General features: G+C 42.3%; 1 protein-coding gene across 2 annotated transcripts; it reads right to left on the minus strand.

The window, feature by feature from the left end:
• Positions 1-8,860: 8,860 nt before the first annotated feature.
• RAD50 (RAD50 double strand break repair protein) lies at positions 8,861-42,544 on the minus strand. Of its 2 annotated transcripts, none has more exons than XM_033140054.1 (26): positions 42,490-42,544; positions 40,307-40,487; positions 39,335-39,418; positions 38,238-38,389; positions 35,629-35,814; positions 35,255-35,459; positions 34,748-34,876; positions 34,350-34,515; positions 31,829-32,022; positions 30,886-31,092; positions 29,851-30,033; positions 28,329-28,486; positions 27,026-27,201; positions 25,991-26,228; positions 23,607-23,796; positions 21,882-22,008; positions 20,931-21,124; positions 20,627-20,737; positions 20,291-20,383; positions 19,032-19,145; positions 17,340-17,467; positions 15,841-16,065; positions 11,989-12,074; positions 11,061-11,203; positions 10,089-10,222; positions 8,861-9,142 (listed from the first exon to the last, which is right to left on the minus strand). In XM_033140054.1, the coding sequence occupies exons 2-26, from the start codon at positions 40,433-40,435 to the stop codon at positions 8,956-8,958; spliced, it is 3,939 nt and encodes a 1,312-aa protein (XP_032995945.1). In that variant the 5' UTR covers positions 40,436-40,487; positions 42,490-42,544; the 3' UTR covers positions 8,861-8,955. The 2 variants fall into 2 exon arrangements, with proteins under 2 accessions (XP_032995945.1, XP_032995946.1); XM_033140055.1 differs by lacking the exon at positions 42,490-42,544 and adding an exon at positions 42,008-42,049.
• Between the last annotated feature and the right edge of the window lie 29,545 nt (positions 42,545-72,089).

Raw genomic sequence — 72,089 nt, forward strand, 5'->3', positions numbered from 1 at the left:
TGGACAGCAGATAAAGCCTTTGCTCCAAGGAGTTTTGGGGTATATGGCTGTCTCCCCTCCCACACACACACATTTTATCCTCAAAGCAACCCAGTGAGCTTGTCTCATGGGCACCCAGTAAAATTTAAAGATTTGAACCTGGGTCCCCCCACCAGATTTAGTTCAAGACCCTATCTCATACAGCACACCATGTGCTGGCATGTTTGCACTCACAGATAAAATGGCAAAGCAAATTGCATGTCTGTCTCCCAAACTTGCAGCAAGTAAGTAGTTAGGAGGCACTTTTAGTCCTGGACATTCTCTTGGATGTCAATATAGCATTCATGATACAAGTAATGCCTGTTGGTTGGTTCATCAGCTGTATCTTCTTCTAGGAGCAATAATGTACTGGGTAGCTAATAATAGTAATAATAATAATAATATTTATACACCACCCTTCTGGCTGGGTTTTCCCACACACTCTGTGCAGCTCACAGCATATATCAGAACATATTAAAACATCAAACATTAAAAATGTTCTGATACAGGGCTGCCTTCAGATGAAAAGTCAGGTAGTTGTTTATTTCCTTGACATCTGGTGGGAGGGTGTTCCACAGGGTGGGCGCCACTGCCAAGAAGGCCCTCTGCCTGGTTCCCTGTAACTTCACTTCTTGCAGTGAGGGAACCGCCAGAAGGCCCACAGAGCTGGAGTTCAGTGTCCAGGCTGAACAATGGGGTTCGAGATACCCCTTCTGGTATACTGGGCTGAGGCCATTTAGGGCTTTAAAGGTCAGCACCAACACTTTGAATTGTGCCTGGAAACACACTGGGAGCCAATGGTCCCCACGGCCACTCTCAGTCACCAGTACAGCTTCCCCATTCTGGATTAGTTGTAGTTTCTGGGTCACCTTCAAAGGCAGCCCCACATAGAGTGCATTGCAGTAGTCCAATCAGGAGATGCACCACTCTGCCGAGAAAGTCTGTGGGCAGATAGGGTCTCAGCCTGCGTACCATGGAGCTGGTAGACAGCCGCCCTGGACACAGAATTGACTTGCGCCTCCATGGACAGCTGTGAGTCCAAAATGACTCCCAGGCTGCATATCTGGATCATCAGGGGAAGAATTACCCCATTCAGGACCAGGGAGTCCCCCACACCTGCCCACACCCTGTGCCCTCAAAACAGTACTTCTATCTTGTCAGGATTCAACCTCAATCTGTTAGCTGCCATCCATCCTCCAGCTGCCTCCAGAAACTCACACAGGACCTTCACTGGTTCTGATTTAAGAGAGGTAGAGCTGGGTATCATCCACATACTGGTGAATGCCAGCCCAACCCCCCTGATGATCTCTCCCATCAGCTTCATATAGATGTTAAAAAGCATGGGAGAGAGGACGGAACCCTGAGGCACCCAACAAATGAGATCCCAGGGGTCATCTGCCCCCGCCCCCATGAAATATACTTAGAGTCAAGTGTGAATTTCATGCTCTTTATTCAGCTCATAGTAGTGAGGAATGCAGTTTCCCCAAAACGTTTGCTTTATATACACTATTTACACAATGGGCCCCACGTGATTGGCTAATTCTGGGATACTCCTGTATGCCAATCGGAGTGCGGATTCACTTCCACCTGGAGCTGGATTGGGAGACTCCTGCGGACCAATCAGACTGCTGCAATCTCAATCCTATTGTTCTGGGACCAGTCAGACTGCTGCAATCTCAATCCTATTGTTCTAGGACCAATCAGACTGCTGCATTTTGGATCCTATTCCACTCAGTACATAACACCCCACTTTCTGGACACGGCCCAGGAGGAAGGAGCTGAACCACTCTACAACAGAAGATTTGAGACTGGGTGATAGTTGATCATATTAGCCGGGTCCAAATATGTTTTTTAAAGAAGTGGTTTAATAGCAGCTTCTTTAAGCAGCTCTGGGAAGACTCTCTCATGGAGGGAGGCATTCACCACCCTCCAGAGCCAATCACCCAGCCCTTCCCAGCTCGCTCTTATGAGCCAGGATGGGCAAAGATCAAGAAACAGGTGGTTGGTTTCACTTGTTCAAGCAGCCTGTCTACAACCTTGGAAGTAACAGATTGGAATTGATCCCATGCAATGTGACCAGACAGGACTCCAGCACTCTCCCACCCGCTCTCTCCCCCTGCTACCACAGTGGAATCTAACTCTTTCTGAATCTGAGCAACTTTATCTGCAAAAAACTTTGCCAAACCATTTCAGGAGATCTTTGGGTCTTCACCAGACCCCGATGGTGAAGGTGGTGGGCCACCTGAAAGAGTCTCCTGCTGCTGTTTTCTGCTGATGCAATAGAGGCGGCAATGAAGGTCCTCTTCGCTGTTGCTATCGACACTTTGGTAGGCTCGACATGGAGCTCTAACCCGTGTTCGGTCAGATTCAGAACGAATTTTCCTCCACCAGCGCTCTAGCCGTCTCAGTGATTGTTTCATCGCCCTCAGTTCCGAGGAAAACCATGCGGCTGTCAGGGCTCCATGCATTCGGAGAGGGTGCTTCTATACTGTCATTCACAGTATAGTAAACCTTTTGTTTGGACTACTACAACATGCTTTATGTATGTCTGATTTTGAAGGGTGTTCAGTATACTGTGACCCGGTTGTTGATTTCAGCTAATCGCCATAATGCAATCACCACACATTTCTCTTCTGCAACATGATTGTAGCATAGCATTTTTAATGCTGCCCAAGATTAACAAAATGAAAATGACCACACTGTGAGAAAAGAAAGTTGTTTCTTTCTTTGGCTGTTATTGGGGGGTGGATGGAGAAAAGGAGTATGTCATTTTAAAAGATGCAACTTAATGTGGATATTGGTAGGAAACTGGGGCAAACAAGCAAGAGGTAGATAAAAGATTTTATCACAAAGTGACGCTTAAGAAAAAATGACGATACTAAACAAAAGAAATGGTTATGATAGTTCACGTAGCATGAGTGGAAGGCAGGTTCGTAGGAGCTAACGGAACGGCATTCTTAGAAGTTGCCCCAGGGATTTTTCATGTATAATCAAACTAAGAATTAGTAATTGGACTCGCCGTATCAGCCAGAATACATGGGGTGGAAAGTTGTAGCATGAATTAGTTGTTGTCTCTTCAAGTGGTGCTAATTATTAGCAACCTGGGCTTCTGATGCTCAGTGCAATATAACTACCACTATTTAAAAAATGGTAAAACTAACGTGTCATGAGATATCACTCGCTAACGGTAGAGAAAGATTTGTAGACACACATCCATCGAAAGCTGAGCACAAGCTGTATGGCTAAGGGATATGTGTGATCCCTTAGAAAGCAAATTTTAAAGACTGGAATAAAGCTATATTCAGGTCTTTGTAGATGTGAAAAATGATTAACGTAAGAAAACTGATGGGTCAACCAAAGGCTGATCTAGTCTAACAGTCTGTTTCTCATCGCGGCCAATCAGGTGCCTATGGAAAACCCAGGAGCAGGCATGAGACAATAGTTAGTTGGCATCTGTTTATCTTGGAGGACAATGGAGGAGTGCGCCTTTAGGGGTGAAGTCAAACTATTGGAAGGTTACAATGTGTCAGTAACTGGTATACACAAACATGGTGCCTCCGATTCTGAAGGTAGAGTGCAGGGCCCAATGGTGGGGCGGGATAGCTCAGTTGGTAGACCACGAGTAGATCTCAGGGTTGGGTTCAAGCCTCATGTTGGGCAAAAAGATTCATGCATCACAAAGGGTTGGACTAAGATTTCTTTTGTGGTTTCTTCCAACTTGACAATTGTATGGTCCATGAGGCAAGGTGAGGCAACGGCCTTGTGTAGGGGCGGAAGTTCTGGCCTCCAATGAATGCATCACACGGCACAGTGTGTCAGAGACTGCTGTGACACTCCTTGGAGGCTGGATACATCACCTCAACAGCTTGCAATGCTCCCCACTAGGAGGGGGAGAGACCATCACCAGCGCCTCCTCTTCGCTGAGGCCACTATGCAATGCTGATCTCCCATCCCTAGGGAGGAACTGGCAGAGGCTGTGCTCTGGGGTCTCCTGGGCTCTGCACCCACCAGGCATGATTCAGCCTGGGGCCCTTTTTCCTTCACAAAGGCCTTTGATTCCCACTTCAGCTGTTGGGCAAGAATGATTTGATTTCCCTGCCACGTTTCTTGTGTAGATCTTCGCTCACCCTTCACTGGCATTTTCTGATTCACCTCAGGTGCCAAAATGTCTTGGGTCAGCTCTGGTAGCAAGTACCCTTAATGGTGATCATCCACAATGGAGTTTTAATGTGGATTTCAAGATGGAGAGGGGGAATTTACACAACATCCTCTCGATCCAAGTGGACACCTGCACCGCCTCCTGGCTAAACTTGATTTACCCAAGCTAAGAAGAGAAGAAGAAGAGTTTGGATTTGATATCCCGCTTTTCACTACCCGAAGGAGTCTCAAAGCGGCTAACATTCTCCTTTCCCTTCCTCCCCCACAACAAACACTCTGTGAGGTGAGTGGGGCTGAGAGACTTCAGAGAAGTGTGACTAGCCCAAGGTCACCCAGCAGCTGCATGTGGAGGAGCGGAGACACGAACCCAGTTCCCCAGATTACGAGTATACCACTCTTAACCACTACACCACACTGGCTAAGGATAACACCCACGTTGCTTGACTGTGGATGTGCTGAAGTGAATTGTGTAGGCAGAGTTTTGGTTTATTTATATAAAAAACATGTCACTGGGTGCTATTATCACACACCCAACTTCAACTTTGTTGCTATCAGCCCAAAGGAAAGGAGGCAGTTTGCGCTTTCCTTCTGTTGCTGCTGAAGGCATGTTCACAGTATTTTTAATTTTTTTAAACATCTGCTTTTGCACAGAACAGCTGCATTAACAATAAACATAAAATTTACTCTTGCAGGTACGAGAGGCAGTAGAGGAGCGGGGGAAGGAAGTGGGAGTGATGCCAAATTGTTACCTGGCCTGCAACTATACACATGTAAGTATATTATTTTTGAGATTCCCAAATGTCGGACCACCTCTCTTGATATGGAAGTTGCTGCAGTCCCCAGATATTTGGGTTGCTCTTTTTCACATCTTTCTCAGTTCTGCAATATCCTTTTTCAAGTGTGATGGTCAGAACTGTAGTCTTCTAAGTGTGTTGCATGCTTTAACTAAAACCTCCTGATCCAAAGGAGGCCCCTTTTTATTCAGCAGCCTGGTTTTGGGGTGGTCTTAAGGTATGCACCCAATCCACACTTTTTGGTTCCAGAATTTCCTGGGGCTGGCAGATAGTTCAATTGTCCCCTATGATTCCACAGGCAATGGAATTATTACTGAGGGTAGACTGAACATATATGACGAAAATTGTAGAGGGGGGAAAACTATTTCAGAAGTACATGTAGAGCCTCATCCTGGGTGGAGTTTTGGGCACATCTGCCCACTGGAGGTCAAAGTAGAGGAGTACCCAACATGGTGCCCTTCAGGTTTTGGGACAAGTCACACTTGGCCACCAACCAAACAATATTACACGCCAGTGCCGTATTAAACCCTGTGGAGGCCACTAGACAGTCTAAATCTCCGGGGGGGGCCTCTAACAGGTGTTGCGGGGCCCCTAAAAGGTGTGGGGCCAATAGGCTGGTGCCTACTCTGCCTACAGGTGGTACTCAAAAAATTAGAATATTGTGGAAAAGTTCATTTATTTCAGAAATTCAACTTAAAAGGTGAAACTAACATATGAGATAGACTCATGACATGCACAGCGAGAGATGTCAAGCCTTTATTTGTCATAATTGTGATCGTGGCGTACAGCTGATGAAAACCCCAAATTCACAATCTCAGAAAATTAGAATATTGTGAAAAGGTGCAGTAGCTACTCAATCCATAACACCTGCAAAGGGTTCCTGAGGCTTTAAATGGTCTCCCAGTCTGGATCAATAGGAATCACAATCATGGGGAAGGCTGCTGACCTGACAGCTGTGTAGAAAACCATCATTGAAACCCTCCATAAGGAGGGAAAGGCTCAAAAGGTAATTGTGGAAGAAGTTGGATGTTCCCAAAGTGCTGTATCAAAGCACATTAATGGAACGTTATGCAGAAGGGGAAAAGGTGCACAAGCAGCAGGGATGACCGCAGCCTGGCGAGGATTGTCAGGAAAGGACCATTCAAACGTGTTGGAGACTTTCACAAGGCATGCACTGAGGCTGGAGTTACTGCATCCAGAGCCACCACACACAGACGGATCGTGGAGATGGGCTTCAAATATTGTATTCCTCTTGTCAAGCCACTCCTGAACAAGAAACGTCAGAAGTGTCTTACCTGGGCTACAGAAAAAAGAACTGGTCTGTTGCTCAGTGGTCTCAAGTCCTCTTTTCTGATGAGAACAACTTTTGCATCTCATTTGGAAACCAAGGACCCAGAGTCTGGAGGAAGGATGGGGAGGCACACAATGCCAGATGCTTGAAGTCCAGTGTGAAGTTTCCACAGTCTGTGTTGATTTGGGGAGCCATGTCATCTGCTGGTGTTGGTCGGCTGTGCTTCATTATGTCCAGGGTCAACGCAGCCGTCTACCAGGAGATTTTGGAGCATTTCATGCTTCCTTTCGCAGATGAGCTTTATGGGGATGCCGACTTCATTTTCCAGCAGGACTTGGCACCTGCCCACACTGCCAAAAGTACCAAAACCTGGTTCAATGCCCATGGGATTACTGTGCTTGATTGGCCAGCAAACTCACCTGACCTGAACCCCATAGAGAATCTGTGGGGCATTGTCAAGAGAAAGATGAGAGATATGAGACTGAGCAATGCAGAAGAGCTGAAGGCTGCTATTGCAGCATTCTGGTCTTCCATAACACCTCAGCAGTGCCACAGCATGATAGCATCCATGCCACACCGCATTGAGGCAGTAATTGATGCAAAAGGGGCCCAAACCAAGTACTGAGTACATATGCATGCTTCTACTTTTCAGAGGTCCACTATTGTTCTATTTGCAATCCATTTTGATGATTTCATTTAATATTCTAATTTTCTTAATTGTGAATTTAGGGTTTTCATCAGCTGTTCGCTACAGTCATCACAATTACGACAAATAAAGGCTTGACATCTCTTGCTTTGCATGTCATGAGTCTATCTCATATGTTAGTTTCACCTTTTAAGTTGAATTACTGAAATAAATGAACTTTTCCACGATATTCTAATTTTTTTAGTATCACCTGTATTCGGTAATCTGGCACTGTTAAAAGCACCAATCAGCTAGAAAACCCTCTTACCTGTGGGCAAGCAGCAACCACACCAAGAAAGATCAACTCAGATGAAGGCAAAATATATACAATCAGACCAGGCAGGTACTAACCAGGCCTCCCTGGCCCAAGAGGTAATTGGTCCTATAGTAGGTCTGCTCCTACAGACTTACAGACCAAGGAAAGCATTCCATATGGTTGGAAACTGACAGAATTCTGGTGTAATACATGGGATAACTCGCAAGTAAGGACACATGCGAGGTCTTCATATGAAGCTAAAACATGCCCAACATTCAGTTGCCTGCCTTACTGTTTAGTTTGGTTAACAATCTTGCCTGCCTAGGAAAGTAGTTTGATGGTGGGAGTAATGTCAGAAGCAGGGGTAGTCCACTCTTAACTTTCCCCTTCCATTGTTTTATAATGATGATCTCAGAAGTATATTTTAGGAACTACACAGTTAATACACAGGTATTTTTAGAAGAGTAATTCAGAACAATGGAACATTTTTTAAATAGACTGTGTCAGTTCATAGGATGAAAATTTTGCATGAAAAATTGCACCCAAGTGCCTGTTGCTAAGTATCATTTCATGTTAGCATGCACAGTATCTTGTTATCAGTGGTTACATTTTGAAACCATGTGTTTCAATTCTTATTTTGGATATATACCACAGGAAGTTTTAAAGTATAAGCAAATGATGTGGGCATTCAATAAGCTCACTGTGACACAATGAAGCACATCAAGGAGAAATGAAAAGAAACTATGCCACAAAATATCCAAATTATTATTATTAATGCCAAATGGGTCAAAGTTTGATAGAATGAAAAAGCTATTAAGAATTAGTTGACAAGTATTGCATTGTATAATGTTATAAAATTGTGTGGTATCAGTGGCAGACCTTGGCGTCTCAAATTTCAGGGCTGCCCTGTGTGACACCCCCTACTGCTTCTCACCTTCTGTCGGATTTCATAGTTGCATTGCCTGCTGCAGTACCCCAGAAGCTCTGCACCCAGTGCAACCAAACCAGTCGTGCTCCCCTAGATCCGCCTTTGATAATAGGATAGAATATATAAAGTTGTCTACATTAGATCTTTGATCTAATTAGCTGAGTGCTGCCTACAATGACTGGCAGCGAGTCCCCAGGGTTTCAGGCAGGAGTCTTTCCCAGCCCTATCTGGAGATGCCAGAGACTGCAGAGAACACTGGCAGGTTCTCTACCAGTGAGCCATGGTAAATGGTTCCCTGTAACACAATACATTACTATGTGTAGTGCATAATCATGTCCAGCCAGCAGAGGCTACACTTTTAGCTTTGCCCCATCACCCCCAGTAATTACAGGTTGTACACAGTTGTATAAGCAGAAAGCACAAAGCTTGAGCTCCTTCCTGCTGATGAGTAGGGGGTCTCTGTGGTTTGGGTATCCCAACTGCAAAGAGTCATACACTGGGCTTTCTGCTCATGCAACTTTGCACTATAGCTGCAATTTGGAGGGCAGAGATACGAGGTACATCCCTGCTCCTTGGTCTACACATTTAGAAGACTTACACAATATTGAAAGAAGGCTTAGCTTTTAGAACACCACATTTCTGTGCTCAGAGTTTTAATCTCAATTTCCTCTCTTTGCAATAATACAACTGTTTAATATAAATCAACCACCTACACATGCAGCAAAAAGTCTCCATCAGCAAGCAGCTGATGCTATCCAAAAGCAGTTTTATTTTCACCACATTATGTTTTGGTTGAGTCCCATATCACAAAAGCATTTGCAAACTCTAATGGACATATGATTCCAAAGATGTAACACTACATTTTACAATCTCAGAACACTGGTCTATGTTCTTTTTAATTCTGTAGAATTTCTCAACATATTCAGACCGACTCAATAGTTCCACAAAGTCTTCATCATGAGTTATAACAAGAAGTTGGAAGTTGCGTTGCTGGGATCTACTTTTGATTATCCTGTGGAAAAGCAACATTTAGAGTGTTAGCTTATAGCTGTCAAAATCTGGGTGGCAACAGCACGGAAAGCTGCAAATATAAGATGTTAATTGTTCCACTCATTTTTAAAGTTTATGATAATTTCATTTATACAACAGAAAGCTGTCCTTCAACAATACCCACCCCCTCTAATAACACCGCTAGTAGAGAAAAGAAATAAGGGAAATGAAATGAAGTGAGAATAGAAAAAAGGGTGAGGAAAGCATAAGAAATACACAGAACCAATCTGAGGTGACTAACGCACTTGTTGATCAGATGGCAGAGGAAAATGTCTGAATTGACCCAGTACCCTAATTTCTGGATTAGGGTTTACATATTTAGGGGGAGAAACACATACAGGCTTCCAGGTTCTTCCACACTTTTTCCAATAGCAGCGGTTGTTTCATCAATAGAGCAGTCCATTCTGGGTGCTCTTTCCTTTGTATGTGATCCCTCCAAAATCAAACTTTTGGGCAATTAAAACTACACTGTATTAAGTTTTGTATTGAGCAGGAAGACAAACCTTTTCTCAGATGAGAGGATATAACTAGGACAATCAAAATAATTATTTTGGAAAGATGAAAGATAATGTGATGGATTTTATCAATGTATCTTTATAAAACCAATAAAAATGATATGGCAAAATAATAATTATTATTATTTTGGGAAGATATGGGGGATTTATAGAGCACTTTCAATTTGCTTTAGGACTCAATTTGGTGTGAATAAAGTGGAGTATAATAGAGGAAGACTCAGCCGACATCTCTATCGCTGCTCAAAATTCCCATGCAAATGAAGCAGCAGAGGTGCATTACAAGGGCATTCCTCAGGATTGGGCCAGACTGATCTATGGGCACTAATTGCTTTTCACTAATGCTTTCCCAACCAAATTCCCCCAGGCTTCTTGGTAAAATCTACAGATACTTACTCCACTAAGGCATGTGCAAGAGATTCAATATTCTCCCGATCAAGATTGGTGGTGGGCTCATCCAGTGCAAGAATGCCACAGTTGAGACAAAAGGATTCTGCTAGAGCAAGGCGGATAATGAGGGAAGCAAGAACCTACAATCAAAAGTAAAAGGCAAACATTCAGTAAGTTAACCAAAACACGAACGCTTCTAAACACACCATGATGGCGGCACCATATCTGGACTCTTCAAGTACATAATAATGATATAGGGTAACATGTGCATGCACACATAAGTTCATACCAATAACAAACTTAGTTGGGTCTCTAAGGTGCTACTGGAAGGAATTTTTTTATTTTGTTTCAACTATGGCAGACCAACACGGCTACCTACCTGTAAACAGATAGCTCTAAAAGAGGTTTGAGTAGCACCCTTTCATCATCAACCAAACCAGGATTCAGCCATCATGAGTCATTAGTCTGGCTGATATCTGAAGTCAAGTGTGGGTGGAAACATGAGAAAACTGCATTTGTCCTTCTGGCAGATACTACGTAACTACAGTGAGTGTGTGTGCCTTATCTCTGGAGCCAAAAACAACACACACTTCAGCAGTCACATGCATGCTGCTTGTATGTGAGTGAGAAAATGCCTGTAAGCACCCTGCATCTTCTCCCCATGTGACTGATCTTCTCCATCAATAAACTGGGGAAATGTCTCCCTGCCTAATGTGCTGCATCTCTCCCTGCCCCCCCCCCGACCAATGATATTAACCTCTAGTTCTATTCTTTCATCTTCTCCTCCACCAGATACAAGTGCCAAAGTGGAACAGTCTGTGGAAATTTATGCCGTAATGATTTTTTGAATAATCTTTATTAGCTTACAGTTCCATATTTTGCAATCAAAAATGCAAAATATATTTTGACTGTCCATGTACTAAATATGAAACCCAACATACCCTATGGACTGGCATCCAAACAAGTGTTGTTACCTACCTTTTGTCCAGCACTACATCTGCCCCTCATATCTAGAGCAGTGTCTCCCTTTATCATTACTACTCTGTAATTGTAACTCCTCCTCTTGTCAGCAGCAGAGACATTCTCATCTGCATCAGATCTAATTTCTATATATTCAATATCTGCATGGAACAGAAAGCAGTTTCACTAGTTAGTTGCCAAATCAATAGATTTGTTGTCCTTCAAGCAGCTAAACTATTTTTAGTCCAATCTTCTTTAGAGGCATGATGTACAATACCCAAACATTTTTAAGCAATTAGCTTCTTAATCCAGATAAGCAGGGCTATAGGCAAGCCTGTTAGATTGATGAATTACATCTCTAGTACTAAATGGAGGAACACTGGCAGAATGAACAGAGCCCTAGTTACATGTCACAAAAAGAAAGAAGGAATGATCAAGATGTACCACAACATAAGTGACTCTATAAAAAGGACAATATTTAGCAGGATAAACCAAGATGACTCAAGCAGGATTAACCATGCTACTTTTTATAAGAAGTTTTGTGGCCGGGGAGACCCAGCCAGATGGGCGGGGTATAAATAATAAATTATAATTATAATTATAAGATTTATTTATTGCTTCCCAGAGCCAAAGTAATCCTGAAGCCATTTACAGGAAATATATACTCTAAAATACAAGTCACAGTAATGCAACCATTAACAATATAACCCTTTCCAGCCCCAATTAGAATTCCTATTTGTAACTTGAGAGGACTCTTTTTTTTCTCTATCCAGAAAAAAAGTCTATAATGATTATAAGGAATGTTAGTTCTAAATATGTTTTGATTTTGTTATGATTTTCTACGTGTTCTTGTTTTGAATAACTGTTTACCTGTCCTGAATTTTAAGAAAATGCATAATATAGTATAAATCTACACAAAAAGGACTAAGAAGAAATACTTTGGTACCTTGCCCCCTGTAGGTGCTTCGCCAAAGGTCACGAATTATCTTGTTTATTTCTTCCATCTTCATGCCGTGAAATGTCATTATTGCTCTAAAAGAAAAAAAAAAAGCCACAGCTCATTATACTCCTTCCATCAGACATCACTTTCTTTCTACCCTAGGCATACAAGTTTGTGCTACAGTACTTGAAAAAAAAGATGTATGTGTCACATGGATGAATCTAGAAATTCTCTTATGATCACTTTTTATTTATTAAATTTATATCCTACTATTCCTCACAAGAGGGGACGTGGGTGGCACTGTGTTCTAAGCCACAGAGCCTAGTGCTTGCCGATCAGAAGGTCAGTGGTTCGAATCCCTGCGACGGGGTGAGCTCCTGTTGTTCAGTCCCAGCTCCTGTCCACCTAGCAGTTCGAAAGCACGTCAAAGTGCCAGTAGATAAATAGGTACTGCTTCGGCGGGAAGGTAAACGGCATTTCTGTGCGCTGCTGTGGTTCGCCAGAGCGGCTTAGTCATGCTGCCCACATGACCTGGAAGCTGTCTGCAGACAAACATTGGCTCCCTCGGCCTATAGAGCGAGATGAATGCGCAACCCCAGTCATCTGCGACTGGACCTAACAGTCGGGGGTACCTTTACCTATTCCTCACAAGGGAACTCATTTAAATCATGTTAGCATAAATTTTGCTTCTATTCTGATATAAAGACTTTCTTGCTCATAGGACCCAAACTTATTAATGCCACATTTTTTTATTTTGAGGTAATTGATCTAAAATTAAATATAATAAATCCCATGAGACTTTTGCCAATCATTGCTGCATACAAAGGTAGGTGTGGAATGGGTCTAAGAGTTCCTCTGTATAAGGAACTGTGGCTGAAATATTTAGGTAGGTAAATGTTTATAAGATGGATCAAGGTAGCATCACAGGAAGAAACAAATTAGAAGTTCATATTAAGTGCAATTTAGAATTACTGCTAAATATGGAAACCTGTATCTTTGAAAAATGGCAGATACAAAGGAATTAAATCAGGAAAGCTAGAATAGTGGAGTTTTTTAATAATTAAAATAAAGTAAAGCACTGGAACAGAAATTGCTATGAAATTTGTTGATAATGTATGGTGCATTTGTCTTTTATAACTACTAAGGTTTTCTACTGTGTGTGAGCTTGGCTTGCATTTTAAAACTTTGTGTTCACAGTGGCTGAACTTTAGATTTATGCCTTTCTGAGGCTATATATGGAATATAAAAGGCTATAAAAAGTATGGACAATGTACATGCAAACCCCGAGTTTAAGCAGCCCATTCCTAAGAGGAAGATGGGGGTGCAAGATAATCTCTGAATTTACATCAGTTAAGTCAACAAAAGACTGAGAATATTAATCATGTAGGTTTATTCACTGACAAATTCTCATTCCAATCTAGATACTAATCCACAGATCAAAGCGTATGTGCACAGCTACACACATAGCTCCTATACAAACAAGACTTTTTGTTGTTGACTTTGCTAGGTGAGTAATCCTGCATGCACTCAAGTCTGCATTGTGCTCTGTAACACCTGGATCAGGTGAACCATGCATTGAGTTGTTCTTTCCTTTGAATGCTTCAAAAGGTGCCAGGCCTAGAAAGTCATCTAGATGTTACATCTTTTGTAACAGGAGCACTAGAGGTCAAGAGGAAATACATATAATGGAAAGCAGTAGCTTGGCATGGAACACCTTTGGTCTTTATACCAAGAAATATTACTTTCATTATTCTTAATAGTTATATTTAGTCATAGCTTCCATTATAGTAAAGCTTCACATAGCAGCTCTCCATGTGATAACATCAAATTGTTTAATGTTGAGTCATGGTATTTTTTTGCTGGTGAACTGAGTTGCACATTGAGTGCATCAGATAAGGATGCAGGAAAAGAAGCAAATGTTACCTCTTATCATGTTTGGAAGGAGGAAACAACCATGGCAATAAAAATATGCTTTGTTTTTTCGGAAAAGGAAACAGGGGGGGGGGGAAGGCAGGAGGCCTAATATTACATTTCCCGCCTTTGCAAGTTACTTCTTTCCTTTTGGGCTGGGTGAAAACATTATCACTTGCTACATCTTTAAGCAGCTTAAGAATATGGTTTGTAGCATTGCTATAGTAGCCAGGCTTATCCTCTTTAATTTATTGTAGCATTGCAAATTGGTCAGTTCCCACTGCAAACATAGTGCAGGGTGGGTCTTCCCAATTCCTGCAGCTCAGAAATATCCCCAGGCCATTCAGAAAGGCTTTTTGGGGAGAGGGGACAGGAAAGCCTCTTTCGGTGAGCTTCCTTCCTTTTCAGGTTCTTCAGGTGAAAGCTGCATAACGGAGGTGCCAAACTATGTGGGGTGGACTCGAGGCCATCCAAAGAAAATGTCCTCTCTCAGGCCACTCCTCTCCACAAAAACTATCAAGAGTACCTATCTGCTAATCTTTAATACCTGAGATGGTATGTAGAGAAGGAGGGGGCCTTTCAGTTATTTGAGAACTAACTCATTTAAGGGCTTTAAACACCAGCACCTTGAACTGGAAATGAATTGGGGGAAAGTGCAGCTGTTTTAAAACAAGGGTTGTATTAGTTCTAAACGGAGCTCTGATCAGTCAAATGGCTGCTGCACTTTGGACCAGTTGAAATTTCCAAGTAGTTTTCACGGGCAACCTCATAAACAGCGAATTGCAATGATCAAATATGGAAATTACTGGGGCATAGCCTCATCATCTCTGTCCAAAAGGGACCATAAATGGCAAACCAGCTGAGCTGGAAAAGGAGCTCCTAGCCACAGAGGCCACCCAAGCCTCCAGTGACAATGTTGAATCCAGCAGCACCCCCAGGCCATGAACCTGCTTATTCTAGGGGAGTGCAACCTCAACCAGGGCAGACCATCTTCCTACCTCCAAGATTAAAAAACCTGGAACACAGAACACCCCTGTCTTTTCAGGATTCAGCTCCAGTTTACTGGCCCACATCCAGCCCATCAACTACCCCAGGCACCAATCTAACATCTCAACTGCATCTCCCAATTCAGATGGAACTGAGAGAGAGAATGGGACTCGGCCACATATTGGTGACACATCGCTACAAAGCGCCTGATGACAGCTCCCAGTGGCTTCATATAGATGTTAAGTGTCATGGAAGACTAAACGGAATTCTATGGGACACCACAGGACAACTTCCATAGCGCTGAACAGTAGCCTCCCATAACTACTTTCTGGAAATGGCCCTGAAGGTAGGAGCAGAACCACTGAATTACAGTGCCTCCAACTTTCCCAAGACCCTCCAGAAAGATACTGTAGTCAACAGTATCAAAGGTCACACTCCCCGCTCATGTCTTTCCTGACAAATGTCATAAAGCAGGGCAACCACAGTGGTTTCAGTGCCATGACTGGGCCTATACTGTATACACTAATAGCATAAAAGTGAACATATTTTCCTAGACACGTAAGCAGAATTCAAATTCTCGTAAACTGAAGAGATTCTTTTCCTCACTGGTTTCTGATTATATGTAAATACGCTCTCCATTATCAAAAGGAAATCTTAAGGCTGCAAATTTGCTAGTGTATTTCTGCTTGGCAAAATGACCACATAACTGCCATGTCAACAATTTACATGTATCATTTTTAAAAAGTGTGTTCACTTCGATTGGTCACCATCACCCAAATTCTGAAGGTTGGAGTAATATTTATAGATAAAGATATACAATACAATAAAGATACCTATTGTCTTGCCTCTCAGGAATAAGGGGATTAAAATTCAGCCTACTAAATTTTTTAAAGCTCTCCTTGGGGATATAATTGATTAATTGATAGTTACCAAAATCAACATGCTATTTAAACAACTCACTGATCCAGTGCTTTGTAGTAAATGTCCAGATCCTTGTTTGCCAACTCCGTTGTTCTCATGTCAATCATCATTTCTTTGTATTTTTTCTCAGCATCTTTAAACTGTGATTCTCTCAGCTCTCTCTTAAACCTAAGGATTTCTTCCTCAAATCCACGCTGTCGACCAACTGCCAAGCTTTCTTTTCTTTTCAATTCTTCTATTTTCTCCTCTAAATGCTGTCGGTCCCTGACAAGTGGAATATACAGCTTTATTATCTATTATAGTGGTAAACAGAAAGTGATTTTTTGAAACCATGAGTAAATTGCTTGATGTTGTTTATAATAACTTAACTGAGCCACTAAGAGGGAAAGAGAAAAAGGATGAAAATAAATGGTAGTGCATTTAAAATGAGTCTAAGTTGGGCCTAAAATGTTTTCAGGCCTTGGCCTATTTTCAAAGATTAGACAGATTTGCTGGTTGGTATCCAATGACGGAAAGAAATCTGTCAGCAGAAACAGGGAGGAAAGGAGAATGGGAATTTCCAGCAATCTTTCCCACCATTTGCATGCAGTGCCCTGCATCCCCTCTACATTTGCTCTATAAGATTGAGGACCATCTAGTTTTACAGGGGCATGGGGTAACGTACAGGGAGAGGGGATTGCTGAAAATGATCTTGCTCCTCATCCCACCGGATTACACCCATGGAGGATTAGTCTATTAATGGCTTTTAGCTATCAACCATAACGGGAAATTCCAACAGCAGAGGCAGCAAGGCTCTTAATATCAGCTGCTGAGAAAAATGGGGGGGGGGGGAGATGACACATGCCCTGCTTATGGGCCAACCATGGGCATCTATCTGGCTACTGCTAAAGGAAAGACACTGGATTAAAGCCCTATTCAGTTATTCGCATGACGGAGCAACACAATTTCAAAGGGACTGCGTCTTTAGACCTTCACCTGTTGTTGCATGGTTAGTCCCTTGGTCCCATTTGATCAGGGCAAACACTGGTAGTGGGAAGCCTTCTGTATCTGCTTAGGCTCCCCACAAGAGACAGAATCTTCTGTGATAAGGGTTCTAGAACCAGTAAGGCTACTATTATATTCTTAGAGTACCAAAGATAGATATTTGTGCACTTATAGCCATAAAGAAAAACCATTTGAGGCATCAATTTGACTTTAAAAGTATCACCAGAAGCTTGCCAAAAGTAGTTCACATGGTGCATGCTAACCTATACAGTATTTAAAACCACTCTTCTCAGTATAATCAAATGGCTTATGCTGTAGTTGCTACAAGGTTGACCACACATATACAAAACTAGAAACTTAGATTATCTAAGCAAAGGAGAAAAACAGTTTGGTCTACAAGAAAAGTATCTATCAAGATATGGTGAATATGCAAATACTTGTGGACTACTAGTTAGGACCAAGTATGGAAAAGTGGTAAATATGCAAATAATTAAGGCCTACTGCTTTGCAATTAAGAACTTATTTTTTCTTTTAAAAGGAAATTCAGAAGATACTTTTTCAGTTGTGGGACTTCCATTTCCCCCATCTCCTTCAAATATTGCTTTATACTATCTTCGACTTCTTTTAGATCTTCATTTCTTTTTCTTAATGTAAGGTTATCTTCTAACCACCGCTCCTGAATCTAAATTCAAATAAAATATATTAGTGAGTTAATCATCATCATTTTGTGCCATTACTATTTGAGAAAAGAGTTGGAAGGGATTTCAGAGATAGTCCAGTTAACTCCAATGCCAGTGCAGGAAATCCACCACAGCATCTCTGAATAAAGCAGAGCTGTAGTTAAAAATGGCTATGTATTTACTATACAAAATGTGGCAGTGTTTGTTCTCAATCACCACTGTACTCGTATTTTAAGTGGTACTTTTAGCTACAATCTTATACATTTAACTGAGAGTATGCACCCAATGAAAAATGAGATATTACTTCACAGAATTGGTCTTTCAGTAATTTAATTGAAATCAGAGTTGAACCCTAACATTGATAAGCGAAAAGAACAAAGTCTTATAAATGATAATTTAAAACACTCCATACCAACACATACCAATCCAGAAAGGTATGTAAAAATATTACTGTTTTGTCACCTGCCTCAGCCTTTGGGATGGGGCATGATACAGATATGAAGGTCTTTTAAATTCTCAAAAGGAAAATGTGTAGAACTTCAAAATCTAATTGAAGTACTGTGAAATAACCTTTTGTGTAGCAATAACTTTACAAGAAGCATTGAGTAGATAAAAAAATGTAGTATAACAACTTGAGATCAGTGGAAGCTAATGCAAAGGACAAATGAGTATAAAAGACTCCCTGGTTCAGGGTGAATGAAATGCTCCTTTATTGCTACATATTCAATTTAATGTGCTATTCATGCCGACCCATTCTTTAAGATATAGAAATAACCAAAGAATAATGTGGGTTGATAACATATGATGCTAGTGTACCTACAGATGAATACGTAGCATGACACATGTCATCAGACCCAGTACAGTTAATACCTCCGCGAATATCCACTTTGTCTCTAGCGTCCATCCGATGAATGTCCGCAATGGGTTACTTCTGGGTTTGCTGCTTGCACATGCGTAGACACAGAAGATCGCGATTCACGCATGCACAGACGTGGCACTTTGCCCTGCGTCCTTTTCGGTTAGTGACTGGGACCTCCGGAACGGATCCGGTCACAAAACAAGGTACCACTGTAATAGCAATTGACAGAGCAGGTGGAACTGGCACGAGGAAGGGTAAGTTCCTTAGCTCCTTGATTTGCAGTGCTGAATTGGGCAGGCTTCTTGGGGATATTACTGAGTAGCAATCACATGTTCTGGAGCAGTGTGCCAGCAAGCCAGATTTCCCTATTAGGAGATTTTTTAATATAGCATTGAAAAAATACTTTGTAATGTCAAAAGTTAAATTGTTATGCTAACTGGTCAATCAGAGGCACATGACCAATTCAACTCGACGATACGTGCATAACACTCATGCTGCCAAAACATATTGAGTGAATTCAATAAAAAATACTTTCTTTTCAAATTTCTTTGCCGGACGTTTGACTCACAGGAGTGTTCTCTCAGGCCCTTAATGTTGCTGTAAGTACGTCAGAATCATACAGAAGGCTACCTTGAAAACAAAGACTACTGTCTACTATGCATAGATAAACAATATTTGAGAAAAATATCTGAACCAGACAAATGTACCTTCTGAGTATCGATATTTTGTCTAATAGTTCCAATTTCTTTATTTGTCGTTTCTTTCTTTTTCTCACATTCTGCTAGCAGATCCTTGACTTCATCAAGTTCAGATTCCTTTTGCTAAAAAAGGAAAACACAGAGATGAAAAAAATTAACATGACTTTGGAAGGTGTGAATAAATGCTGTTTGTGTTCTGTGTTTTGAAAAATAGGTTTCTGTGACCACTGATGTTGCAGTATATGCTATTATGTATACTATTACTAAGTTGCAGTCTGTTTAGCAGAAGCTACTTGACAACTGGTTCTGAAAGATGAGAGGGAGGTGATCATTTTTAATATTTATGTCTGATATTTATAGATGGGGGCTGCATCAGGTAAATTCATTCTGATTTGTCTGAGAAGCAACAGACTGATTGGCTGGAGGTTCTTGTAAGTGAATAATGGGAAGCTAGCTGACAGTTGGGAAAGGGAGCAGAGGAAGCTGATAAGGTAAAATCCAGAGGAAGTCAACAAGAAAGTGGACAGTTAAGACATGCATATTAAGTTTTTCGTCCCCACTGTGTTACTTTGCTGGTGAAGATCAGGAGAAGAGAGGCTGCCATGTAAATGTATTTTCAGAGGAAGGCTACACAAGCAGGTTTTTAAGATCAGGTAACCGTCCAAGAAGCCAGAAGTACAACCACAGTCTGCCTTGGTCAGACCATATCTGGAGTACCGTGTCCTGTTCTGGGCACAATTTAAGGAGGATACTGACAAGCTGGAACATGTGCAGAACAAGGTACCCACAATGATCAAGGGTCTGGAAACCAAACCTTATGAGGAAAGGTTGGGGGAATTGGGTATGTTTAGCCTGGTAAAGAGGAGACTGAGAGGAGATAGGATAGCCATATTCAAATATCTAAAGGCTTGTCACATGCAGGAGCAAGCTTGTCGTGAGGCGAGGACACGAACCAACAGCTTCAAGTTACAAGAAAGGAGATTCCCACTAAACATTAAGAAATTTCTGACAGTAAGAGCTATTTGACAGTGGAACAGACTCCCACAAGAAGTGGTGGACTCTGCTTCATTGGAGGTTTTTAAGCAAAATTTGGATGGCCATCTGCCATATATGATTTAGTTGAGATTCCTGTGTTGCAGGCAGTAGGGCTAGATGACCCTATTTTTTTCCTTATAAAAAGTGAAGTTGAGGATTCTGGTTTCTCTGTCAGTGCTGACAGTGGAAGGAACAGGTTACTCTATAGAGGACATTATCATATTTGCAATTACCTGTTTATATTCTTCTTTCCCTTCTTGAATATAGTTCTCAATCTCTTTTATATAGTTATGGATGTTTTTTATTTTCTCTTTAATCTCATTTATCTGTGAAAAAACATATAAAGAAATGTGTTTGCTTCCAAGCCATGCATATCTATCTACTGTATCTATCTATCTATCTATCTACTGTATCTATCTATCTATCTATCTATCTATCTATCTATAAGACATATTGTTCAAGTACACTTAACAATACTAATTGTACTTTAACCTGGAAATGTATGTATCTGACTGCAGTTAAGAGGCTGCATTATTTTAACAAAAACAACTGAAAACAGGCTGTCTAACCTTCTCCTGTGTCACTTTGTAGCTTGTGTTCTTTTTGCTTATTAACTCTTCCTTCTCATGTTGCAGTTTTTCTAAAGTTGCTTCAAGAGGAAATAGCTGCTCCTTTGCTTCCTGAAAATGAAAAACAAACAACCAATATGTATATTTTAAATTAGAAGTTTGTCACTAGTTCTATATACATGGTACATGCACATTTTAACTTTTTAATGACTTGGCTAATTTTTTGTGAACCTCAGCAAAACTGAAACACCACTTGGGTCGAGGTGAGAAGAAACAACCCACACCAGCATACTGTCCCTCTTACCTTGATCTCTCTGTTCAAGGAATGTAACTCAGTGGTCAGCTCCACTAGCTGCTCTTCGAGCTGCTGCCGACGTTGCATCCGACTGGAAATTTCAAGTTTCTCTGTTTGCAGCTCATTCACTGCACTCTTCAGATTCTGGACTTGATTTTGTTGGTCTTGTTTAAGAGTCTGCTTCAATTCAATTTTACCAGTAACTGCAAATTGTAATTAAAGGCAGGCATGATGTCATAAAGCAGAGAATACATCTTAGATGAAAACTGATCATTACCTTTAACACTCAAGAGCACAAATTTACCCTATTCAAAAGAGAAGATACCTGAGGTTGTGTGGACAAAAATATTATCTGGGAAGACTTTGAGAGATACAAAGTTTCTAATGATCCTGCTGTAACACTGTGACAATCTTTCATAGAGGACAATAGAACTAAAGACTGCATATGTGGAAAAATGGTTACTACTTGCTATATTGAGGGTGGCAAATGTTTATTTGGTGAAAAAAGGTTCCCATAGATTTCTCAACTGAATTATAACCAGGGTCACCACAGGCAAGAGCCCCAGACTAAGCTATCATCTTCTTTTTTAAAAGAAGTTTCCAGTCCGCCTATAAAGATGAAAAACCATATGACAAGTGATTCTATACCGTTAGAATATATGGAATATGAAGTGGTTTAGGTTTGTGAATAAAGTTTGACAAGTATTTCAAACAGTTGATGGGGTCACAGCAATGCCCTTTGCTTGTAAGAGTTAAAGATATTCCATTGGTTGCCACTCCACCCCCTTCTGGTAGTGCTAGAATATGCTAAAAGGATTATATTTCTATAATATAAAAAACGTGAAAACGGTACAATCTGGTATGTCGCCAGTGGGCTTTTTACATTCATGCAGAAAACGCAGAAATAGAATTCAGTGTCTTGTTACAAAAATAATCTGAAACTTTTTCAATGCACCCCACCTGTATCCCACTGGTGCTTCCTCTCTTGCTTCTCCTGGCTTACTTGTAGCAGGGTCCGACCTAAATCCACTCCTTGTAGTTTAGCAGCCTGCTGAGCAATTTTTCGTTCAACATCCTTTAGATCAGTCTGAAAAATAAATAGGCCAATATTAATATTCTTGAAGTGCTTGATATTGCTGTTGGGATGCAGTAAAGTACCTGGTATAGCAATCCCCTTAAGACACTAACACAGCCGTCTCTTCCTTATAATGACCTGGTGCATTTAGCACACATGCTGTGGAGGAATGTGAAGCCTACACAGGCTTCTCACATCCCCACTGCAGACTGCTTTTACATTAACTGCTGAACAGAGGAAGAAGAGCTGGATGGAGGTACATGAGATTATATTTCTGGGTATACAATCAAACTTTTGCAGTATCCTTACCAAAGGAGGGATACAGAATACTGGTGTTCTGGGCATGGAGGTCAGGGCACCTGCTACTGTCATCTGCCTGCTCGGGTCCCAGGCTAGCAATCCCCTCGCCAACATTGCTCCACTTACTGCAGCCTTCCCTGCACCATTTGTCCCTAAAGGCTGCCCTCCCCACACCATCTTCTTCCAATAGGCTGGTAGAAGAGGAAGCAATTAACAAAGCAGGGACTTGTAGCCCATGGCAGCAGGGTCATTGGGGTTTGTTCACCCGCCCACTGCCCACAAGTGGTGATGTGGCAGCTCATAATCTTGAGCACAGACATATACACCTAGCTCCTAGAGAAGCTGCTTTCTGTGATCCAGGACATGCCATGCTGAGAAGAGGCCAGACTGACTAGACTGACCTCTCCATTACCTTTGAATGTTTTGGTTTACAGGAGACGAGGGCTTGAGAGGGAGAACGTATGCAAAGATGTTAAAGAACCAAGGAGAGATGTTGCCTAAATAAACTTTTTTCAGATTTTGAGAGGCAAGGAGGGAGTCAAGTTTGAGTACGACCCATAGATCTACCCTTTGAGATATTCAAGATTAAAATGGGAAAATAAAAACTGTATTTTGTGAGTACATTTATTAAGTGTCAGTACAACCCTATGCATGTTTACACTACGTTCAGCCAACGTCAGTGCGCACAGGGATGAAGCACGAGTCTTTTCAGTGTACTTGTTATTATTTTTAATATAAGTATTTAGCTATCTGGACAAACTATCCATTCACACTGTCTTGAACTCCAAATTTCTCTGGCAAGTTTGAATCCTCCTGTCCATCTTCACCAGCTGGAATTTAGAGGCTATGTTATAATCTATAAAAAATTTTAATTTTTCAGACTTTTAATAATTGTTTTCCCTTCTCTTACAATTAAGCGTTATGTTTCCATTTCTAAAATGAGCAGATGTTTTCTGGAAAGTCTTCTATATGCTTATATTTTGAAACTATAAAGCACATTACTATGACTTGACTAACTTGTGTGATTATCTGCTCTGTACATATGGCTTTTTCTTTCTAGTTGTGGCAGCTGTAGTCTAGATTGGGTTGATTTGTCATTGCTCGATATCAAGTGTAGATGGTATCAAGTGGTGGCAGTGGATTTGAAATTACATGCACTAGCTGAGTGGTGGTGGAGAAATGAGAAAGAGAGAGGTGGGGGAACACATTAGACTACACATAAACAGAAGTTCTTGCCAAAAAAGTGGATGGAGAGGGTGGCCAAATCCATGCACTGAGCCCAAAAAACCTTGCAGGAACTCCTGTCTTACCTGATATCTTTCCATAAGTGTAATATCTTGCAGACATGCTTTAGCACTTTCCTCCTCAGGCATTATAGTACCCAGGAGGGTTTCCTGTTCTTCTGTATCACATTTAAGGCGTTGAATATCTCTGTTGAGTGTCTGTAATTTGTTTCTTAAGTCAGGCAGGTCTTTTTCTTGGAGTTCAAATACCATTTGCCTTAGCAAGAAATATAAAATTCATAATATTTTCCATCAGCAGCAGAAGAATCACCACAATACAAATAGTAGCTGTCAGGTAACTGTCCCCGGTGCAGCGCAAGGTGGTGGAAGGGCTCTTGGGATGCTACAGAGAGCCCCAGCCCCACCTGACCAGCAGCACCTCCTCTGGCAGCAGAGGAAGCAGCAAGGCTTCCAGCGGGGAGGGGCATGCATTTCAGAGTATGGAGGGAAGAGGCTCTGTGGATGCTGGAGAGACCCTGCACTCCTCTAGCTCAAGAGGCGATGAAGGAGACATGCAACTTCCAGCACCCCAAAGGCATTGAGGGGTGAAACGAAAGGATGGGAGGCGGGGTTTCCGTATACTGAAACTCTTTTGTTGGGGTCAGAACCGGAAGGGGCCATTCCCAGATTCTGACGATGCTTGATACAGACATGAACTTATTAGCTCTGCACTGTACATAGTTTGCACAATAAAACTCTTAAAGAAAACTTTGAGTTTTGCCTGCTTACTCATGAGCAACTAACCGAGGACCTTACAGTAGCTATGCTTGGATTACATATGGATTGCTTATTTTACAGAAAACATACCGGTATATTAGTTTGTCTTTAATTTTGCTCATGACATTTTATCATATTTAAGAAATCATGTTTATTATGGAATTATGCTATAAATTGCTGTCATCCTATGAAGAAAAATTACCCTTATGGCATTAAGAGAAGGCCAAACAAACTTTGCCCGTATTTACTCAAAGGTGAAGTGGTCCACTTTAAATGTATTTGGACTTGTTTCTCAACTGAGGTGATTCTTGTATGAAATGGGCTGAACTGGAGTGGGCTGCTCTCAACATTTTGGAGCTACCACACATTTATTTTCTTTTTAACTTTAACTTTGTCTTTGAACCTCACACAATAACTTTCAGTGAAAGCTATCCGTTTCACAGCTTTTATCATTATCTCCCTCCTGCCATTTTATTATTCTGGGTGGTCTTATGCTGTACTTTTAAACTAATGTTTTGTTTCATTTGCTTTTTTAAACACTATTATGATTGTTTCTTTTGGATACTACTGACTTGGATCCTAACTTCCTGCGAGTGGAGTTCCTTATGGAACACTCCTACCAATGGAATGCGGAAAGCTGATCCCTCCCATTCCACTTTATCCCTGGCCCTTTGAAAATCTGCTCGATGGTTGCAGAACCCACTAGAACAACACAAGAGCAGGTGCTGGAAGCTCCACAGGGAAGGAGATCAGTTTGGATCAGCGCCACAGCAGACTGTTTGGATACAGGATGCAAGCCACTGTATTATTGTATATTGGAAGCTACTGTATTTTTCGCTACATAAGACACACTTAGTTTTTAGAGGAGGAAAGGGGGAAAGCCCTGTTTTTTTGAGGATTAGCTCAAAGTGGTGCAGCTTCTTTTTCAAAGAGGAAAAGCCCCATTTTTATGGGGTTCAACTCACAGTTCTGCAGCTTCTAGTCCTACAGCCATTTCTACAGTTTCCAGACAGATAATCTAATTAGCCAGTCACATGTTGCTGGGGAAACAAACAGCCTCCCTCTGCATTCAACAATGGAGGCCTGGGCAAGGGGGCGGTGCTGGAAAGGGAGCCTTATCTCTCTCGTTCAGCAGCTTCCTTTCAACATCCCCTTCTCTTTGTAAAAAAAGAACACGATCTGCTTTTGGCCCCTAGGCAATTCGGCTCCAGGGACCATGCATTTGCTCCGTAAGACGCACAGACATTTCCCCTTACTTTTTAGGAGGAAAAAAGTGCGTCTCATGGAGTGAAAAATACGGTACTTTGGATGCTATATATCTGAATGAAAAGTGCTTCAAAATATTTACATTGATAGAGCAGTATCTAACAATAGAATTGCCAACACAAGGATTTCCACTTGCTTGCTGTAACTTCTCATTTCTCCCTGCACCCTTCATCTGCTCCAGAGGGTTGAAAAACCGCTTTAGGGGGCATATGGGAAGACGAGAGGGAGAAGCTATGTTGCAGAAGCAAAAATCTTTGCACTAATGGGTCTATTTAGTTGGATATTGCACGGAGTGTAAAATTGCCTTCCCAAACAATATTAAAGAGCAATTCAAAAACAGTTGCATTCTCTGAAAACTTTGCTCACCTCTCCTATAGCATATAATTCCTGTAACAAAAAAGAAAGTTTTATTGCACTTTCTGACTCACCTGACAGGTTTAAGTGACATCATTTCATCACGTCTCTTCTCTCTTCTCTTAAGCTCAGACTCTGTTGCCTTCAGTTTGTCTGGAGCAAGACGCAACTTGGATTGAAGATCATCTAACACATCCTGCAGTTCTGCCTGTGTTTCAAAGACCCTCTGACAAACTGGACAACATGATTCTTTTTCATCTGTTAATTGTGTAATGAACTGCGAATAAACTGCTGTGGCCCCAGCAAGCATGGCTGTTTAAAAATGAATGAATGAATGAATGAATGAATGTATATAACCAAAATGATAGCCATTAAGACAGAGCATGGGCAGCATTTTGTCAAATTCACCAAGTCATGCAATGGCATGATTAAACTTGTCTTGTCCCAATTAAACAATTGCCTTAAGAGCAACATTGAATTCCACCCTTTAGCTTGGCCAACATGACCTTAATACCTTTGCCATGGTCTTAAATTTGCAGGTTTTTCTTATCTTTGAATTATAGGCATGAATCCAGTTTTGACCCAGTTGATGTCTCCTCCACCCAGAAAACCCACCCCAGAGTGTTTGACTCTCCAGAACGAAACGGAAAGTAGTGTTGGGGGGCATATGGGGGGTTGCTGCAGGAAAAATGGGAAATTACAATGACTTCCTTTTTGTCCTCTTAGATCAGGCATAGCCAAACTTGGCCCTCCAGATGTTTTGAGACCACAACTCCCATCATCCCTAGCTAACAGGACCAGTGGTCAGGGATGATGGGAATTGTAGTCCCAAAACATCTGGAGGGCCAAGTTTGGCCATGCCTGCCTTAGATGATGCTTGCACTAGATCAAAGATTCTTCTGCAGGTAGAAAGACTCCTGCTTGAAAAGGGGCATCAATGTATGTAAGCCATCATTACTACTATTATTCTTAATTACCAAAAGGAAGGAATATAAATGCTGTAAATAGTATTAAAAATACAACAACAAGTGTATCGACATCAAATTGAATGAATATACAGCTTTACAGAAAACTATAAGGCAGTAGGGGAGGGAGTTGTATAAACTTGCCTCGCTGTTTAGATGTTTTTTCTATTTCATCTTGAAGTTTGTATAGATCACTTTCAAAATCTTGGCTTCCACAAACATCAAAAAGCTTTTCTTCATAACTGGACAACTGCTCCTCTTTTCTTTTTAGTTCAGCAGTAATATGATTTTTGTTTTGCTCTGCCGAAACAAGTTCTTTGCTGAAATTTAAGTATTGTTATAACTACAAATGAGATAAAATTGCTCTTGTAGTCTCAAAATATCATTTACCTTTTAATCTGGCTAAATTTTTGGCTCTTTAGAAATGTTGTCTTTTCCCCATGGGCTATTTTCAGTTGTGTCCCTCTATCTACAGAAGGCACTTTGCTCCAGTGGAGGCTTCTGTGAAGGGGGAGGGAAGTGGGTGTTTTTTTTAATCCCTATTAATTTGCCTGACCTTTGAGATCATCTATCAAAAACCTGCTCCTTATTTTCCCCCTCTATAAAAAGTGCAGCAGACAGACACAACAGACCATCTTATCTGTGGTGGCACCAAGACAATGAATCCTCTACCTAAGGAAGTTAGCCCAGTCCTATAACTAACACTTTCACTGTTTGCCCTTTAGCAGGCAGCTATGGCATCTCTTTTTTTGCCAGAAAATTACAGGTATGGCCATTTAAAATAGGGGACTGTGAACTGTGGTCCTCTTTTCTTTTTAAAATAGGTAAAAGGTAACCCTGACCATTAGGTCCAGTCGCGAACGACTCTGGGATTGTGGCGCTCATCTCGCTTTACTGGCCAAGGGAGCTGGCGTACAGCTTCTGCGTCATGTGGCCAGCATGACTAAGCCGCTTCTGGCGAACCAGAGCAGCTAACGGAAACGCTGTTTACCTTCCCGCCAGAGCGGTACCTATTTATCTACTTGCACTTTGATGTGCTTTCAAACTGCTAGGTTGGCAGGAGCAGGGACCAAGCAACGGGAGCTCATCCCGTCGCGGGGATTCGAACCGCTGACCTTCTGATCGGCAAGCCCTAGGCTCACAGTGGTTTAACCCACAGCGCCACCCACGTCCCTTTAAAATAGGTATTTTTATATAAAAAATGTTTTGTGTATTTGTCTGCAGATTTAAAAGGGAAGAATAAAATGCTGAAAATAAACAGATGTGTGAATACAGTCATTCATACAAAATGTAAAGGAGGTTCACTAAAATGAACACAGATGCTTTATTAGCAGTATCTAATAAATAAATACTACATGTAAAAACAAAAAGAAAACAAAGAAAAAAATGATTATCACCCCACTACTGTATCAATGATCATGCAAATTTCAGTTTAAGAAAAACTTACGAGAGCTTGGCAAGTTTGTCTCTTGTCTGATTAATTTCTTTAGTTCTAGAGTGAAGCCAATCTTCAAGCTGCCTTTTATTAGGAAAATATCCAAGCAAGGAAACCAAATCTTCATTGTGCCTGGATTTTATTTTTCTGATTTGCTCCTCTTTATCAGCCTTTTAAGAAATAAAAATGATACCTATCAATAACTTTTGATTTCATTTAAAAGTCCAAAAGTTAATTTCAAAATACTCAATAAGCAAACAAATAATCTAATTCTGAAAACATTGGGCTGGTTCAGACACAATTGTCAAAACAAGGTGTTAAAAACCTCAGGCTTGCATGCTCCTCCCTCTTCCCTGCTGAACACTACAATTCCCTCTCTACCTTCAGGTTACCATTACCGTATTTTTCGCTCCATAGGACGCTCTGGACCATAGGGCGCACCTCATTTTTAGAGGAGGAAACCAGGAAAAAAAAAATATTTTTCTAGTTTTCCTCCTCTAAAACCCATGGTTGTTTTGTTTTTTTTGAGAATCAGCTCAAAGTTTTGCAGCTTTTTTTGCAAAGGGAAAAGCCCTGCTTTTTGAGGATCAGTTCAGATTTGTGCAGCTTTTGTAAAGGGGGGAAAGCATTGCTTACAAACCAGTAAGCACCAGTACAAACCAGTACAGACCAGTAAGCACCAGCAGGTAATAGAAAGCAAGAGGAAAGCAAACCAGTACAGACCAGTAAGCACCAGTACAAACCAGTACGCACCAGCAAGTAATAGGAAGCAAGAGGAAAGCGAACCAGTACAAACCAGTAAGCACCAGTACAAACCAGTACAGACCAGTAAGCACCAGCAAGTAATAGAAAGCAAAAGTAAAGCAAACCAGTAAGCACCAGTAGGTAATAGGAAGCAAGAAGAAAGCAAACCAGTAAGCACCAGCAAGTAATAGAAAGCAAGAGGAAAAGTAACAGAAAGCCCCAAATGGCTGAAAAACTCAATTTCCCAGGATCCTCAATTTCCCAGGATCCTACTGTGCAAGGGGCCTGGGCGGGGCAGGAAGGGAGCTAGCTCCCTTATCTCCCTCCCGATCTCCTGCAATCAGCTGTTGAGCGGGTTCCTTTCAACACTCTCTTTCCCTCTTGTTAGCCTTTAGCTCTTTCTAAAACAGAAAAAGCAGGATCTGCCTTTCCCCCCTGGGCAATTTGGCTCCAGGGACACTACATTCGCTCCATAAGACGCACAGACATTTCCCCTTGCTTTTTAGGAGGAAAAAAGTGCATCTTATGGAGCAAAAAATACGGTATATGCGATATTGTCACATCTGGTAAACTATGACTAACTGCAATAACAACAATGTGCATTCAGAAGTAAATCCTACAGAATTCAACAGGGCTTACTCCCAAGTAACTGGGGTTAGCATTGTAACCTAATTCTCATAGGGCCAAATTATGATATTCCGTCCAACCCAACTGTTATTTTAATTTAACACTCAACATATACTTTGTGCTATACTTTTAACACATTAGCAATGTCAGAAAAAGGCACTACTTTATCTTTCTTCAGCATGTCCATTTGAGTTATTATTGCAGTATTCAAATTCAGCTGTTCCATCTCTTTATCCAGTTTTCGAAGAACACTGTCCAAATTTGCTTTCTCTCTTTGCAGCCCTTGTACTTCCACTTCTAAGGCTTCAACACTGCAATTCTTCTCAGCTTCATCCAGTTCATGTTTCTAAACAGAGAAATGAAAGTAGGAAGTTTTTTGTACCAATTAGGGACACATATGCTAACAAATGTCAAAGACAGTCAAAACTAAAATAGTTATTCACTGAACAGAAAAGCGGTACAAGTAATGGATCCAAGATTCTCTAAAAACCTTTAGGTTTATTTTTCACTGCTATAGTACACAGAAGTTATTTTTATGTTCTACTAAGTGATACTACTTTGGGCTGCAGGTGGTGGCTCACATGGTGACAGCCATCTGTCTGGAATGCTTTGATGGCCCTTGTGGTCTCTTCCAACTCTATGATTCTATGGTTGAATGTCCGTTCCTACAAAAAGGTTTCCTACACATAGGAGAAAAAAACATGCAACTTGTGCTTTTCCATGTGAAGGGACTTTTTGTATGAGGAGAGTGATGTGGGCCTTCATACACAGTCTGAAGTGAAAGAGTCCAAATAGTAGGCCTGAGTCAAGAACATGTGCAGAAATGGATACGGCATTTGAGGTATGCATCCTACATAAGCTTTGGGCTACCACAAATGACATGCCTGGTGGCACTTCATTCACATCATGCCACTGTAACACACATCAAGAAAAGGTAATAAACACTTGTAGGTCACCACTGCTATGTGACATTTGTGGATTTCAGGCAAGCTCAACCCCAGTGCCTCAGTGTGTTTAAGTTCTACAGATAGAGCCACATTTGCATAGGGCTAAGGACTTCTGGTGATATACATTAGGTATCTGGAAGGAAAAGGGGAATGTTGTTGATTGATCAAAGCAGTGGTAATTAATACACACACAACTACTTGTTGTCAATTATGCTCACATTAATTAAATGCTATAAAAATGTAAATCTTACTGCTCTGGTAAGTTCCTGATTCAGTTCTAGGAGTCTATCTGAGGACCCTTCAAGTTGCTGCAATTCATGTTTTAGGTTCTTTGCTTCAAGCTGCTTCTTATTTTGAATGTCTGACTTCAGGTCGCTGGTTCTTTCAAGTCCAGTTTTTTTATCTCTTATTTCATCTATTTGCTTCTGCTTCATTGTTTCCTTCTCAGCAAATTCTCTCTGAAAGAATAATGACATTCATTTACAAAGGCTGTGGATACTTAAAAACATGCTTTAATTGGAGTTTGTCCTGTGAAATCAACAGGAGCTAAGTGTAAGTAAACATGCTTAATTCCCCACCTGGCACTTCACATTGTAAAGTCTTACCTAGTTGACCAACTCAATTCATAGCAGAGGTAGACTGGGCTGTAATATCAATTTCCATTCCACTATTAGAGAGAAACACATCTGTGTTTCAAGAAGGCTAACTGGTGTCTGTAACATTTCCCTCCATATATTTTTTTATAATTTGAAGTATTACTGGGGATTTCCCACTTTCTCCTAAATATACTACACAGATACAACAACATCTTTAGGCTGCTCTTTAGGGCCAAACTTTCTCAAGACAGCTTCTATTATATACAAACAGAATCATAATATTTAATAAAAACAAAACCACAGCATATCAAAGGCAGAAAAACAGATTTTAATTATAGTGATTACTACTACTCAATACCTCTTCAAAAGAAGGCAAATGGTCAATCTCACTTTTAATCATTTATAACCATTTAACACAAAAACTACACAAAGGCATACACTACTTGGGAGTTCATACTACTGTACTGTGCTAATCTAAAATTTATTTGGAAATCCAACTATTCCAATGTTACTAACTTTGAAGTATTGGTAAATGTGATTAATTTTGGAGCCTGATATTTCCAGAGGTTTAGAGGAATGCAAGAACACAAGTATTTACCATTAACTGATTAGCAGCTTCCATATCTTTGTCCTGTCTCTCTTTCACAAGCCTGTGAAAACTATTATTTTGCCTTTCATTAAATGGTGGTCTTTCAAATCCTTCCAGTTCCAACTGAGCTGCCAAAGACTGAATTAATGAGTCCCTGGTTTTAATATTCTGTTGGTGACGATCTGCCTGCAATTGAAGACGACCTTCACAAACATATAAACAATGAAGTTTAAACACAGATTTTTAAAAGCTCAAAATATAAGAATTCACAACTCTATTAATTAGATACAAGAAGCTCCAAAAAGCTCAAACGAGTCTTAAATAGAAATTTCCACTTTATTAATTATTGGGGGGGGGGGGATATACAACCACTTACTCAACTTTTAAATCTGTTTTAAATGCATAATTAAATGCTTTGGAAATCTATGTTCTCATGCTTTCAAACAGACTTCAAAATTATTCTGCGTGTGCTCAGCAATGTGAATAAATTTAGGTCCTGGGCAACAAGGGCTGATTCAGAATCTCCCCTTTGTAGCTTATGTTCAGTGGGTGAATCCAATATTGCACTCATAGCAAGGGTAGTTCTCCACCCTCTCTACCCACCACAGCCACATGCTCCTCAAATAAAGCCACTTTTAAGAAGCAGGGGTCCCTAGGGAAGCCTTGAGATATGGGGGGTCAGAGGGCTGCAGTGTGGACTAGAGGCATGGCCCAAGAAAAATCCAGTTCACTCACTCAGTACACCACTGAATAAGCTTGCTTTTAGTGCCCATTTAGGACTAAGGCAGCCATGTATGATGTCTACTGTATTATTTCATAAACAGCATGGCTGCCTGTTCAAAAGCTAGTAAGACTTTTCTGCATAACCTTTATTATTTGTGCTAGTTTAGTACTGTGGGTTTATCTTCCCTCCCATTTACCTTCTCCTACATGATCAGTTCTGGTTGGCCAGAAGTGGCTTTGTCATGCTGGCCACATGACCCAGAAGCTGTATGCCAGCTCCCTCGGCCATTAACGCGAGATGAGCGCCGCAACCCCAGAGTCGGACATGACTGGACCTAATGGTCAGGGGTCCCTTTACCTTTACATGATCAGATAAGGAATCATTTGGAAGGTTGCTCATTCACCTGATTATTCTTTATATATGGAGGGGTCCCCCTAGTTTTTTCTACATCTAGAAAAACATCTGGGGGAATTTAATCTGACAGCAAAAGAGAGCCCAAGGGGGAAAGGTTAAATGCACCCTCCCTAAGCATGACATTAAATTTGAAGTACCTGCCTCTCCAGTGCATTTTATAACTAAAAAGCAACTGGACTTTCATTCACAGGTCTCCTGCCTCGTATGCAATTTGATTTTCAGTTTCAGAGGGAAAGGAGGGAGATTTATTTCTTTGGTCTTTTCTGGGAAATAAGAGAACTGCTTCTTTGACATTATAACTAGATAGGAATACTGACTAATTCCCTGTTCCCTTTTAGTTCGTTCTTCCTTCCCCCCAAATTCTACGTATGCTTACTCAGAAATAAGTCCTATTGATTTCAATGAAGCTCACATCAAGTACACGTGCATAGATGTGCATTTTAATTCCACAAGTTCTTTCAAAACGTGTTTTAAAAAGGTAAAAGACAAAAAAAAGGATTTTTTTTAAAATCCAGTTTTGCAGGCATGCTGGTACTTTTGTGATCTGGTAAGGCTGCTTTCAAAGACCTCAGATTAAGGTATGGTTCAGTTTGTGTTCAATGATGAATCCTAACTATTATACTTTACTTTAGAAAAATGTTTAGTGAGATAGATAACTGTTTCAAAGGTATTAAAGGCCTACCTTGTTTCAAATTTAGGATCAAGGACTTTGAGGAACATTATCAGCAACCTAGTTGCTGCTTATCTTCAAGAATTCTCAAATTTGAGAATTATGTGGTTTTGAAGCCGGATAGCTGTGTTGTGTTCTGATGGCAGAAGAGGGGAAGCAATTGTCAACAAGTCCCCATTTCACTTGCAGTCTCTTCCTACCCTGAGAACCCAGAGGGTTGGTGGACCCTGCGGAACAGGGGGTGGATGGTGGTGTCTGATTGTTGGGCTGCAAGCAGAGGAGGGAACTGGCAAAAATCATTTCACCTTCTGTTTGTGTAAAAGCAAGCCCAGAGCCAACCCATCAATGCTACCCAGAAAATCCAACGATACAAGATTATGTGTTAACTTTGTATGTTAGCTCTCCTAACTTTTCTTCAACACGTGGAAGTGTGTGTAAATGTGTTTCACTACGCCTTGATTAAATGTTGGTGGAGTCCGATAAAATAGTGCTGCGTGTTAGACGCAGTTGGCCATCCTTGTTGTAACTTTTAGATACAGTTGGTGGGTGTTGTGATAGCATTCTGGAATGGGTATAATGGATCAAATAGTCACCAATGAAATCTTGTGCAAGAACAGAATTTAATATGCTAATCAAGAAAGAAGTATACCCATTTCTTACATTGCTCACTGCAAATGCTATTAAATGCTTGAAACATTGAAACAAACAGGCTACTACTGTACCTTGTTCAACCAACAATTCTGATTTTTCTCTGTTGAGTCTTTGATATTCTTTGTTTGCTCTCTCCAATTCTCTCTGACATTCTGTTAATCTCCTTTCCTTTTCTCTCACAGTTTTTTGGTGGTTTTGGTACATATCTCTAAGATGCTCATCAGTTCCTTGAAAAACCTAACATTACAGTACAGAAAAAGTAGTTTTTTAAAAAATACTTTATCATGGTGTGTGAGTACAAGGACCAACCTAGACAAGATGCAGATCTGTAATTAGGATCATACTTGAAAATGTAGTAATTTACACAGCTGTTTTTTAAGACAATGAAGATTTTAAACCCTTGCCTTAATTAAAACCCCACTTCTCTGGAATCTGACAAAGTAGAAAAGACCAGAATGATCAAGCAAACCTTCTCCATCTTTTGTTGCAAATCTTGGTTATCCTTTTCCATCTGTCTTTTCCGACTCTCCAGAGCTTTAACTTCATTGTCAAGTCTCATTACTTTCACAAGATTCTGCTCTATGTCTGCCAAACGATTCTAAGGAAGAAAGAATGCTTAAAATAAACAAATTATGTACCAAGTGTTATAACTGCTACACATTTCTAATTATATTAAAAGCAGGGTATTTAAAATAGAGAATTTAGGATGATACTGATCAGGGAAGCTGGAATCTTTGAACATAATTACTATCTCATAATGCTATGAATCTGTACAGTACTTTCTATTCAGAAATAGTGGGGTAAGGAGAGGACATTTCCCCCTGTCCTACTAGCTCAAGAATATTTGTAAGAACAAGGGGATAGATCAAACATTTATCACTCTAAGGTCAGGAAATAATGGTAATTGTACTTCTATTTCTAAAAGGAACACTATTACATAAAAATCTTAGCTATACAGCAAGAGACAATTAATTACTTTCAAAGGTTCAAGTTGATTCTCAATAGATTTGACATTTTCCTTTGACGCAGCCAACTGAGTTTCCCTATCAGAAAGCTGATTCTGAATCTCATGTGCCTTTTCTTTATTCTGTTTTAAGTACTTCAGTTCCACTTGACACTCTTTAACTCGCTGGCTTTGCTTCAGTCGTACCTGGCGGAGTGTTTCCAAAGCCTTAATGTACCTTTTAAAAAAAGAAAAAATGTATACATTTTAAACCTCAATAGCATTAATATCTTCAAATGATGCAATTTTAATTAATGAGAACTTTAATTAATGAGTTCTTTAAATGTCAGAATTGAACAGAATCCAATGTTTTAATTCTATCAGAAAGGCAATCAATGAAAGTTAACCTGGTTGCTGAGAAGATCTCATCAAATTTCTGTTTCAGAGCTCTTCCTTCACTTAGGGGCCAGTTGGATTCTTCTTGATGGCAGAAAATGACATTGTTAATCACAGACTTAGAAACGCCCAGGGCACTAATCATCTCTCGGTCAATTTCTGCACACTTGGAGCTTAGACTGACCTTCTCCCCATGCCTGTATAACAAAGAAGGAAAACATACAAGTCTAACTATGTACTACAATCCCAAGACTCTGCTAAAAATAGAAGATCAATCCACAAGCTCAATAACAACCAACTGCTTAAGCTCTTTTCCATATTAAAGAGTCGATTGATGTGGAAGTCTCTCTGGATAAGGCAACCATTACATATTTAAAATATGGATGGGGCAGGACATCCTATTAGTGCAACAATAAAATTGCTTGCATATTTACAAAACTAGGCAGGGAATGGTATGGTTTCAAATTGAGTGGGGGACCTGGTACATGTTGAGATTCCTACATTGCAGGAAGTTGGACTAGATGACCCTCGGGGTCTCTTCCAACTCTACAGTTGTACAGTTCTATATTCTGTTGTTGTTTACTTGCCCTTTACCCTAAGGTCACAGGGCAGGTTACAATCCAAAATAAAACATTTTTTCCTGTTTATTTTTCTTTCAAGTCATCATGTTTTCTTCCTTCCAAACAATTTCATAAACACAAAAACTATAAAATCAATTAGATAATCTACTTAATTACAGAAAGATAAAAATCAACAATGCATTAGTTAAAAAAAATATTTCTGATACATTTAAAATTAACTGCACTACAGACTTAGTAACAGATTACAATTCCTTCACTGCTTTGTAAAAACAGAAAGCAGAGCTACAAATTGTCAGTCTCCATTTAAATGACGTAACTGCAGAGAAATCATGAAGGATCACAACCAATGTACAGGTGAAACTTGAAAAATTAGAATATCATGGAAAAGTTCATTTATTTCAGTAATTCAACTTAAAAGGTGAAACTAATATATGATAGACTCATGACATGCAAAGCGAGATATGTGAAGCCTTTATTTGTTATAATTGTGATGATTATGGCATACAGCTGGTGAAAACCCCAAATTCACAATCTAAGAAAATTAGAATATTAAATGAAATCAACAAAACAAGGATTGCAAATAGAACAATATTGGACCTCCGAAAAGTAGAAGCATGCATATGTACTCAGTACTTGGTTTGGGCCCCTTTTGCATCAATTACTGCCTCAATGCAGCGTGGCATGGATGCTATCAGGCTGTGGCACTGCTGAGGTGTTATGGAAGACCAAAATGCTTCAATAGCGGCCTTCAGCTCTTCTGCATTGTTCGGTCTCATGTCTCTCATCTTTCTCTTGGTAATGCCCCATAGATTCTCTATGGGTTTCAGGTCAGGCGAGTTTGCTGGCCAATCAAGCACAGTAATCCCATGGGCATTGAACCAGGTTTTGGTACTTTTGGCAATGTGGGCAGGTGCCAAGTCCTGCTGGAAAATGAAGTCAGCATCCCCATAAAGCTCATCTGCAGAAGGAAGCATGAAGTGCTCCAAAATCTCCTGGTAGATGGCTGCGTCGACCCTGGACTTAATGAAGCACAGTGGACCAACACCAGCAGATGACATGGCTCCCCAAATCAACACAGACTATGGAAACTTCACACTGGACTTCAAGCATCTGGCATTGTGTGCCTCCCCAGTCTTCCTTCAGGCTCTGGGTCCTTGGTTTCCAAATGAGATGCAAAAGTTGCTCTCATCAGAAAAGAGGACTTGGGACCACTGAGCAACAGATCAGTTCTTTTTTTCTTTAGCCCAGGTAAGATGCTTCTGAGGTTGTTTCTTGTTCAGGAGCGGCAAGACAAGAGAAATACGACATTTGAAGCCCATCTCCAGGATCCATCTGTGTGTAGTGGCTCTTGATGCACTAACTCCAGCCTCAGTCCACTCCTTGTGAAAGTCCCCAACACATTTGAATGGTCTTCTCCTGACAATCCTCTCCAGGCTGCGGTCATCACTGCTGCTTGTGTACCTTTTCCTTTCACACTTTTCCCTTCCGCATAACTTTCCATTAATGTGCTTTGATACAGCACTTTGGGAGCATCCAACTTCTTCTTCAATTACGTTTTGAGGCTTTCCCTTCTTATGGAGGGTTTCAATGATGGTTTTCTGCACAACTGTCAGGTCAGCAGCCATGAATGTGATTCCTACTGAACCAGACGGAGAGACCATTTAAAGGCTCAGGAACCCTTTGCAGGTATTATGGATTGAGTAGCTACTGCACCTTTTCACAATATTCTAATTTTCTGAGATTGTGAATTTGGGGTTTTCATCAGCTGTATACCATAATCATCACAATTATAACAAATAAAGGCTTGACATATCTCGCTTTGCATGTCATGAGTCTATCTCATATATTAGTTTCACCTTTTAAGTTGAATTACTGAAATAAATAAAGTTTTCCACGATGTTCTAATTTTTCAAGTTTCACCTGTATTTAATAAATAATTGAAAGGCTCAATATTTTGCTCTGATATATTAGAAAGATGAACAGGCAAACACATACAAACAAACATATGCAACAGAAAATATTTATGTCTACCCACTAACTTTGTTCTAGTAATGACTCCTTCAAGAGTTTTAAATTCTGTTTTCTTTCCTTTTTGTGTGCATGCCATGGATCTTTGGACAGCTACAAGCTCTCCATTAACATCACGAAACTGAAGTCGAATTTGAGCTCTGACATCTGTTTCATTGGCGACCTTCAGCAACAAGAAAGTAAATTTAGTAAATAAATTCACCTAATTCCAACTCTATGAACCTCATCCCCTGTTCTTTAGTGCACACACATAAGCTGTCCCAGCTATTTCAATGAAGGGAACAGATCTGAACACAAAAGGAATAAGCATGCTTCTTTGAATTAATGAGACTAACCCTTGCCATGGAAAACCATAGCACACATATCAATACTTCGTCCCCAAACAAAACTAACCACCGAGCTGAATGCATATTATTACAATAGAGCTAAATCCCTCCTGTACATATATTCAACATTCTGGTTAAACATTTATGTAATTATTTGCTAAGTGTCTATGCTGCTCTTTCTGTAAGTTTACAGTAAAATGTTGCAGCCAGCCAGTGTAGTCAATACTGAGCAAGGTGGACTAATGGTGTGACTCACTATAGCATAGTTTCCTATGTTAACTTCCAGTAGTAGCAACATAATCCCAGCAAACCAGAGCTACCCTTGAAAGATGGTTCAAAGGAATATTATAGTCACTGGACATGAAAGGTCTAGGAGATTCAAGAGAGACATACACCCTCATCTGTTACCCACCATCACAGCCAATGCAAGGCCTGGGCAAATAGGAAGTTATTCCTTCACAAGGGGCTAATAGGATAATGTTTCTCAGGGTGAAATGTAACTGTTAATGGAAATAATTTGTAGGCCACAAGAATACAATTTCATAATAAAGGAGTTTGCAAAGAAAAAAATATGTAATACATGACAGAATGACTCTTAGAGATATATAATCTCAAATGGCTCTATAATCCAGTGATACTTCATCTCAAGGCATGCATTTGTCACTTTTCCACTAGTAAGAAAATGTTAGCTCAATTATTAACAATAACTTTTCCTTTTTTATTGTACACGTTATGCTGCTTACTGGTAGTTGTGAAATAGAACTAACAACCTCAACACTTACTTTTGGGTCATGAACAAATGAGTTTCCTTTGGTGCCAGGTGGAAAGTCCCCAGTGCAAATATACTTGAGGCATTCTATGATAGTCTAATTAAAATCGAAACAAGTGTCAATAGGATACAAATACTTGTTTCCAGGAATAAGAAACAGACATAAATCTAGAGGCAATTCATACTTTCTCTAGCTGTCTTGTGTGTTTAACAGCTCATGCAAGTGCTTTATTAATGTGAACAATGTTAGTGTCAAGGGACAGGGGGTGTCTCATGGAACTTTGCATTTCAGTTTCCATTAAAAGGGATGCAGAACACACTATATACTGCACTGTTCTGCAAATTCCTTCCTCAAGGTGCCATTGTTTTGACATGAACAGACCTTTCATGCAAGCTGCATGACTAAGCTGGGTTTTATGGTGGTGCTCATATTTTAGTCGGGGGGGGGGGTAGGACTTATTATTATGTTACTAGATGAGCATTTTATAGTTCATTGTTTTAAAGGTTTTAATTGTTTTTAACTGTTGTATTTCATCACTTTCGAGTTACGAAGTCACTTTGAGACTTTTTGTAGATGGTGACTACAAATAGGAAATCTGTTAAACACCCAAGAAAGACAAGTAAAAAAATGTATCAACTTTGTTCCTTGAAAATATACTCATACCCTCTTGTCAGAACTGCCATTTTCCACAGCAGTGCCATATATTGTTAAACACACTAAAGCTCATAGATAAGTACTTATATTGCTCAAATTCAGGAGTCATTATAGTTCAGCAGGGTATCTGGGTTATCTGACAGCGAAGGAGCACAGCCTTACTGACGACTAGGCAAATGGATCTGCATTGTCAGGCACAATTCATTAAACTGTATCCTCACTGGACAATCACATTTTTATAACTGAATGCATTGATGCTTATTACAAACCCCAATCCAGAACCGAAAATGCAGTTTATCTAAAATGAAATTAAACCTACTTGAGTCTTACCGTTTTTCCAGCACCATTTGGTCCCACCAAGATAGTTAAAGGATTAAAGAAAGTGATCACTTGCTTGTCTTTGTCCTCTACTCCAAAGCTCCTCACACCGAGGATGCTCATTTTATCAATCCTGGACATTTTTAATGAATATTCCTTTTTCTATAAGCACTATCTTGTATTGTTCATAAACCTGCAAAAAAAGAACAGTTTAACCAATAAATCAAATACAGTGGTATCTTGGGTTAGGAACTTAATTCATTCTGGAGGTCCGTTCTTAACGTGAAACTGTTCTTAACCTGAAGCACCACTTTAGCTAATGAGACCTCCTGCTGCCGCTGCGCCACCAGAGCACAATTTCTGTTCTTATCCTGAAGCAAAGTTCTTAACCTAAAGCGTTATTTCTGGGTTAGTGGAATATGTTACCTGAAGTGTATGTAACCTGAGGTTCCACTGTACATCATTTACTCTGTTACTTTCTTCCTAGACAAGAATAAGAAAGTGTAATGAATGATTAAAGCAGAGCAAATTCCTTTACTATATCTTTATAGGTATTAAAATACTGACAGATGTTTTTGTTATATCATCCTTCAGCTGATTTTCATTCCCAGATCAGAAGACAGACTAGATCAGATCAGAGAGATCAGATTTTGTGAGTAGGAAACCTCAGGCAGGCCTAGGGGGCAAATTTGGTTCTCCATGTCTCTCTATTGGGCCTTCAGATGTACATCAATAGCCTTGCCCTGCACCCTCCATTGTTGTTTTTGCTTGGCTAGATAGAATATTGAACTCTAAAAATATTTCTTGCTTGCCTAGAAGAGGGATTTGTGAGTGGGGTGTAGAATCTAGTCTACTGTACGTAGATAACATTCACTGCCTTTGAGCCATCCACTTTGGCCTCTGACCTTGCCCACTTTCACTTCCGGACCTGCCAACCATTGGCATGTGGCTCCAAAAGGTTGCCCAGAAGCGAATGCAGCCTTCATTGCAACCCCCTGCAATGCAGGAATTCACGGAGGGCTTCAAACCACCAACATTCTGGGTAACATTCAGACACACTAACCAGTGCTGAAACACAACAGTTAGTTAGTTAGTTGTTTGTTTGTGGGTTATGGCCTGCTCTCAGTTCACAGCCCAACCCAAGCTGGGTTACACCACCATCACTACACGATTATTTCTCTCTCTTTTGTTGCTGTTCGTTCTTTAAAAGAAGCAGAGAGACAGAAGAGAGAAGGCATGAGAAATAAACTCTGGAAGAGCGACCAGGGGAAAATCGTAAGTGAAAGCAGGCCCTATCTTTCATACTGGAGTTGGGTGCTATTCTGGCAGGATTTACGGCAAGTCAGCCCCTGATCTACCCACTATTAAGAGATAAGGAGGCCTCCTCACCGCCCCCAGTGACTCATCCGCCGCAGCGTGGCCTCCAACCCCGTTGGGGAGGAAGGGCTGCCCACCACAGCTTCGAGGAATATCATTCTAGGAACTCAAGAGGAGAAGGAATAGGGGCGCTAGGGAACTGCAGCCGCAGGCGGAACCGTAGAGTCGGGAGGGACCCCCAAGGGTCATCCAGCCCAACCCCCTGCAGCGCAGGGAGGGGAGAGGGCGCTCCTAGAGTGACCAGGCTTTTAAGGGGCTGGAAGGAAGGACCCCGTGGCCACGGGAGAGGGAGAAGCCGCGGCTGCTGGGATATTTCTCAGCCCCTCACAGAGGCACCTGAGAGGCGGACGAGGCTCGGTCTCCACCCAAGAAAACGGTTATCCGCGGAGTGAAAGCCCCACCCTCACTTCACGTCCCAGAAGCCACAAGGCTTTCGCGCCAACAGCAGAAAGCGCCGCCCGACCTACGTCATCGACATCGCGAGAGGCCCATCCCCTAGGTCCAACATAGAGATAGGAAAGGGTTAGAGGCGCACGCCGTCGCTGGCTCCTCCTTCCCTCTTTTAACGGCTGAACTCCTCCACCCCACACGCACCTTCTCGCCCGCAACGTAAGATATTAAAGGGCGGCGGTAGGGGCAGCTTCCGCACAGAGCTAGGAAGGTATAGAGAAGGGAGCTGCCGGGAGCTCGTGCAGAGAGAGGGGACATACGAGGCGCCCCTGCCGCTCTCCCGCCCTGGCTCTGAGGAGAGGAAAAACCACCCAAGGTAAAACGAAGCGGAGAGACCCGCTTCCCGGTGCCGCCGGCAAGAGACTTACGTTGCATCCTGACGACGCGGGCCTGAACTTCCGGTTCTTTTAGATGGTTCTCCGCCCCTCTCCTGGAGGAAGTGAGGAAATAAAATCGTGAGGTTTTCCGCAGTTGCAAAGTGGGTCAAGACAAAAAAAAAATGACATCTGCCTCTTCCCTCTGGGTTGTATTTTTAAACCACGCTCCTTGGAGTGCAGGAAGACCAGTGCGAGGAACTTTATCGTCGGTCAGCTCCTGTTCTGCTTCACATTTCTGTACTTGAGCCTATATTGTTTTTCTTCTTTTGCAGTACTAAATGTGCACGTGAGCTAGTCCTGCTGAATGCAGAACCCTTACCCCCCAACTCATATAATTCTACAGGGGTAATGGACTGTGAGGGTTTTGGCAGAGAAACTTTTTAAATGTTTAAAACTATTCCTTTGCTAGTCCTGGTGTCATATTCACACCATACACTGAAGGCTCACTTACACCACTAACATTTGGCTTCCCCCAAAGAATCCTTGGAACTGTACTGTAGTCTGCTAAGCGTGTGCGCTTGAAGCCAATTTAAAAAGAAGTACTGCGTACAGTGATATCGCACAATTGTTTGCCATTCTTGCTAATTTGACAGCATCTAAGCAAGAAATTAAGCAAGAACTGTTGATGAAAGCATACCCAGAAGATATGGACCTGAAACCTATTGATGAACTTTTGCACTTTCACCTGTACGTGACACAAAGCCATAGGCTTACAGCAGAGCACTCTCCTGTCTCATACAGACCTTTATCAAATTATATACAAGGAAAAAATTCAGATAGCCTTTCCTAATGTGGAATAGAATAGAAATACTTTATTGTCACTGTACCAAATGTTTAGCACATGGAAGCAATCTTGCGGCTATTATGGTCACTTAACTGCTCAGGAGAGGAGTTTTTCAAGACTCAAAAGAATTAAAAATGAATTAAGGGCCACAATGTCTCAACAGAGGTTGTCCGCACTGAGCATTCTGTGCATTGAAAGTGACAAACCTAGACAAATTTTGATGAAGTTCTGGGAGATTTTGCTATGAGGAAGGCTGCGGGGGGGGGGGGGGACATTTTAGCCTTACTGTATTTGATGGTTGTAGTTTACTTCCATTTTAAAACTGACTTTTTAATGACAACATAAAGTAGATTCTAAAAATGCCACACTGTCAGGTAATCATGATCATATTATTTACACTTCCCAGGCAATATAATTTGTAAACTCAAAGTTTTTTTTTTAAGGATAACATTACAGCTTCATTTTTCTAATAAGTTATGCTTATTCTACAACAGGTTTACAAAGTTCAGTAATTGCAAAAGTTTTTCAGTGTTAATTCTATGCATTTTTAAAAATCACTGTGGTATTTAAGTTAACAATAACATCTTATGTTCTTTAGAGGAGAAATTGAGAATTGCAGAATTTTAAATACCCGCCATCATCCTTGGCTTCACTCAATTTTGTTTATAACACTTCCATTTTCTTCTAGTTGTGAAGGTGGGGGATTGGGGGGGGGGCTCACAAGTGAAGTAGCCTAGGGCCTCTCTTCAACTAAATCCGGCCCTGCATGTTGGGAATTATAGCTCTGAGAGGGGTCTCCGAACAACTCCCAACACCCTCAGCGAAGTAGAGTTCCCATGATTATTTAGAGGAAGCCATGGCAATCAAAGTGGTATAAGATGTTTTACATGAATGGATGCAATGTTCTCACTGAGTTATTTTTCTTTTGTTACACTTTAAGATTGAACGTTTGATTTTTCTAGTCAATTTTCCAGCAAATAATGCAAGGCATAAGGTATCCATGCCATAGATGTTCTAAAAAGCAACGACACTGCATTCCATAGCGACTTGTGTCCCAAATACAAACCTTGCACATATCACTCAGGGTTTCTGTGTGAACACTCTCATATCAAGGGTAGGAGCATAATACAGGAAGGAAATAGAATCATAGAGTTGGAAGAGACCACAAGAGCCATCCAGTCCAACCCCCTGCCAAGCAGGAAACACCATCAAAGCATTCCTGACAGATGGCTGTCAAGCCTTTGCTTAAAGACCTCCAAAGAAGGAGACTCCACCATACTCCTTGGTAGCAAATTCCACTGCCGAACAGCTCTCACTGTCAGGAAGTTCTTCCTAATGTTTAGGTGGAATCTTCTATGGCTCTACCCCCCAACATCTATCGAACCCTGTCCTATTCTGGAAATTTATTGGACTGCCTTGTTTGTGCAACATATTTTGTTGGTGAATTCTTATTGCCACCAAAAGTGCCATATCAATTTGTTGGATTATATTTGGTTAAAGCAAAGCAAACAGGAATCCAGAATACCCTAAAGAGCAGCATTTTGACTTTCAAGCTTTCTATGTAGCAGCCCAAATGCTACATGTATTGTGTACATAGAAACATTCAGTTCACCCATTTGTCTTTTCTCTGAATGGCATGCACCAGTCAAAACTTACCAGGTCCTGGGAATAATCCAATGACTCAAACAGAGAAGGCAATTAGTCAATTTATTCAAACGGGAATATTTTTTTATGTCACAATCAGGTATTATGATCAGTCATTAAGGATTGGGCAGTTGCTGAGTAAGCAACAATATATCAGTGCGAGCAAGTTCCTCATTTACTTTAATATAATTCGCCCCCCCCTGCACATTTTTCTAAATGTATAACTCAATCTGCTTTCCAACCACATCCTGAAGAATCGATACTCCATTTTCGCTGACACAGTGAATGCTCATATTCTTAGAAGCAATTATTTCATATATCTATGGGGAAATTGATAATAAGTAGACTAGTTATCAAGTCATTTATGGTATACTTATTATTTTTCAACTTTTGGTAGTAGCATTTATATCTACAGAAATGGACACTGTAATGGGGTATGGGCAAAACTAAACTCTGTTTTAATAAAAAGGAAATTCCAACCCACCTTCAGTATCAATGACGTCAAGTCAAAAGGATACATTTATGCATAATATTTGTTATGCATAAATTTGCCTTTGGTCTGATCCAGCAGGAGAACCCTTACTGTGTTCTTAAGGTATATTGTTAGATAAATAGAAATATTCAGGAGGCAATAAAAGAGTGGTATGTTTAACATAGTAAATCTTTTAGGAAATACGTGGTGGTTTTGCTTTTTAAATAATATTTATTTGTTTTTGTGGTGGGGGGAACAATGTATAACATCATAAACATATAACTAACATATAGTTAAGAGCATTGGTTGACTCTCTGTTGTATGGCAAGACATTTGTTCTTCTTTATCACTAAAATTTTCCTTTTTTGTTTACAATGTCATGTTATACATCATCCAAACTGCAAACCTGAAACTTCCTCCCCTCCATTCTGGCATTGCTTATGCAAAGGTGGGGGCACCCAGGTACACTTGCCTCAATCCTCTGAGGGCTAACCTGGCCAGGGGCCCTTGCCAGGGTCCTGTTGGACTTACACTATCATGCGCCAAGAACACCCCATGCCTTCCAGCCGACTGGGGACTTCCACCTTGGGACTCAGACAAGCTCTGCACTCGCCTGGCACAGTGCAGGGCAAATAGTCTTAGTCTTGCTGATGGCTTCACTGTGTGCGTATTTTGTTAGGTCAATGTCTCAGCCATTCTGGCTCCTCTCCCAGGTGATTTCCTGGACTGGGAAAGCAGAGTCCAGCTACTTAAAGCCTAAATTTCAGTTTAACCCTCCAATCGTTGTTTACTTCTAACTTTTATTAGACCCAGCAATTTAGGGGAAACTGCCCCCCCCCCAAACTCAAAACATCATCTTCCTATTTTTCCATTTTTTAAAAAAGTACCTGATAGATGGTGATGCCCCAGTATAGAAGTCTCTTAACATATATAGTCCTTTAATGGCCCACTTTTGAAAGGGTTTAAGTTTGTCCATGCAATAAAAGCATGGGTGATGGGTTTCTAGGGTTTGCTGTTTGTCTGTATCAGATAACTAGAGGTTATCTATGGTTTGCGTATTAGTGGTTTTCCAGGATGTAGATGTCAATACAATATCAGTCTGAAGTTTTGCATCACTGGCTCATTTCCAACCCACTCCCCATTTAGATCAATATCTCCTCCCTCTGCCCCCCCATCATGGTCTAGCAGTGTCATTAGTTATAACATGTGGCATCACATGAGTAATAGCTATGAGAATTATTGTTGACCTTTTAAAAACATTTCCAGTCTGTCCCACTAATAAAACCTCTTAATTATCTGTTTGCGTGGGTGGGGAGATGCCCTACTATCATCCGTTCTATCATTCATTAGGATTTCCAGGTACACTGTATGTCAGTGGTGGGGAAACACTTTTAGCCTGAGGGCCTTCTGAGTAACCTTCTGAGGGCCACATGTCAGTGGTGGGTGGGGCCAAAGGCAAAAGTAGGAGGAGCAACCAATGTAACTCTTACCTTTGTACAGTAGGCTATTTTCTACACAAACTCCCCTCTGTCCGCCATGCAGGCAAGAAAGAGGCATTATCTAGGACTGCCATACATCCAGAATTTCCGTTGTCGGAAGTCTAGACTTTGGTGAATTTCCTTAAAAATAGCTCTAAAACTTCTCTCTTTTTTGAGATTATGCAACAACATTTGACAAAAAATATTTGCCAGGAGGCCCAGTAAAAGGTAAAGGTAAAGGGTCCCCTGACCATTAGGTCCAGTTGCGGACGACTGGGGTTGCGGCGCTCATCTCGCTTTACTGGCCGAGGGAGCCAGCGTACAGCTTCTGGGTCATGTGGCCAGCATGATTAAGCTGCTTCTGGCAAACCAGAGCAGTGCACGGAAACGCCGTTTACCTTCCTGCCAGAGCGGTACCTATTTATCTACTTGCACTTTGATGTGCTTTCGAACTGCTAGGTTGGCAGGAGCAGGAACCAAACAACAGGAGCTCACCCTGTTGTGGGGATTCGAACTGCCGACCTTCTGATTGGCAAGCCCTAGGCTCTGTGGTATAACCCACAGCGCCACCCATGTCCTTGTTAGATGTGTTTTAATTAGCACTTTTAATATCTTAGGCTAAGACAGCGAAGAGTCTCTCCCAGCCTCGGCCTTTAACCTTCTGCTGCAAAGACATGCGGTTAGTAAGCTTGAGATTATTGGTGCACAAACAGGCTTCCACATATATAACTGCATCCAAGTTCAGGAACCTTTATTGTGAAATGCAGGCCCTCCAAGTGTCCCTATTTTCCAGGGACAGTCCCAGATTTACAGAAACCAACTCAGTTTCTGATTTGATCCTGGAATGTCCCGCTTTTCCTTAGGATGTCCCTATTTTCACTGGAGAAATGTCAGAGGGTTTGGAGTTATCTTACTCCTGAGCCAAGGAAATAAGTAAAAATACAGCCTTTAGAAAAACATCTGAAGGCAGCCCTGTATAGGGAAGTTTTTTAATGTTTAACGTTTTACTATGTTTTTTATATATGTTAGAAGTTGCCAAGAATGATTGGGGCAACTGGGCGTGGTATAAATAGTAAAATCAGGAAGGCCTTTGCAATCTTTTCAAAATCTTTTCAAAAAATATAGCCCTAAGGTGCTTTCAAGTGGAGGGAGGCTTAATACTGTAAACAGGTCCCTGAGAAATTGCAAATGGGTTGTTTGGAGCAGGTTATTTTTAATAGATTGGATTTCCCACAGAAAGGGTAAATATGGATTAAATTGGGGGGGGGGGATACATATTAGCATTTGGGTGACATCATATGAAAAAATAAACCTTACATGCAGGAGGACCACCCACCCCACAATTCTGGCAGCACTCTTAATTTTTACTTTGCACAACTGCAGAATTGTCACAATATTATAAAACAGTAGAGGGCAGTCATTCAGGGATGCCAACTATACATTGGAACCAACCCCTGTTTATTGTAAGGCCTTCAACACTGTAAATCATATTGCCCTGTGGACTGTCCTTCTGAAAATTGGCTGCCCAGATAAATTAGTAAACATCATTTGGCTCCTCCAGGATAATATGACAGCAACAATCACAATAACAACGACTCTCAAAGTGAACTGTTCACAGTGGGATCAGGTGTTAAAGAGGGATGTGTTGTCGCCCCAACTCTATTTATTATTTTCACTGCCATGATCCTACACTTTATCGAAGGGAAACTCCCCACTGGGGTAGAAATCATATATCGGACATATGGAAAGCTCGTTAATCTGAGTAGGCTGAAAGCAAAGAGTAAGGTTACCATAACTTCCGTCATAGAGCTTCAGTATGCTGATGACAACGTAGTGTCTGCACACTCAGAGGATGCACACCAAACCATCCTAAATATATTTGCAGAAGCTTATGAAAAGCTTGGCCTATTGATCAACATCCAAAAAACCAAAATGCTGCACCAACTAGCAGAAAACAACTCCTCTGCAACACCACAATTCCAATGTTGGGAAATGTCAATCACTTATCCTATCTTTCCACAAGGAAAGACATTGATGCCAAGATCCAGCATCGCCTGAGCTTTGCGAGTGCAGCTTTCTCCCAGTTGAAATGCAGAGTGTTTGAGGACCAGGACATTTGCAGGAAAATCAAAATGCTTGTTTACAAAGCTATTGTACTACCAACCATACTGTACACTTGTGAAACATGGACCACTTATAAACATCATCTCCAACTCCTCAAAAGATTCCATCAACAGTGTCTCCCCAAAAAAATTACACATCACTTGGGAAGATAAGCAAACTAATGCCAATGTACTGGAAGAAGCAAAGATCACCAGTGTCGAAGCAATGATTCTTCAACATTAACTTTGTTGGACTAGACATGTCATTCAGATGCCTGATTATCGTTTTCCAAAGCAACTACTCTATTCTGAAATTAAAAATGGAAAGCGTAATGTTGGTGGTCAACAAAAGAGGTTTAAAGACTCTTTCAAGGCAAATCTTTAAAAATTTAGTATAAACACCGACAATTGGGAAACACTGGCCTGTGAGTGATCCAATTGGAGAACAGCCTTTACCAAAGGTGTCATGGACTTTGAAGACACTCAAACTCAGGACAAAAGGGAGAAACATGCTAAGAGAAAGGCACATTTGGCAAACCCTCACCTTGATCAACTCCTGCCCAGAAACCTATGTCCCCACTGTGGAAGGATTTGAGGATCCAGAATTGGCCTCCTCAGTTGCTTACGGACTCACTGTTCAGACCGTGTTCATGGAAGAAGGAAGAGGAAGAGGAGGAGGAGGAGGAGGAGGAGGAGGAGAAGAAGAAGAAGAAGAAGAAGAAGAAGAAGAAGAAGAAGAAGAGTTTGGACTTGATATCCCACCTTTCACTCCCCTTAAGGAGTCTCAAAGCGGCTAACAATCTCGTTTCCATTCCTCCCCCACAACAAACACTCTGTGAGGTGAGTGAGGCTGAGGGACTTCAGAGAAGTGTGACTAGCCCAAGGTCACCCAGCAGCTGCACGGGGAGGAGCGGGGACGTGAACCCGGTTCCCCAGATTACGAGTCCACTGCTCTTAACCACTACACCACTCTGGCAATCTTACTTGGCTATGAGTAATTGGGAAAGAAAGAAAGAAAGAAAGAAAGAAAGAAAGAAAGAAAGAAAGAAAGAAAGAAAGAAAGAAAGAAAGAAAACAAACAGCAGGTGGCAGTACAGTATTGAAAACAGGATTGTCAGAAATCGAGAGACAGGAAATCCAACTGGTTTTATTTGTTTTGGTTTTGGCAACACTGTGTCGATTCTCAACTCACACACTCTTTCACTCTTTGCATGTTTCTCTTCTCCCCCTCCACCACCCACCATACATATGGTCAAACCGGAGCTGCAGAACAGCAACATCTGAAAGGATTCAGGTCCCCCATTCCTATTCTGCAAGGAAACATCTCCAATACTCCCATAATACATGAGTGACTCTGGAATATTTTCTTTTTCAGGGTGCAGAAGTGAAGAAAAGACTACAAGATCCTTGTGACCCATAATAAGCATAATAATTCAATATTAAAATAAACAAATCCACCGCTCTTGGATTTATTACCTTCAAAGGGAGGGGTTCCATACATGTCTGCCTGGCAATACTTACATTTCCTGCTAGGAAACCCCAATGGCTATTTACAGGTTCTTAAGAAAGTTGTAATTGGCATAAAACCAATGGCCTATCATTTGAGCAGCAATAATTCTGTTTTGCTCCTGACTTGGGCGTAAGCCTGGCTTTCTTTTGCCTTGTCTATGGAAAAAGAATGATGTACATAGTACAGGGCCCCATACTGAGCTTCTTGGGCTTGCCGATCAGAAGGTTGGCGGTTTGAATCCCTGCGATGGAGTGAGCTCCCATTGCTCTGTCCCAGCTCTTGCAAACCTAGCAGTTCTAAAGCATACTAGTGCAAGTAGATAAATAGCTACTGCTGTGGCAGGAAGGTAAACAGCGTTTCCATGCACCGTCATGGTGTCCCATAGTGCCAGAAGTGGTTTAGTCATGCTTGCCACATGACCCAGAAAGCTGTCTGTGGACAAACGCCGGCTCCCTCGGCCTGAAAGCGAGATGAGCGCTGCAACCCCATTGTCACCTTTGACTGGACTTAGCCATCCAGGGGTCCTTTACCTTTTTACCTTTTTTTTTAGCTGGGGTAGTGCAGAGAGGAGGGAAATGACCGCTCAGAGAGCAGCAAATGATTGCGGTGGCAGCAGCAGGCAGTTGCTGCATCAGAACTTGGACTGGCCCATCGAAACTGCAGCTGGTCACCACAGCAGCCTTTTTCTTTTTCTTTTAAAAACACATTTTATAGTCAGGCGCTGACTGGCTGGGCAGCATGTACTTTGTTACTATTGAGACAGACAGACAGACAGACAGACAACTAGATGGATATAGATAGATAGATAGTATACAGTGGTACCTTGGTTTACAAACTTAATCCATTCCGGAAGTCCGTTCTTAAACCGAATCTGTTCTTAAACCAAGGCGTGCTTTCCCTAATGAGGCCTCCCGCCGCTGGTGCCCTTCCACTATTCGGTTTCCATTTGTAGACCGAGGTAAAGTTCGCAAACCAGGACACTACTTCTGGTTTTGCAGAGTTCGTAAACCAAATTGTTCATAAATAGGACTGTTCTTAAACCGAGGTACCACTGTATTCTTAAAATATTGTATGCTTAAAATATAACATCCTTTTCTACAAGAAAATTGTGTTTATTTTCAAGTAAAAGCTAACTCCATTTCATTCTGGAATCATGACTGTGCTATGATTAAGTGAGTTTTAAATGTTAAACTCCACAGGGTATTTATTTTCTATATGAGTCATGGAATGTAAAACGATAATATTATTATTACCAATACAGTGGTATTACATGTGTCTTTCATTTTTTCCTCCTTCTTCAACCATTTATGGGCTGTCAGTTGGCACTGAAGGTGTGGGATATACCTTTTAGAAATAAACTGATACAACAGTGGGGGAAATGGAAGCTCTATTTGCTTAGACCACAAATAGGAAACATGACATTATTGACAGCCGTATATGGCCCATTCTGACTTCACACCTCACTGACACTTCAGATTTCTGTTATACAGGAAACAGTGTTCATTCTCAGAAGACCATTTACAAGATAGTAAAGATAGTAGAAGAAAATGGGTTTCTGGGCTGAATTAAAGGCCTACTTTCCATGCCAGTACTACAACTCCCTGATCATTGGGCATACATTCGTACTTCGTGTTACGAACGCTGCATGTTGCGTTTGTCACAGGTTACGAACCCGCCAAACCCGAAAGTACCGGAATGGGTTACTTCCTTTATTGCCATATCATTTTTTATTAATTTTATAACAATACAATAATAAAATCATCACATTATCTCTCAACTCTTAACATTTTGGCTTTTTAAGGCCATGACTTCCATCAAACCCTCCTTATGATATCCTAACATTCATCACTAATATCTTGTTGTTGTTGTTGTTGTTGTTGTTGTTGTTGTTGTTGTTGTTCAGTCATTCAGTCGTGTCCGATCCTTCGTGAACCCATGGACCAGAGCACGCCAGGCACCCCTATCCTCACTGCCTCCCGCAGTTTGGCCAAACTCATGCCAGTCGCTTCGAGAACACTGTCCAACCATCTCATCCTCTGTCGTCCCCTTCTCCTTGTGCCCTCCATCTTTCCCAACATCAGGGTCTTTTCCAGGGAGTCTTCTCTTCTCATGAGGTGGCCAAAGTACTGGAGCCTCAACTTCAGGATCTGTCCTTCCAGTGAGCACTCAGGGCTGATTTCTTTAAGGATGGATAAGTTTGATCTTTTTGCAGTCCATGGGACTCTCAAGAGTCTCCTGCAGCACCATAATTCAAAAGCATCGATTCTTCGGCGATCAGCCTTCTTGATGGTCCAGCTCTCACTTCCGTACATTACTACATGGATCACTGCCTTGTTCTGCCCTGATAATTTATGTTGTAGAGGGCCTTCTCGGTAGTGGTGCCCGCGCTGTGGAACGCCCTCGCATCAGATGCCAAGGAAATAAACAACTCCCTGACTTTTAGAAGACATCTGAAGGCAGCCCTGTTTAGGGAAGTTTTTAATGTTTGATGTTTTATTGCTTTATTATTATTAATAATATTCTGTTGGGAGCCGCCCAGAGTGGCTGGGGAAACCCAGCCAGATGGGTGGGGTATGTATAAACAAACAACAACAACAACTGAAACAATTCTAGAGCCTTTCCATTAAAGAGATCGGCTTTAAAAAGGAAACTGCACTGTCAGGACGGACGCTGTTGCTTTCAGCAATGACAGCTGTCACTCTCCTTCCCACGTTTTGCAATCTCCGGGGCTTTCCCAAGAGATCATCATCTCCTTGAAAACTCAGCCTGAGGCTGGTGAGAGATTGAAACTCACACCATGCCCCTCCTTAGCTCCATTAACGCGCCGTTATATTATACTGCTGACTAATCAGACGTGATGCATTCTCCTGAGCTTGCGAATTACAAAACTGGAAGGAGGCGTTGCTTTTGCAGAACGAAAAGGGCACGCGGAACACAAGAGGCACAGGACTAACAGAGCCAAGCTGTCGACTCCGCTGGCTTCCTCTAGATGGCGCGCCATCTCAGCCTGAACTGGCCGATTTCGACGCTTTCCCACGCAAAGCGCTCGCCAGCAGGTTTCGTTTCTTCGTGTCTTGTTTTTGTCTCGGCCTGATTCATTCTTTTCTCTCTTTCTCTCTCTCTCTCGCTTTTTAATATTTCATAGATTATCTCACTGCCAGGCTCCGTTGCCGGCTCGGTTTGGAAAAGCGAGTCAAGGACTGGTCAGGAAAGGCAGGTGCTTTTGCAGGAAGGACTTTGCCAGCCCCGATGGATTTTCCCCTCGCCCTCGATCTGGAACTTCCAGCAGCTTTCCCAGCGTGGATCCGCGCCAGGGTTGACTCACCACAAACAAACAGTCGCTGCAACCGCAGGTCCCTTTCGACACAGGACCATTGCAGGGGCCGTGGGGGGGGGGGCTCTGGAGCTTAAAGTGAGCGGTGCTGCGCTTGTGGGTGTTTTGTTATGGGAGACTGGCTCTGCTGTCGCTGGAACGCATGAATAACAACGTGCCCCTGAGCATATGCAGAGCTTCGCTTCTTTCTCTCACCGCGAACAAACCACAGCCACCCCTCACTTATTGAGGATGTTGCTTCCACTCTTGGAGGCCAACATTTTTTCTCCCCTGGAAATGATAAGAGTTTTGCACCCAATTGCCATTTGTGTCCCCCGATAACTGAAAAGGAAAGGTTGGCAAGCTAGAACAGTGTCCAAACACAACATGTGCCAAACGTAGCCCTGTTCTAAGTTAATTGGCACCCAAGAGGCTCAGTGGTTTAGCAGGTTGGGTGGGAGCACTGGCAACTGGAGTCCAAGCCTCCTTCTATGTGTACTCAGGAAAAAACCAGAACACATTTGCTTTGTTTGCACAAGCTACAGACAGAACAGCATCTGAAAAAGGCCAAGACACGTGCACATAATTCTCTCCCCACCCCCTTTAAAATACAAGCTTACTAACCACATGTCTTTGCAGCAGAGGCTGGGGGAGACTCTTCGCTGTCTCAACCTAAGATACTAAAAGTGCTAATTAAAACACATCTAACAAGGACGTGGGTGGCGCTGTGGGTTAAGCCACAGAGCCTAGGGCTTGCTGATCAGAAGGTCGGCAGTTCGAATCCCCGCGATGGGGTGAGCTCCCATTGTTCGGTCCCAGCTCCTGCCCACCTAGCAGTTCGAAAGCACGTCAAAGTGCAAGTAGATAAATAGGTACCACTCCGGTGGGAAGGTAAACGGCGTTTCCATGCGCTGCTCTGGTTCACCAGAAGCGACTTAGTCATGCGGGCCACATGACCCTGAGCTGTACGCCGGCTCCCTCGGCCAGTAAAGCAAGATGAGCGCCACAACCCCAGAGTCGTACGCGACTGGACCTAATGGTCAGGGGTCCCCTTACCTTTACCTTTAATAAGGAATAGGAAATACATCTTGGCTGCAAATTATACAGTTGAGGCATGCAGGTGTTGCTGTGGTCTAAGCCACCGGGCCTCTTGGGCTTGCCAATCGCAAGGTCGGCTGTTCGAATCCATGTGACAGGGTGAGCTCCCGTTGGTCTGTCCCAGCTCCTGCCAATTTTCCAGGGATTAGAGCCCACCGCCAACCAGATGCATGGAATGTGTCCCCAATGGCAGGTAAGATACTGTGGGATGGGCACTGCTCTTGCATGCAAGCTCACCCTGCCCCAGAGTCCACATGATGTCATCAGCATCAAAGTGCACTGCCTACCCAAACTGGATTCATCCTGGTTGGGGGAAATCTGATAATTTATTATTATTATTATTATTATTATTATTATTATTATTATTATTATTATTTTAAATCCGATTTATATGGCGACCCTAACTAATTGGAGCTGGGTGCATGGAAGACATCTCACCAGTCTTGAACTCAATGACTGTTTCTTGGGTCCCGGTCATTGTTAATGTTCAAAGTCTGAAAAGGGTTAGAGCCAGGATACCTCAAGGACTGGCTTTTCCACATTAGTCTGCACAGGTGCAAAGATCATAACCTGAGGCCCTTCTGGCGGGGGAACGTGTGCGCTATTTCCGGTGCACTTTCGGGTCAGTGGAGCACTGGAAATAGCTTGTGCACATGCACACAAGCGTCATTTCTGGCACACTTTCAGGTCTGTGGAGGCCGTGTGCATGCGCACAAGCTATTTCCGGTGCTCCACTGACCCGGAAGTGGGCAGCTATGCCGTGCCACACCAGTAAGAGTGGGTGGCGGCAGCGGGCGGCTGGCTGGAAAATTGAGTCCCTTGGGCCGTATCTGGCCCGTGGGCCTAAGTTTAGGGAAGCCTGGGTTATGCACTTGAGAATGATAGGTGAATGCTGAATATAACTAAAAACACAAGAGGGTAAAGTGGAAACAAGTGGGGCCAACACAAAAGTTTTCTGTGGACTCTGGCCATGTGTGCCTTGCAGCACCCACATGGCACCATCTTCATTAAAATATCATCCTTTAATCTTCCCCCACCCTTTTATCAGGATTTCCTATTTCTGCAGGGATTTTTAATTTTTTTGACTAACCAAATTTCCCATAGAAATGATAAATATGGATTAAATTCTCTGCTCGCTCAGAAACTATAATAGAATATAAACAGAACTCTTCTCTCCCTTTTCTCAAATCATCCCATGTTCCTAATGCTTTCTCTCACAGGAATTTCCCTCTTTTTAGCCGTCTATTGGCTTTTGCTGTGTTATTTGGGTAGGGTTCTCCCCCCGCTCTAGTGCCCTCTAGTGACCCACGGCTGTTATTGACAATTCCCGGAATTATCCCCGATTTCATTCAGAGCTCTCCCTTTTCAAGAAACCGAAACTTAACGTCCGTGCTTGTGGGAGCCTTGCCAAAGCTGGGAGGAAGCCTGCGCCTCTGCCGCCTCCTCCACCCGCTCTCTCCAAGCAGCGAGATGCATATTTGCCTTCAACCCGCAGCTCGTGATTGCTCCTTTAGAAATTTCTGTAAATCATCAGACTTGCTACAGTATTATTAAGGGAGGAAAGAGAGCTGGAGTAAGTTCTACTGTGTTCCACTGGACTTATTCCCAAGGGAGTGTTTTTAGGTTTGCAGCTGTGGGGGCAACAAGGGATATCAAGCAGAAGTCGTCCCCCCAATCTTAATCTCAGGGTCATGGGCAAAAGTTTCCTGCATTGCAGGGGGTTTGGACTAAATGATCCTAGTGGCCCCTTCCAACTCTATGATTTGGAGCTTTTTAGCTGAGAGAAAAAGGCAACACAGCAGGCAGCGGTGTATGGAATGATACATGGTGCAGAGAAAAGTTTCTTTCATAGCACTAGAACCAAGAAAGCTGAATGTTGGAGAATTCAGGAAAGAGGAGAGAAAGCACTTATTCACACAACACATAAACTATGGAACTCACTCCCACAAGAGGCAGTGATGGCTACCATCTGGGATGACTTCAAAAAGAAATTCATGGAATATATTAAGGGCTACTCCTCACAATGGCTATTTTCTGCTGTGCAGTGTGCCTCTGAATCCCAGTCGCTGGCAATCGCACGAGGGGAAAGGGCTCTTGTGCTCGAGTCCTGCTTGCCGGCTTCCCACAGGCATCTGGTTGGCCACCAAAAGAATGGGGTGGGGGGTGGGGGGTGTCTTTGGGCTCTTATTTTATGCAGGCAGGCAGTTAGCAGTCAAAAGGGGCCAGACTGCAGCTCACATTGTTTGGCCTGGAAAGGACCTCGTGGGTGTTTACAGAAGAGGGGATGCCAGGAGAAATAAGAGAGACACATATGATGACCTAAGGCTGCGAGAGATGTCAAAGAGCAGCGGACCCTAAGCAAGGACAGAGGCGATACAGTACCAAAATTAGGGCCCTCCCGCCTTCCCTTGGATATCATAGTTGCGGCTCCTGCTACAGCACCCTAGAAGCTCTGCATCTGGTGCAACCAAATTCCCTAGATCCATCCACCTTTGTGCAGGAATGGTTAAACACCCATCTCCTCTCCCATAAATCATGAACACCCAACAGAGGCTTAAGACCTTTTATATACCACATTAACCTAATTTTATGTTGGAGGAACTGGACGTGAAGGAAGGGGTTAATTTCTTTCAAGGGCACAAATCGCCCCAAGTCTGAGATAAGCCAACAGGTGCAAGGTCAGCCAAGCCAGTTGCTATAGTAACCGCCCAGTGCTGTCTATAGAAAGATAGGCGTGTGGCTTCCTACATGCGTCTGTGTCTCTGCCCCAGCTTGTCTCCAGTCAGCCCTTGTGGCATCTCCATTTCATCCTCTGCCCCAATAGTTTTCTTCTTTGTTCCCTTCCTTCCTCCCATAACAACTTGCCAGATGCAACATCTCCACTTCTGTCTGCTTGCCCCACTTCTGCAGACCTGTTTTTTTTAAAATAGCAACATTTTCCCTGTGTGACATCACGCCCATGTTGCCCTGGCAACCTTGGATTAGGTTGCCCCATTCCCTGTTGTGATAGTACTATATATGCATGGCGCTCAATGATATAAGCAAAGTTCAGCAATTGCAGGCAGCATTCTGTTGTTTGCTGCTTAATTAAGTAGTACAGGTGTCTCCAGGAGTGGAAGGGAATGGTGTTGTTATCGTTCAACAAGAGATCGCAAATAGTTGATTCACCGCTGAGTAGTCATTGCTCCCTCAAGATCAAACATTAGATGTTTGATGTTATCCCAATGGCTCCCTTCTCCCTAACTCTGCATGCCTAGGAGGGAGTGCTTTGTTTTGCAGCAGAGGAATAAAGTATTTTCTCACTGACCACCACCCCTTTCCCCAAATTGCTCTCCTCCCTGTGAGCGAGGTTCCAGGCCTGTGTGATAAACATGGGTCCAGAAGTACTCTGATGAGATAAAGGCAACCTGGTATGAAGGTGCGTTTTGAAGGGAGACCAGGCAGGGGTTGGCCTCTGTTCCTTCTGAGTTGCCTTCTCTCTAAAGCGTTTTACAAGCTTGGACTAATGTTACACATGGCTGCAGGGTCAGAGCCTGGGCCATTAAATGCTGAGTCAGCAATTGACCTCAACAGGCAACTTCCCCATTCTCTTTTTTCTTTTTTCTTTTTACCTCAACAACTTCTGAGATCATTTATCCTTTTCTAAAAATGTGCTTTAAGTCTCCAGAGATAGAACTTGTTAAGCGTGGTATTTGTGAAACTGCCTTTGTTTAGGTAACCTTTGTTTGATTTAGGCAGGAAATCTTCCCGGCCCTGCCCTAAAAGCTGCAAACTGCTATTGCACAGACATAAATAAACCCTCCTTCCAGGCAGTAACCAGGGAGATAGCAGCAGCTAGTAATAGCAGTTAAAGCGGCCATCATTCTCCCCAGAGTGTAGGAGTATCTTTCTGAAGTTTTATCTGAGGAATCAGAGAATGCTGGAAATATCTAATGAGGTTTCTTTCATTGTGGCCCCGGGTAGAGAGATTACTTTCTGGTAGACAATGAAAATATGATAAAGTTCATTCTCCACATGGGTGTTTCTTAAGGATACTAGTGCCCATGGCCTGCAACCTCCTTACTTGGCATCTGATTATTTATCTCCAAAGGTGATATGCAGCATATGCAGAGGACCACACGCAAAAGCACAAAATGTAGTATCTGGCGCACAGAATTCATATCCGTGCCAATCCCATATTAAAAAAAAAAATCTACAGAGTGCAGTCCTAACCCTGAAATGGGTGGGAAGAATGGCATGCAGTTGATTCCCCCCTCAGCCCTCAAAATGGAAGCCCCCCCCAAAAAAAAAATCAATGGAAGATGTGCTGGTCATCCCCTAAATTTAGAATAAATTATTATCTCTTATCATTGTTTTCCATTTCTGCTCATACAATCCCCAATTATTTTTCTTGAGAAAAAAGTATAACTTCATAACAAGAAGGCTGACCCACAACTACTTTTAATTGGTTACAGGGCCGTCTTTACCTGGGAGTGCAAGGGGTGCCTATAATATTGCCAAACCCTGCCGTAAATTTTGATTCCTTTGTTTCATTTTTGTCGGGCTGGCGTTGGTTAAATGTTTAGTTGGGGTTGGTGGTTATTTTAATTTGGGTATAACTGTAAACTGTTTATTGTTGTTGCTTTCTATTGATTTATTTGTTTGTTGCTTGTATCGGATATTTTGTTTTTAAATGTTTGATGTTTTGTTGTGTTTTTATATATGTTGTAAGCTGCCCAGAGTAGCTGGGGAAACCCAGCCAGAAGGGTGGGGTATAAATTAAAATATGATGATGATGATTATCCAGGAACTCTTCCCTGCCATGTGTTTCTTTATTTGTCTGTTCAATAAAATCACACCAGATTTCATGGGAATTGTCTTTTTTTGGTTTGTTTGCCCCCCGGTCTCTTAATTTGTGTGATGTTTCCATTAAGGCTGTTTGCCAAACTATGTTACGCCATTTGTCTATATCTTGGGAATTCAAAGTTTTCCAATTTCTGACTAAGGCTGTCCATGCTGTCATTAAAATATGTATTACAAGTTCCTTGCTTTCTAGCTGCTCGGCTTTTTCGTTGTAGCTAACTAAGTAAATGGCAAACACAGACATACTATACATTTCAGGCAGCCGCTGTACAGGTGCAGATGGCAGCTTCAGTGAACTTGACTTCAGTGCAGGGAAACAGATTAGGGGGTATGTGATGGGTATGTGCCATGGACCCCCCGGTGGGTTTTGCGGATCCCTCTGGGGTCCACAGACAAACTACCAGCCGTACCTCTAGGTGTGCAGACCGATAATACCCCAGTACAGTTGTCCAGATGACCTCACTCAGTGATTTCATGTACATGTTAAAAATGTAGGAGACAAGATGGAACCTTGTGAGTAGCCTGCATGCCAAAGGCAATGGGATAGAACAGCAGCGTCTCATTTTGGGATTTGCCTTCCAGGAAGGAACAGGGCCGTTGTAAAGAAAAAGAAAAAGAAACCCTCCCATCCCATTTAAGACAGGGATGCTACTGACGGTCCCTGAGAGAAGTCTAGAAGAATCAACAGGGTTGGGCTCTTTTTACCCATCCCGTAGCCCAGGTCATCCACCACAGCAGTTTGGGTCCCCTACCCAGTCTGCAAGCCATATTGGAATAGATCCAAATTATCCCCAATTGCACCCAAGGAATCCTGTTGCTGGCTAGAAGGTGAGCATGCCATGTGATCTCAGAAGACTAGGCCCCATGGCAAGCACCCTACCTGTTTGCCAGTTTTGGATATAATCACCTGCCTTCTGCATGGCAATTAAGCAAGTGTGTTTTGATGGAATCCATATTAAATCTCTCCCACCCCCAACACTTGCAGCCAAGGGACTATTTTCTGCCAAATAATAATAATAATAATAATAATAATAATAATAATAATAATAATAATAAGCAGCAGCAGCAGCAAAAACCACCTCAATAAAATGACCATAGAGCATCAGCCTCAAGTTTAAGGAATTTAGATTCTGGGAAACTATAAGCAGCCCGCCCACCCCGTGACCTGGTTGCTTCAGTGGGAGCGTTCCTATCAGTCAACAATATTTATCTGGTGCCAGATGGGCAGAACTTCATCTTTGTTACACATAAATTTCTTTCCCCAGCCTTGCAGCAGCCCAGTTGCTTCCTCATGGCTTCCTTGCAGCAGGGCCGTTTATAAGAAATGGAAACAGCTCAAGAGCTCACTCTGAGGGAGGGAGGGAGGAGGAAGTATAAATAACCCTGTGCTTTGACTCTCATTGCTGGAGCAGCTGGATGCATTTTGTGCTGACTCACCCACTGGCAGGGATTCAGATTCTAGTGGAAGGCACAAATACATACCTCACATGGCCCAGCATTTGCTGAGGCAAATCGATAAGCCAGAGAAGCTGAACAGCAGCCACTAGCATCCATTCTCAGCTCAAGGGCGGAACAAGGGGGGGCGGGGGGCGGTCCGCCCCGGGTACCGCCCTGGGGAGGGTAACACTCTAGGGGCAGGCCCCACCCCCGCGATTGAGCGCGGCAACTTTTAAAAGGCTGCAACGCACGAACAGCAGCACAGCGTCTGTGCTGCTGTTCCCGCGCTACAGCCTTAAAGGTTGCCGCACCGCACAGAAGGGGTGCCGGCCGATCGCGCCTGCCATCTTGGGTGGACTGCACATGTCCACATATGAGCAGTCCACCCAGGAGGCTGCGCACGCGTCGTGATGTCACGACGCGCATGTGGGGAGGGGTGCCTTTCAAGTTTGCCGCCCCGGGTGGCAGATAGTCTCCCTCCGCCCCTGCCTCAGCTGGTGATGGTGGTTCAGTTCCTCCCCACTCTTTCTTTCTCCTCATGTTTCATAGGTTTATATTTTTGTACTATGACTGATAATAAAATATTTGACTAGTAGGGCTTGTCTTTGTGGGTGGTATTCCAATAAGCTTTACTCACCGTAGGCCCATTGAAATGAATTAACACGACTACATTAGGCCCGGGAGGCGGGTGGCGCTGTGGGTTAAACCACAGAGCCTAGGGCTTGCCCATCAGAAAGTTGGTTTGAATCCCCGCGACAGGGTGAGCTCCTGTTGCTTTCAGTCCCAGCTCCTGCCCACCTAGCAGTTCAAAAGCATGAAGTACAAGTAGATAAATTGATACTGCTCTGGCTGGAAGGTAAACGGTTTGCCAGAAGCGGCTTAGTCATGCTGGCCACATGACCTGGAAGCTGTCTGCGGACAAACACCAGCTCCCTCGGCCAGTAAAGCGAGATGAGCGCTGCAACCCCCGAGTCATTCGCAACTGGACTTAACAGTCAGGGGTCCTTTTACCCTTTACCTTTACATTAGGGCCATTGTGGTGTAGTGGTTAAGAGTGGTAGACTCGTAATCTGGGGAACCGGGTTCTTGTCTCCGCTCCTCCACATGCAGCTGCTGGGTGACCTTGGGCTAGTCACACTTCTTTGTAGTCTCTCAGCCCCACTCACCTCACAGAGTGTTTGTTGTGGGGGAGGAAGGGAAAAGGAGAATGTTAGCTGCTTTGAGACTCCTTCGGGTAGTGATAAAGCGGGATATCAAATCCAAACTCTTCTTCTTCTATGTCTCCTCAGAGTAAAACTTAGTTGAATGCCACACCCTGTCTCTAAGCCATGCTCTCCAATATCATAGGAACATAGGAAGCTCTCTAATACTGAGCCAGATCATTGGTCCATGTAGCTCAGTGTTGTCTCTACTAGAAGCGGTTGTCCAGGGTTTTAGGCAGGGCAGTGGCAGAGGAAGCCTTTTGGCTGCCCGGGGCGGCAGTGCGGAGGCATCCCCCTGGGGGCGGGGGCATCGTGACATCACGACACTAGACGGACTGCGCATGTGCGGAAATGCCGCGCATGCCCAGTCCATCTGGGCTGGCGCTGCTGCTCCCGCAGCGACTGGGCGAGCCGCCGAGCGAGCGGCAGGTCGTGGGGCTCCCCCGGCCATCCATAAAGCAGTACGGACAGGTGCCGGGGCTCGGTTTGGGAAGGGGCCACCAAGTGTCACCCCCCCTCCTGGAACACGGGGCGCACCGCCCCCTACGCCCCTCCCTTCCTACGCCACTGAGGCTGGGACATTTTCCCAGTTCCACCTGGAGATGCCAGGGATGACTTTCTTTCTGCATGTACAGCTTGCAGGGCAGATGCGCTATCTCTGAGCTATGGTCCTGCCCCATATCCTTCCATCAAGAACAGTGGAGGTATCTGTATGTATGGAGAGAAAAGCTAGGAAAATAGTATACATGAAATAATATTTAAAAAATATGGAAATATTGGATTTAGAGGGTTGGGACAATGTTTCCGGTTGGCACTGGTACTTAGGACATGATAAAGTAAAATCACATAAGGGATTCCTAAATCATATGGTAAGAAAAGGACTGTATGATGTTTGGGAGAGAAACAAACCTTTAATGGTTACAATAACACCTTGGTGGCTCTCACCAATGGAATTGATAGCAGTCCACAGGAAAAAACATGAGTAATGACTGGCCAACCTATAGGGATTTGGTGGAGGAAATAAGCAATTTCCCAAAATTGAAGAATTTTGAAGAAATTAAAAAGCTGGGATTAACTTTGTTAGAATTTCATCAACTGAAGACTGTATTTGAAAAAGATAAAAGATCGAAGGGTTTTGATAACAAAATATCAGATCTGGAGAAAGATATATAATAATAATAAAACCTCTATCTAAAATATATAGGTTATTGATAAATTGGCAACCAAAAGATGAAGAAATTAAGGACGTGATGAGAAAATGGGACCAGGACTTAGGTAATGTGATTGAACTCGATAAATGGAAAGAACTATGGACAAAAAATATATAATTTACAGCTTGCTTTTTAATAAGAGAGAACCTTACGAAAATGCAATACAGGTGGTATATGACTCCTGTAAAACTGGCAAAAATTAATAAAACCCATAATAATAAGTGTTGGCAGTGTAAAAACCAAGTTGGAACCTTCTACCACATGTGGTGGGCATGCCCAGAGATTAAAAAATTCTGGGACATGACCTACGAGGAATTAAATAAACTATCAGAAACTACATTTTGTAAAAAACCGGAAGCATCTCTTCTAGGAATTCTGACAGACAATCTCCCCAAAGGAAAAACAAGACTATTTCTCTATGCTACATCAGCAGCAAGAATATTGGTGGCTAAATATTGGAAGGAAGAACACATACCCACCAAAGAGGAATGGTTGTGCAAGCTGTGCGAGTACTTGGAACTCACGAAGCTGATAGATATAATAAGAGACAAGTCAAATAAGACAGTTAAGAAAGAATGGGAGTACAGTACCTAAATAAATATTTGATAAGTCAAGGTTCAGAAGTGAAGACCTGGTTGTGTCTAGAATAACTCTGTGAAAGTAAAAAACAACAACTCCCTGATACCAAAACAAAATCGAAAATTCTTTCTAGTAGCACCTTAGAGACCAACTAAGTTTGTTCCTGGTATGCACACGAAAGCTCATACCAGGAACAAACTCAGTTGGTCTCTAAGGTGCTACTAGAAAGAATTTTCGATTTTGTTTTGACTATGGCAGACCAACACGGCTACCCACCTGTCCCTGATACCAAGATGAGGGATGCACTGAAATACAGATAAATTAGTTTCAGTTAGGAATAATGAACTGTTGTGAGGCTGGCAGAAGCCCAAAGAACGAAAGAACAAAAAGCACGAAAAAATGAAATATTTAAGATGTGTCAGTTTATTAGGGAAATGGATGAAACGGAAGAGGTAATTGTTTAAAATATATGTGTTTAAAATATATGTGTATAGTTTAATAATGAATGACTTAATGTCATTTTATTTATTATTTTCTTTTTTCTTTATTAAGATTTAACTGTATCGGTGTATGATATTTATTTATGTTTTGTTTTTCTTTTATTTTTCTCTTTTCTTCATTCTTTGTAACCTTTCTTAATTTATTCTTTCTTTTTCAAGTTTGTAAGTTTTGATTTGTACGTATTTGCAATAAAATTAAAAAAGAAAAAAGATAATAACAATAACAATAATTTATTTATACCCTGCCCAGCTGGCTGGGTTTTCCCAGCCACTCTGTGTGGCTCGCAGCAGAATAGTAAAAACATGATAAAACATCAAACATTAAAAACTTCCCTAAACAGGGCTGCCTTCAGAGGTCTTCTAAAAGTCAGGTGGTTCTTTATTTCCTTGACATCTGAAGTGAGGCTGTTTCACAGGGAGGGTAACACTACCGAGAAGGCCCTCTACAACATAAATTATCAGGGCAGAATAACACTTGTGAAACTTAGGCTGTGTACACACTTTATTCTAGAATCAATAGAGATGGAATACTTGTTTTCCATTCACATATACTTTTTAGATTTGCTTTTTCTGCTCCTGAGAAGCACTTCCTGAGAAACGGGTTCCATTCTGAAAATAAATGCTCACTGCAGGTTGGTTCTGCATTAACCCACAGTGTGTCCATTTGAAAACAGACGTAGGCAGTCCCAGGCCCTTGCAGAGCCAGGCAGAGGCCCGGGCCAGGTAGATAATGTATCCCCCCCTTTTTTACCCTGGGGATTTCAAGGCTTGAACCGTATCTGCATATAAAGACAAAATGGAAAATATAGATATACAATAGTGCTTTTTAAAAATACATAGGGAAAAGGATTATTTTAAGTACAGTGGTGCCACGCTAGACGAAAATAATTCATTCTACAAGTTTTTTCGTAGAGCGAATTTTTCGTCTAGCGAAGCGGCAATGGAGGTTTTTGCGCTAAAAAAAAAAATTCGTCTTGCGAAGCAGCCCATTGACTTTTTCTTCTTGCGGGGCAGCTTCCGCTAGATGAATGCCGTTCGTCTAGCGAGTTTTTCGTCTAGCAAGGCATTCGTCTAGCGGGGCACCACTGTATTTACATTTAAATAATGGCGAGCGATTGTGAATATGCTGACCGAGGCCCCCTTTGGAATCGGAGGCCCGGGCCAAGTGGCCCATATGACCCCCCCTGTTTGGGCCTGGGCAGTCCTGGCAATGGGGTGGGTTTGTATCCACATCTGCCCAATGGTGCTGTTGGTGGCATATACCAAGATCAGCACCATCATTTTCTTCTTCATTTCCCCTGGGACATGTGCAGGAAGGAAGAGGTGTGGCTAACCCAGTCAAGGGGAAGGTAACCACAGCCACCCTTGTGGACTGTAGAATCTGGAATCAATCTAGATTGAAAGCAGCATGTCGTGGATAAACATGAGCAATTTTGGACTGAGAAACACAATTTTTTTGTGGTACAAACATATCAGTGTGTACGCTACCCAAGTTGGGGTTCCTTTGCACGTGTATATATATTAGAGTTTCGTAACTCTAAAGCAGGGATAGAGGGCACCTGCAAGGGAGAACTGGCAGGCAGGAACAGATGTTTAACCCTGTGCCTGTCATTTTGCCCATGCAAATGCCCTTTTCAATGTTTTCAAGCTACTTTTCTCCCCCGTATCAGATAGTCAAGGAGACAAAATGTGGTGGCACCACCTGGCAAGGGATCATGACTTTGATCTTGAGGGGCTGAGCACTTTTGCACTTTATCTACACACCAAATGCCATTTCTATCCCTGCTAAGCACACACAACTTTCCCTATTGCCTTTCCCACCCTACTTCAGCACAATTGATTCCTTTCTCCATCCTTCCCTGTTCTTTCCAGAATAGAGTAGAAGAAGAAGAAGAGTTTGGATTTGATATCCCGCTTTATCACTACCCGAAGGAGTCTCACAGCGTCTAACATTCTCCTTTCCCTTCCTCCCCCACAACAAACACTCTGTGAAGTGAGTGGGGCTGAGAGACTTCAAAGAAGTGTGACTAGCCCAAGATCACCCAGCAGCTGCCTGTGGAGGAGCGGAGACACGAACCCGGTTCCCCAGATTACCACTCTTAACCACTACACCACACTGGCTCTCTAGAGTAAATTGGTTATGCTCCCGAGAGATGTACGAGTGTGGTTAGAGACATACATAATTTGAAGGGTGAGGCAGGGGCATAGGGAGTGGCTTTGCCGCCTGGGGCAGCAAATGCAGGGGCACCCCCCTAGGGGCAGGGCGCTGCTCCCTAGCACGAGCATGCCCTGACGTCATGACGCATGCGCTGTGACGTTACGGCGCGCACGCAGCATCCCAGCTGGACTGCGCATGTGCGGATATGCGCAGTCCACCCAAGGTGGCGGGCGCGAGTGGCCAGCAGCGGCAAGTGCAAGTAGATAAATAGGTACCACTCTGGCGGGAAGGTAAACGCCGTTTCCGTGCGCTGCTCTGGTTCACCAGAAGCGGCATAGTCATGCTGGCCACATGACCCAGAAGCTGTCTGCGGACAAACGCTGGCTCCTTCAGCCTATAAAGCAAGATGAGCGCGCAACCTCAGAGTCGTCCACGACTGGACCTTACGGTCAGGGGTCCCTTTACCTTTTACCCATGTTGCTGCTATTTCTGTTGGTATACAAACTAATAACTATGCAGGCCCTTGCAGAGCCAGGTAGAGGCCCGTGCCAGGTCGATAATGTGGCCCTTTTAAAAAAAAAAATATTTCAAGGCTTGAACTGTATCTGCACATAAAGACAAAAAGGAAAATATAGATATACAATAGTGCTTTTTAAAAATACATAGGGAAAAGGATTGTTTTTAGTATTTACATTTAAATAATGGTGAGCGATTGTGAATATGCTGACCGAGGCCCCCTTTGGAATCGGAGGCCCGGGCCAAGTGGCCCATATGACACACACACACACACACACACACCCGTTTGGGCCTGTAACTATGACAATAGCAACATTCACACAACCCAAAAACACTGGTGTTGTTCAATTGGACTACTGATGTCTACATGGGACCCTTGACATTAATTGTGCACCAAATCCCTTTATCTGGTGTCCCCGCTCCAGGAAAAAAAAAGCAGTCTTAACAGATTGGCATCAGTTCACTGCACTCAACAGAAGATCGCTAATGCCTCAGAGAATATAAGACGAAAAAAGCAAAGCAGGAACAAAACCAACTTCCTTCCTGTTCACCCCACATGAAATGTCAGGTGATACAAGCTCCCAACTGAGCTAACTTTTTGAAATTATCAGTGTGTGGTCTGTCCTTCATAAATCACTCATGAAGAGGGGGTTGGGTGAGGTCGCCTGGCAGTCATGCTGCTCACTACACACCCTGATATTGTAGTTTCTGTACTGTAGCTGGATGTAGCCCTACCCTCTTTCTGCACATAAATACCAGATGATTTAATGCAACAGTGTTAGTAGAGCAACAAATGCACTTTAGAATCACACTTCTCTTCTGTGCAGTCAAGTTGCAATATAGATCTAAAATAAAAATTAATTTACTCAAGTTCTGTTTTACATACCCTCCAACATTTCCCAATGAAAATAGGACCATCCTAACGAAAAGTGGAACATTCCAGGATCAAATCAGAGACTGGAATTGCTTCTCTAAATCAGGGACGTCCCTGGAAAATAGGGACACTTGGAGGGTCTGGTTTTAGAGAGGTGTGCATGGGATGTTTTTTTCAAGAGAAAGAAAGAGAGACCCAACTGTTTACCCACATTATTATTTTTTAAAGTGATGCATAGAGCCATTTGCAATTTAAAGGTTTGTTTGCTTTCATCCACACAGTCTTTACTATGTAGGGCAGGTGACACACACCGAAAACTCAACCACTTAATCGATCAATTAATTAATCAGCTGTTATTAATGTGTAAATGTATCCCATTCTATCTTTCTGTTTGCTGTGGAGGGGCGGCTATATTCATAATACTTCTGGAAAACTGTATGGATGAATTTTGCACTGGGACATAACAAGTCAGCAATGGAAGTGTTTACTGAAGGATACCCAAACCTCTCAAAATCAGTGTTTTCCTTCCTCTGTTGTTTTTATTTTTGTATTGAAAAATGATTCAAGGTAGGACTTCCGGCGTGAGCGCCATTGCGGGTGGTTGGGAGCTGTCTCGGTTCCGAGATGGCTCTGGTTCCCCCGGGGGTTGGAGCTCCGCAGCCGCGCTGCGGGCTCCGGTAACCCACGGGAGGAGCGTCCCGTGGTTGGGGCTTTCCTGCAGGCTCCTTTGTGCCGTCCCGTTCTCGAGCTTCCCTTGTAAAAGGGAGGCTCGAGTGAATGGGCTCCGGCGCGGGGCTGAGGAAGCTGTCCCTAACCGGGGGAACCAAGCGGCAGCCGGTCCAAAATTCGGCTGGGAAAAGAAGGAACTGTAAGTAAGGACTGCAATTTGAACCTAATTTGGACTAATTGGCTTATGGAGAGAGACTTAAAAAGAGGAAGTCCGTTTCTCTCCTTTGCGGCAAGATCAAAGTAACACCGGATTTGGCTGTTGCTATATTGGATTGCTTTGAAGTTTTACGTTGATTCTGACTGCTTAAGAAATCCCTTTTTGGGACGAGACTGAGATATTTGAATTATTTGAATTATTTCTTCCGATTAATAGAGAATTATAGTGAAAGAAAGTTTACCCTCTGACGGAAGGGGGAAAATGGCAGCTGAAATTTGATCACCGAGGATGGAAAAGTACTGAGACTTTGTTGTTTCCTGCCCGCTCCTGCCTATTTTTGTCTGGTTCCCACGGCTCTTCCAGACCCAGCAATGGCATCAGGCCAGGAAAGAATCTTACTGCAATTGGAACTTTTGCAACAGAGTGTCATTGAAACGTTTTCGGGGATTCGAAGTGCCTTTAAGAACTTTGCTGAGGAACTTAAAGTAACAACTAGAGAAATTGAAGATACATTTAGAGACAGAGTGAACTATTTCCCAGAGATATCATTTGAAGTAGAGAAGACACAGGTTCAACAAGTAGAAGGGTCTCAAGGACGTGAGAGGTCTGAGGCTGATGACAATGACTTTATAACGGCTTTCAGGGGTGAGAGCCCAGAAATGCAGGAATATCAACTCTGGGATTTAAAATTGGATTTGTAGAATGGACTAGAGTCATCTGGAGATAATGTACAAGGCGTTTGGAAGAGTTCAGCAAAGATACTTGGGGACAATGTTTTGGCCTTTAGGTACCAAGGAAAAGGTGACATTATGCAACAAGGAAAATGTGATATTTTGGAAGAACAGATTGGTGTGAGGAAAGATTCAGACTGGGAATATGCTGGGGGGAAGACTGGTGGGAGATCAAGATGGGAAGAGGGAGGATGGTGAGGAGGGGGGTGGGGTAAAGCAATTTATGAGATTTATCAGGATGGCTTACCAAGGTACTCCTACGTCAGAGGGAAACAAGCGATTTGGAGAAGGGAAGAAATATCTAGGCTCTTTATGATAATGTTTTGATTATAATATTACTAAGGTAGGAATTAGAAGTAATAATAGCAATAGTTTCACTAAGTTAAGAGAAAAAAGGATATAAAAAGTTAAGATTTGAAATATGATTTTATGTGATAATAATAAGTTGAATGATATAAGTTGTATAAGATGTTTATTTGAAGATTAAGAAGTATGGTGAATGATTGTTAAACTAGTTACAAAGTTACTAAAGTAGATTAGAAATTGAACGCAGAAGAGAGAACGGGGGAAGTCCCCCTAAATAAGATTCGAAATAAGAATTTAATTAATAGATTCCTGTGTTTCTGTGTTGTTCAGGTATGTATCAGTTTTTATTTTATTGTTATTAGTATTGTTTATTGTATTTGTTTTATATGTTGATTGAATGTCTTTATCTGTTGTTCTCTTTTTATTTGTTATTTTTTATGTGGAAACACCAATAAATTTTTTGAAAAAAAAGAAAAAAGGAAAAATGATTCAAGGTAGCATTAAATATGCTCCCACCCTTGGTGAGATAATATACAGACTTGAGGCATGCATTTTCTCTCTCCCCGAATTCAAAGGAGATTGGATCGATCCTCATTCATCACCAGAGGCTTTTTCTACTCTTCACAGTTCAACTGAATGACATAGAGGGAAACTGATAGTTGTTGTTGTTCAGTCGTTCAGTCGTGTCCGACTCTTCGTGACCCCATGGACCAGAGCACGCCAGGCATGCCTATCCTTCACTGCCTCCCGCAGTTTGGCCAAACTCATGTTAGTAGCTTCGAGAACACTGTCCAACCATCTCATCCTCTGTCGTCCCTTTCTCCTTGTGCCCTCCAAACTGATAGAGTAGAAGGCATTCAAGTACATTCTGAAACCTTTGGGGCTGCTTCTTTCAATATTCAAAGATGGTGGGGTTTGGGGAGATGGATGGGCAGGCTGGATTTCGGCCTTGGAAGCAGACTAGAAAACCCTGGTCTTCTTGCTCTTTGTTTTCTGACAAGGTTTTATGACTATGAGGAAGATAACCGGGTCTCAAACAAAAAGCAGATTAAATACAGAGTCTGGGGCTCTGTAAATATTAGTAGCTTAAAACACAGGTTTGCTTTTCCCTGCTGCGTTTTAAGTTACATTTGCACCTTACTGTAAACACCAGCGAATGGGCAGGGGTGCCTCCACCCAATGCACATTTCCTGTTTGCTTCCCTCAAATCTGCACCGCCCACAAACTCCCTTTCCTGAAGCTACACTTGCACGGTCATCTGCACATGTGCAACGGCTATCTCAAATGTACACACCTCAGCTTAACTGTGAAGTGAATGGGGCTTAAGTTTTGAGATTGGAAGCAGGGGCGAACGAAGGTGTCACGACACCCGGGGCGGGGCGTCGCTACGTAGGGCGCATGGGTAGCGTCGCTACATACGACGCATCCACTGTACATAGCGGCGCCACACATGTGCTGTACATAGCGGTTCGCCAGCACCGGCGCTCCAACACCGTACGGACGGTGCAGGGATCATAAGGCTTTCAGTGGCTACTACTAGACATGCTGTCTATCTCCATAGTTGGAGGCCAGTGAAACTTCTAAAGTACCAGCTGCTTGAGACCCCAGGAGGGGGAGAGTGCTCTTGTGCTCTGGTCGTGCTTGTGGGTTTTCCATGGGCATCTGTTCGGCCCCCATGCATAGGAGCCAACTCCCTTTGGGGTCAGTTCCCCACAAAGCTTTTTTTTATTTTAAATGAGTGAGGCAGTGCCCACGTGCCTGAAACCGCTGGAGGAAATTGGGGGATCCAAGCAATGCATTGCTTGATGCAACTGCTGGGCTAAGCTGGCTCAAGTTCCCACGAAGTTGATGGGCATTGCCATTCAAAGGATGTCTGTGTGCTGTGTACTGTGATCAATTATGCAGGGTGTGGCTTACCTGATGATGCCCCCCCCCCCAATATTTTATA

This window comes from Lacerta agilis, chromosome 2, assembly GCF_009819535.1.
Source record: "Lacerta agilis isolate rLacAgi1 chromosome 2, rLacAgi1.pri, whole genome shotgun sequence".
Lineage (NCBI taxonomy): Eukaryota > Metazoa > Chordata > Lepidosauria > Squamata > Lacertidae > Lacerta > Lacerta agilis.

What these genes read in the sequence shown, in the direction of transcription:
- RAD50 (XM_033140054.1), bottom strand. Translation starts at nt 40,435, where the DNA reads ATGTCCAGGATTGATAAAATGAGCATCCTCGGTGTGAGGAGCTTTGGA. An exon ending in ATCAGGAACTTACCAGAGCA is followed by an intron (nt 30,034 to 30,885) that starts GTAAGATTTACA and finishes TTCTCTGTTTAG; the next exon opens with AAACATGAACTGGATGAAGC. An exon ending in CTTGCACATGCCTTAGTGGA is followed by an intron (nt 9,143 to 10,088) that starts GTAAGTATCTGT and finishes GCTTTTCCACAG; the next exon opens with GATAATCAAAAGTAGATCCC.